At 46.8% G+C, this 72089-nt stretch overlaps 8 non-coding genes across 8 annotated transcripts; 4 read left to right on the forward strand and 4 right to left on the reverse strand.

The window, feature by feature from the left end:
* Window positions 1-1336: 1336 nt before the first annotated feature.
* Window positions 1337-1425, reverse strand: trnap-agg (transfer RNA proline (anticodon AGG)). Its single transcript is given in 2 exon segments — window positions 1337-1372; window positions 1390-1425. It is a non-coding gene; the product is annotated as a tRNA-Pro (tRNA).
* An 8699-nt stretch (window positions 1426-10124) lies between these two features.
* On the forward strand, window positions 10125-10197 carry trnav-aac (transfer RNA valine (anticodon AAC)). Its single transcript has one exon. It is a non-coding gene; the product is annotated as a tRNA-Val (tRNA).
* Window positions 10198-16177: 5980 nt separating this feature from the next.
* trnav-uac (transfer RNA valine (anticodon UAC)) lies at window positions 16178-16250 on the reverse strand. The gene has a single exon. It is a non-coding gene; the product is annotated as a tRNA-Val (tRNA).
* Window positions 16251-18190: 1940 nt separating this feature from the next.
* On the reverse strand, window positions 18191-18272 carry trnal-uag (transfer RNA leucine (anticodon UAG)). Its single transcript has one exon. It is a non-coding gene; the product is annotated as a tRNA-Leu (tRNA).
* Window positions 18273-52896: 34624 nt separating this feature from the next.
* trnas-uga (transfer RNA serine (anticodon UGA)) lies at window positions 52897-52978 on the reverse strand. Its single transcript has one exon. It is a non-coding gene; the product is annotated as a tRNA-Ser (tRNA).
* A 4188-nt stretch (window positions 52979-57166) lies between these two features.
* On the forward strand, window positions 57167-57240 carry trnat-ugu (transfer RNA threonine (anticodon UGU)). The gene has a single exon. It is a non-coding gene; the product is annotated as a tRNA-Thr (tRNA).
* A 7355-nt stretch (window positions 57241-64595) lies between these two features.
* trnan-guu (transfer RNA asparagine (anticodon GUU)) lies at window positions 64596-64669 on the forward strand. The gene has a single exon. It is a non-coding gene; the product is annotated as a tRNA-Asn (tRNA).
* A 2309-nt stretch (window positions 64670-66978) lies between these two features.
* Window positions 66979-67070, forward strand: trnar-ucu (transfer RNA arginine (anticodon UCU)). The gene is given in 2 exon segments: window positions 66979-67015; window positions 67035-67070. It is a non-coding gene; the product is annotated as a tRNA-Arg (tRNA).
* Window positions 67071-72089: the final 5019 nt, after the last annotated feature.

The following is a 72089-nucleotide window of genomic DNA, read 5'->3' on the forward strand; positions in this document are numbered from 1 at the left end:
ATGCAACCTTAGTTCGGAAAGTGAGTGTGCAGAGATGTCCTTGGCATATGTGTCGACAGTGAACGAGTTTCCACGACACAGATGAAAATGGCGGTCGCCGCGCCGTGGAATACGGACCTCCATTCCAAGTGAACCAGGACGTGGGTGTTGATTCAACTTCTGTGTGCAGTATGATCAGCAGAGAAAGTTACTGCCTCCTCGGTGTTTCCTCCATCCCTGTCGACCTTATACAGTCCAGTCAAGTGCATTCGTTGTTCCCCTCGATCCCTCCATGTGAGTGATTGTAAAAGATTCATTCTCGTTCATTACTGGAATTTCTTTATGTCTGCAGAATGGAGTAACGACAAGTGGTGTCACGAGGAACGTCACCCTGCACGAACTGTTTAGACCATTCCTCAGTCGGACAGAGGAGCATCGAATATTGCATGGATTCGAAAATGTTCGCCAGACGGTTAATTTACTTGACGCTCATGAAGCTGTTAGGTTATTGCTCATCTGAGTGATGCAGCGGCAACGTCACACACTGGGTGAATGCGCCTCTCCATCAGTTCGCCTGCACAGTTTTGAAGCGATAACTATTGACAATCGTTCATACTTAATGTAAGCTACGTGAAATGAGGCAAAGGAGTTTTCTTTGAGAAACAGCCGACTGAACTTGCGGAACTTGGTTCACATGCGAGACTGCTGCAAACGTGGGCCAATGTTCAACTTAATGAACATTGAAAATATTCACAAACAATGAACGCTGCAAATGAAAGCTGGGCTGGAATTGTCACTTCCACCCGAATATGACTGGATTGCGTTCATTCTTCAGTTATCAATTCTTCCTTGTGGAATTCACCAACAAGCCTCTGGGTGTCGACAGATGACTTATAATCACATTCGTGGACAAGGTGTTCGCGGATGGGGAGAAGTTCAGAACTACGACACAAAATCTGGGGCGGCATAAACTGAGGTCAGAGTTAAAATTCCAGCTCTCGAAATCCCAAAGTGACGACACAGTAAAGTGACCAATGTGAGCGAGGGAGTTGAATTTGGGTTTGGGCCTCAATTTTCATCAGTGTCAGTTAAATAGTCTGCAAATTTGAGCCACTTGTGTCCTGGCCAAAAAGAAAGCGGGAGGTGTGAGGAAATTTTGCTGCACTTCTCCATTTCGTGATCTAAAACATTAGTGCCAACAACGTCCATTAACAAGCAGAGCCATCATTTTCTACAGGCTCACCGGGCAGACAAATCCTCTGCATCTCTCAAGACGATTCGAGTCTTTCTACTTATAAGTCAATTACCTTGCGTCAGTGATAAGAAGTACGAAGGAAATCGGTGCTGATATAAAACAGGGCTCGTCCGGGATTTGAACCCGGGACCTCTCGCACATCAGCTCACATATGTCCCTAAGCGAGAATCATACCCCTAGACCAACGAGCCGCTATGATTTATGTTGACTATCCGTGGGTCAGGAAACATGAATGCATTTAACGGAACAGGTTAGTTTGCACTTTTGGAGGATATGAGCGCGGATAAAGCGTTCCAGCAATGCATAGCCATCGCAACGGTGGGGCAAGCGGAAACGATACACTAATGTGATGAATTGTCCCAATTTCACAGGCGGGGGAGAAAAGCAGAAAAATTTGAAGACATTCAGAGATGTTCTTTCTGCAGATTCAGTTGGCATTTATTTGGACAGTGCAGCAGGGCAAATATTTGGCACGGACCTGACTGAAGGAGCCCCCACACACTGCCTGCGGGAGTCAGTTGTTAATCATTAATAAGGCAGTGATGGAGTTCTTAAATTTTCCGTTCAACCTGATGTGAGTCACCTCTCGGCGACCAGTAACCTGCCACCTGTCCACCACCCCCAGTCGTTGTTGGATGTCTCCGAATTACTGCTGTGGACTTTACACGTTGTCCGGGAGGCAGCTGCGGAGCTTCTCGTTGATTGTTGTCGGGTGTTCACTCAAGCCTGGTGACATCTGGAAATTTAGTCTACGATGCTGAATCTGTGGAGAATAATTTGCGCAGGATGAGAGATGAGGAAGTTTCGTTCTCCCATCACCTTTTGAAACCCGAATTGCCTACTTATAGATAAGCTGTCAAGTAGCGTCCATGACGTTGCAATGTCTCTCGTTTGTATTATGTGAGAGCAGAGATGAAAGAAATCTTACATGCTTAGCTCTAAAAAGACTGCAATTCATGTTGATCCACATGGGAATGCAACTTAACATTGATTGGGCAGGGGTGGTCTGGGAGAATGGACCTCTGATGCCTTCTTACCGAGGAAGTGAATTCACACCATACATTGTGTGAGGACAAGTTCCTCCTGTCATCAGCCCTCACCAGGCTTGCTGAGTGTTTGTGGTGGATTCCTCCATCAGAGGAAATCTGCGTTCTTTATTTGTTCCGGCAAATCTTTCACATTTATGAAAACATCACAATTAGATCACAATTTATCCGGTCAATTTCACTCACTTGTCCAAGTATCTTCCGTGTTCCATCGGTACTGGTTCCTCTTTCCACTTCCATTCAACGGTCCTCACTTGCACGACAGTGGGAAAAGTATCGTGGGTGTGGCAGAAAACATGTTTGAACTCGTCGCTACACGGGATGAACATATTACCCACCAGTGACAAAGTGGCACCCGAACCCACCCGTGCAAACAAACACGGATTAGCTTCGCATCTACGAAACCATTAGCCAACTGTTCGCCCATGCACGCCAAACCTCTCACAGCCTGCTTCAACGGTTCTCGCGTTTTCCCTCACGTTATGGTTATTTTCCCGGTCAGTTTCTTTGTAATACTTTGCAAAATTCTAAGATACTCCAGACTTCCAGATTAATTTCTTGTCAGGATTTTTTTTTAGCGTTGATTTTCGGCATTATTCTTTTCCTATCTGTGACTATATTTCTGGGTTTTGAACATTCCACACGTTTCCTGTTGCACCTTTCTGCACTGAGGGAACGCCTTTCGGCATTCAGACATTGTATCCAAAAGTAATAGCTATTCTCCATCCACCCGTGGATCACGCACTGTATTTCGGCAATATATCTCAAACTACCTTCCAACTCTACGTTGAGAGTTTCCTCTTCGTTGTCTTGAAAGTCCTGCAGTGATCCTGAACTTATCTGATGTTCGGACTGACTCTTACGTTCAACCACAATTTTATCACTCTTCATGAGAGTTAATTATAACTTCTTCATGCACGATATTATCTCCGAATAACACATTTCCCAATCAGCTCCTCGCTTTCCGATCGAGAAATCCACCTCGTTCACAATGCAGGAAATCGTCCTCCACAATGTTGGTACTGACTTGATTTGCCTACATCGGATGCAACATGAAGGTGTGAAACAACAAGTTACAGAACGTCGGTGAGATTCACAATGGACATTGGTTACAGTCTGTACTGATCAGTGTAACGACCGGTTGTCCAAGATAACAAGTGCAAATTCGGACCCACGTCGCCGCAAAGAATGGAGCCAAAATCCAACGCCTTTGACTGCTCGGACACAATGCCACCTACCCATCCTTCCTAAGATAACACCTCAAAGTTAATACATTCCATTCGCGGTCCTTCACTGAGACCGCATGGAAGTCCCCAACGAGGCGGAATTTACACCGTAATGTCAAGTAATTCCTCAGTCTGTCGACGTTTACGTTTCTAAGAATTCCGTATTTTCGCCACGTGATGAATGAACTGGAGTCCAACTGTGTCGTAAAATTAACAGATTGTTTAGAAATGCAATGGACGGAGGTATAGATCGACAGATGGTTAGAGAAATGGAGAGAGAGAGGGAGAAGAGCATAGTGATGTAGTGATGCAGAGTGTCAGAGAGACAGAGGAATGCAAAGTAAGTGAAGAAATAGGGAGGGAATGTCTTTGTGGCAGAGGTGAACCAAGATAGAGCACTTGAGAGATTTCAACAGACCAGGCCATTCAGCATTTTCTGATTACGCTGCCTTTCACAAAGATCTTGTTGATTTTCTTGTTCAAAACGAATGCCCTGAATTTTCACCTGGCCATTTATTCCTTCAAGTTACAGATATGGAGGGAATATCATAATATTAATATCATAGACAGACTGTGCAATTTCCAGCAAATGAACTGGAAGGGATTCACTCTGCACTGACTGAATATATTTCATCTCCTTTCGGTTCTGAATGGTAACCGTGTGAAAAATGAAAAAAAAAACATAATTGAGGGAGCGAGAGACAACCAGACAAGGAGTCAAAGACTTGAAAGCTGAAAACGCGGCAGTTGCAGGCACAGAGAAGACAATTTGTTTGCACACCAGATGTGCCGAAGCGGAAGATCTGCGAGTTCCCAGGTGGGGAGTTGAGCAGGAACAGATCTTTCCAACCAACTCCGGTGACATATTTTAACTTCACCACGTGACCTCGTGGCGCAACGGCAGCGCGCCTGACTCCAGGTCAGAAGGTTGCGTGTTCGAATCACGTCGGAGCCATGAGCACCTTCTTGTTGTATAATTACGTCTGTGGCGAGGATATTTCCCAATTCAGAACAATTGCCCTTTGATGTGAACATCTCAATAGCACAGCCTCGATTGGGAACTGTCAGGAACATGTTTCTTTTTTGTCATCAGGACTTCCACTGCGTACGGTTGCATTCCTTAAGAAGTACAGGTCCTTGGATAAGAAGGGAGTGGAGGGATGCGACACTAACTTGGCACAGAGTAGCAAAGTAGATCAGTAGCACAGTCGGTATGGACAATTGGGCCGAAAGGCCGTGTCTGTGCTTTACATCTCCGTGAATCTGATTCTGATCTTGTGTTCTATCCCCCGCTGCACTTCATTCTGATTATTTCTCACCTCCTCGTCCCCTGCACCATTCGTTTTGAACATAAGTTTCGCTGCAAAATGCAGCGGTGCGGAATGTGCACTGAATTCTGAGATTATTCTAGGCGGCTGCTCAGCGGGCTTCGGAACTAAATTCAACGTTGTGATATTCAACGTGAGCTGCCTCGTGGTTTCGGAACATCAGTTTTGGGGATGTTTCTGCAATCTATTGTTTGTATTTCAAACGTTCCCTGAAATTAAGTGGATTTTGACTCAAGAGGGCAATTTACCGGAAAGCAAGTTCAGAACGTTTATCGAAACAGTCACGAGCAATCTGATCCACGTATCAAATCTGCAGTCAGGGCTGAGGAGATGGTTGAATCAGTCGCTGATGAATTAGGCTGCGACATGTACAAACAGTGTGTGTTCGAGGATTGGTCAGTGCTGAGCTGTTGTCAGGGTCATGTCAACCTAAATCCAGGAGCGCACCGCAATAAAGATATTACATGTCTTTGCGCTTTATTCTGTGGATTCTGCTTTCTCAGTCGCAGATTTGCTGAGAACCAGCAGCTTGCACCTGTTCCAAGCACAAAGCCGTGGTGCATTTCGACACAAAAGATCACTTAAAATCTCCCCGCACAAATACTTCACAAGGACTTTTATCTTGTTAGGCGACGTTCACTTCCTGCTGACACGCAGGCTAAACAATGCGCACCCTGTGTTCCAAGAGTCTGTTTTTAAATATCTACTTGTGCGGGAGGTTTGGGAATGGTATAAAACTGATAACGTGTCGGGGTGACGTCACCTTGGAACACCTCACATACTGTGCCTTCAGAAAGTGTGTGTCTCCTTCCGTCTTTGTGTGTGTGTATCTGTGTGTGAGAGTGAGTGTGTGTGTGTCTGTGCGTTGTGTGTGTGTGTGTGTGTGTGTATATGTGTGTGTGTGTGTGTGTGTGTGTGTGTGTGTGTGTGTGTGTGTGTGTGTGTGTGTGTGAGTGAGAGAGAGAGAGAGAGAGAGAGAAAGTGAATGTGTGTGCATGGACCATAAATGTCGAAGATAACGTAACTGATTGAACTTGATGGCCAATACGAGTTCAGAATGGAGGAAGGCTGTTGGAGAGGCCAATATAAACTGTCTTGTTTAATGAGTGGAGTGAAATATCACATTGAAACCATTGAATTGGACAGGTGGATGATGTCAAACGGCCATGCTTATCAGAGGAGCATTGCTGAAAGAATAAAATTCAAGACGTTAGCTGGAATGAATCCTGATTCAATCCCGAATTGTCCGACTGCCTCAGCTCATTGATTTATGAAGGTCACCTTCCTTGGACAACACAATAGCCCATCTGCCCACCTCTGACAATAGCAATTAGTACCGCAGCTCGGAGGGGGTATTGACGTTACCCGAGAAACATCAGCGTGTAGGAACAGCAGAGCCTATTCAACCTCCAACTTCCCCAATGAACAAAACCTACCCCCAGCCCACGAATTTCACCATTACCCTTGTAACCTGTCATTACGAATCAGCTTGAAGATGCACTGTTTTATTCTGTGGCTGGGAGCCACAGCTTTCCGATCCCAAAGGAATAAAGGGGCCTACAGCCAGATAGACACGTGCATACTTCTAAATTCCCCATATACTGGGGACCTACTCAATCCCTATTTACTCGCACCCTCCCTACTTCCCAATTAACTCCTGTTCTCTCCGTCACATACATAAACCGGGAGCTCTGAATCTTCACAATTATAGCCTCCGAACATACTCGCCTCAATAACAGGTGTTCTGTACATTATCCCCTGTGTCAGCGCGCTCCCCGATAGAGCTAAAACAGGATAAACGATTATCTACTCCTTCGCACATTACTCGAGAACATATGGAGCAAGTAGCCCGGTGTTTACCACAATTCCTCAATATCCAATTGCTGCAATGCGCGTAAACATACCCTCAAAACAAGCACACGTTCGGTGGCCCCACAGAGGAGTGGAAAAAGATTAAGGACAACAAGATAAATTTCCCGGACTTACGTGGGTATATAAGCGTCTGCGGATACGTGCATGTGTGTGCGCGATGTACGTGTGTGGTGTCTGTTTTTTTTTGTCTTCAGCTATGTGGGTGTTTGCGCGAATATCTGTGACTGAGCATGTGTTGGTGTAAAAGCGAGAGATTATTGTTCTTTTATATGCGTGCGCTCAAACATCTGTGTATGTTTGCGTGATAGGATGTCTTTAAGTTTTTAATATTGACATCTGGATATATATATCTCTGTCTCTGTGCGTGTGTCATATTGTACATCCGTGGTACAACCTGCTGTCATCCACTTTCAAAATGCATTTTAATTTCTTCCAAAGGGCAACATTATTGTTGTTAGACACGTCCCAAGCACCATCCTTTAAGGCTACGGTTGTCCTGGACCAGACCGAGATATTAGTCACCGGGGACAACATTTCGCAGCGGCTGTAAACAACTGTCAGCAGACAAGAATTTATTGGTTGCGAGAACGGACAGATTTCTAAATGCCGCCCTTGTCATAATGTGAGTGTCTCGCTCTGTCCCTAGGCTCTTCTCCCTTCTGTGTGCCACTGTCTGTAAATGACGAAGTACACACATCCTATTTTCCTCACACCATATGCAGGTTTCTCTGGTAGATGTTCAAAGTCATTCTCACTGTCAAGGTTTGGACATTGTCAAAGGCCAGAGTATATATCTGTGTCCGAGCTTTTGTCGAAAACCTTACTTGTAGCTGCATCACAGGCACATTTAAGCAGCATGCACAAGAAAGTGTTATCGACACCCGAACTCATTATTGCAGGAGTACCTATTTCTCTGTCTGTGACATTGCTCCTGTCTAATCATGTATCTGACCGTCCCTTCTGTTTGCCTGTATCTGCCTGCCCCTCTCTCTGCTGTGCGTACCTGGGCAGGGTTGTCTCTGTCTGTGCATAAACCTGCGCTGTAATCAAACACCTCTTCTTTTTCATGATAATTTGGCCTAGAACTCCTCCGTCCCTTCCGTAAATAGTTCCGTTACATTGCTCTTCTCTACATGGAACACAGATGCGAAATATTCATTTAAGCGATCACCTGCATCTGCCTGTGTGGGTACCGGCCTCACACTCTCAGTATACGTCCGCCTTTGCGACCCGCTCCACTCCATCCGTTGTCTTCCTGTTCATTTGCGTCTTTGTACGCCGCTCCAGGAGACGTGAGGATACCACTGCCGCGTTTTCCTTCAGCAAGCTGCCAACCTCAGGGCTTATGTCCCAGCAGCCTGCCGGCCAGCGGGCACAACTTTGTTGCTGACCTCACCGGACAGATAGTTGACCCGGGAGACGGCCGTTCAGCAGCCCGAGCTTGCCGATCGAGAGCCGCAGTGTCCGCGCTCGGGCTGTGAAGATGGGAGAAAGGAGCGTGGGGCGGAGGGAGCTTGACTGCTCCTCTCCGTATTCCGAGGCGAGGCTTCCGCCGGCTTCGTTGCGCCGCTTCCCTCCCTGCGGGGTAGAAGGTGGCTCACAATGGAGAACACACACCGCCACTTCTTCCGCTACGAGACCGCTGATGCGCAGGCGCAATGTACGGCAGGAGTTACACTCTGAGAATTGCAATCAAAAATGATGGATGATACAGGGAGAGAGTGAAAGCTCAGCGACAGGAATGATCACAGCGAGTTGCTTCTTCTTTCTTTTTTCCAATCCTTTTATTAGTTTTCAAATTAATACAGTTGTCCGCTGAAGGCGTGTCCAGCAAAGATGAAAGTGCGCTGAATTCCACTGAGCAGTTTCGCGGCAAACACTGTGATAACAAAATCCGACACAGTCTTTGTGACGCCGACGTGATTCGAACACGCATCCTTCTGATCTGGAGTCAGACGCGCTACTATTGCTCGACGAGTTCTGACGGAAGTCCTTATGTCATGGAATAAACGACGATGATTCGCCGCAATAGAAGTGATGCACCCGCCAGAGAGAACTGATAATTGTGCAGAATTCCCGCTCTGTCACCCGGGCGCTGCCGGTGGAGCGCTGCCAATCTCTGAGTGAGACTGGCCTGGGAGCCTCCTCCTCTTCATTGATCCCGTCCAACCCCATACGGTGGACACAATCTCCTGACAGCCATTCTCATTTTCGTCTTCCTTAGATTCTATGAGTGGAATTTAAATCAACCCCTCGCCTCCGCTCCACCGTCTCAGCGCTTTATTTACCCTGATACTCGAAGGTCTGGTTGACAGGGTGGCGGCTGTTCATATTTATACCGGGTCCGGCTTCGAGAACTTCATCTACCGACCTCTTGTGTATAAGCTGACTCCCATCTCGTGCTGAAAATATACCTTGTGTGTGGCACTTCTCTGTTCGGATCCTTCATGGCACTGTAAGCACCAGAGCCGGAGTCGGTAGTGCGGTGATGAATAAGTTCACCAGAAATTGACTTCTGAAACCCGTGGAAACACGCTGACACCTGCCCCAGATTCTGCTTCTCGCCCAACAGACCGATTTCCTCCATTTACGCCTGTCATTTGCTGGTCAACGTCATGTTGGTTTGTCTGTTTCACGTTAACTGGCATTCCTCTGTTTGAGTAGTGCAGCGGTTATCACGTTCGCCTCACACGCTAAAGGTCCCCAATTCGACTCTGGGCAGGAACATTACCTTTGCTCCTGCTCCAGTTTATTTTCAGAGGAGTACGTTTTCCGTCCTTTCCCACTCACCTTGACATTGTTGTCCGAAGATCTTGTTGTAAAACCATGGAATACTCTTGCAGTTTGCAGACACCCGCTCAAACTTCTGTGCCCACCGGTGGCCGGATGAAGAACAAGACCAATTGAGTACCGAGAATCTGGCATGAAACACAATCGCCTTCATCGTGTTCTCGCTGTGTCTGAATCTCTCGCCACTTCTCCTTCTAGCTATTCTATTCCTCGTCGGTCTGTCTCCCTCTCCGTTTCTTTCTCTCTCTCTACTGAGTAGACACCGTTATTGTTAATTCATCTGCCTTTCTGTTTCTTCTTTGCCTTTCAGATTTAAAAGTCCGTCTCTCTAACACAGATAGGAAATCTCCAGAGACCACATGCAGACTGTCAAATGTGTGGGGCAGTTCAAACCCCTGGCCTTGGTTCATCGGGAGGCACTTGCAATTGCGGCGGAATACCATAAATGTTGACGACGACTGAACTCTCCCAATGGATTCAATCTTTTATTGACAGCGGGAATGGTTCTAAATTCGGATATTTCAACCATCATTCTCCTGCGACAAAACCAAGCAGTTATCTGGCAGAGTGCGTTAAACATTGGGCTGTTCGGATCTGTTGCTGCGGGCCGTGATAAACAGTGAAAAGCGTTTCTGTAGTGTAGTGGTTATCACTTTCGCCTAACACGCGAAGGGTCCCTGGTTCGATACCAGGCAGAAACATTCTGAAATCTTTTTGTTGAAATCAAGAAACAGTAAAGGGACACAACCGGACGTTTATTCAAGTAAATGCAGCTGTTGGTCTAACCACAACCCAAAGCAGCCCTTAACCACGTGCCCGCTGTTTCACTGCACACATCCTGAGACATTAACGTATCCCACCGTATATTGAACATGGGGAAAGCCGTTACCTTCGATCTGCCGCCCCCGTTGTTCCCGGTGTACGCACCTGAACGGAAACTGTTCACATTGGTCGCTGGCCCCTGTATCGGGAACCGTTCCACACCCGATCTGAAGTTACAGTGAATTAGTTTTCATGTGCTCCGTGTCTTTCTTCTTTCGGACTTGCTTTAAGTGAGACTTTATCAGAAAACGGTTCTCTCCGAAGATGTTTTTGTCGTGCTGAGATTGCAACAACTTCCTGTTCGTAACGTTCTCATTTCCGCACAGCTGTTTTTTAATGTAACGGCCTCAGGGCGACCTCGACAGCACAACTTCCTGTTCTCCGCTCACTCCATGACTCGCTTTATTTTTCATACAGATAGAACTTTGAAGTGCAAAATGCTTTTTTGTGCTGCGGCCGTTCCTACACACGCTGGGAATCACGTGGTCTGTAACTCCATCATCATTTGTTCCCGATGAGCCTTTCCACTGATGTCGTGGCCAGAATGAAGAGAAGTGAGAAGAGTGTGGGAGCCGGGCGACAGGCTGATCTCCGAGCAGTGACCTCGGAGACACCACCGTACTATCCGAGAGGTGTGGAGAGTCATCCTGAAGAGAAAGATGGGACACAGACTGACGCTGATGTTTGCATTTTTCCTGCCTTATTTCCACATCACTGTGTACATTTCCCTGCTGAAAGAGAGCGGGATGATCGGCCAGTGTTTACTGCTTGGGCAGCAGAAGTCGTATTTCATGGACATGCAGAAGCCCCTTGTCATCGCGGAGTGTAGTGAGGACTCGGCGGCGTGTGCCAGTGACGTTTGCCGTGGTTTCGGCAGTGTAGCGAGTGTCAGGTCCGTTGCACACGCGGAATATCCCTCCTTCGATCTTGCGTATAAGCAATATTCCAACTTTGCCTCCGGGCTGTGAGGAGAGTGCGATTCCCGTCGTTTCCATAAAGCTTTACAACAGCTGCTCAATATCCTTGCTGAAAACATCAACAATATTATTGCATCTTGAAAGAAGCTGATTCCGCTCATATTCCCAGGCCGGAGGGGGGTGGGGGGGGGGGGGTTCACAAGAAACGGGGCCGAACGACTCGGATCTGGCTTGCATTTTACCCGGATATCCCCGTCTTTCTGTGACTGTAACTGCGTATCTTTCGCCATGTCTCTGTCTAAATCTTTCACACTTGGACTCCTTGTCTGCAGATCTCTGTTCGTTTCTCTCTCCGTGTGATCACCGCTGTTCTCCTGTAAGGTCTCTCATTAAAAATTATCGAACCCTGTCCCTCTCAGTCAGCGACATAGTTAATACTTGACGTCGATATAATGCACGATTTTTGGAGAGGCAAGTGGTTGGCGAGGAAATGGTGTTGAGGCGAAATTTTAGTCACGATCTTGCTGAATAACGGATTAGACACGTGGGACTGAAAGGCGGATTCCTGTTTATTTAATTTTGTTCCCTGAACGTCCCCGTCACTTTCCTCTCACTGACCCTCTCTCCCTCATTACCTCTCTTATTTCTGTTCGATAAGTTTTGTCCCTCGCTCAGTAATTGTTTTCCTTCCCCGTCGCTGTCCCTCTCGTTATCCTGGTCATTCTCTCACTTCGCTTCTCTCTCTGCCTTCTCGTTCCCCTGACTCTCAGACAACACTCTCGCTGCCTTCCATTATTTTCTCACACAGAATTTAGAATGCAGTAGGTCAAGGGCGGACTCTATCTTTCTCTGCAGTATGAAAACCGTACCTTACTTTTGTTTACAGCAGGACGTGTTTTGCTGCCTTTGATTGTCAGCGGACAGACCCCATGGACTCATATCCTTTCAGCACAGGCCAGAGTTTCTGATGGTTCAGCTTCCAGACTCCTCTGGCGAAACGAAGGGGACCTCCTGCAAAGGAAATGGAGTCTGGATGTTTTCTGTCCCTGAGGTCGGCAATGACTGCTGGTGAATATTGGGAATGGCGACGTGTGAAAAAAACAAATAAACCGGAGGAGCTGTGAGAGTGTGGATGGGGTGGGAGTGTCCAGTATCCAAAGCGATGATGGTGCAATGTGAAACTGACCGCGAATAGAGCAAGCTAGTTGATGGTGGGCGTTGACTTCAAGGAACGGAAAGACGAAGGAGGTACTTGAATAATTAACTCAGTTTAAATTAACAGGGTGAGATTGATTTTAAGTGAGGACAAAACAACAGACTGGAAGGAGACGTGGACAGGAGGGAAGAACGGTCACTGAAGTGGAAGGTGGAAGTTTAGAATGAGAAGTGTGACGTAATGCGCTTTAACGGAGGGCAGAACGAGGGACAAAAAACTGCATTGCATAGTTCTCAGACCGACGGTCTCAAGTTCTTCAACATTTATCTGCAACCTAGAATTAGAATCACATCTGGATTGAAGGCTTCATTGACCGGCAGAAATAAGGGTGATGCTGACCCTGATCATGAACTTAGCAAAGATGCATATACATAAATCACAAGAAATTCTATAAATGCTGGAATCTGGAGTAACACACACAAAATGCTCGAAGAACTCAGCAAAGCAGAAAGGTCATCGCCGTCGTAGGTGGATGTTAATCCATCAGATGTATGGAAGGACAATTAGGCCATGCGGCCCATCGATTCTGCTCAGCAATTCAATCATGGCTCATGTTTCCAGTGGCATTCACCCGGCTTCTCCCCGAAACCCTTACCTCCCTTACCAATAAAGTACCCATACATCTCTGCCTAAAATGCAACCATTGACCTGGCCTACACCACATTCTGTGGCAACAAATTCCATGGATGCGCCACCCACTGGCTGAAGAAAATCCGACGCAGCTCAGTTTTAAAGGGACGACCCATAATTGTGAGGCTGTGCCCTCGTATCCTGGACTGGACTAACGATGTAAACGTCCTATCCACAAACACTCTACCGAGGCCCTTCAGTATCTGGTAGGTGTCAATGAGAACCCCCTCATCCTTTTGAACTCCATCGAGTACAGATCCACAGACATCAGTCACTTCTCATATGTTAAGCCTAGCATTGCTGGGATCATTCTCGTGAACCTCCTCTGGAAACTGTCCAGGGCTAGCACATGCTTCCTTGGATACGGGGCCCAGAATTGGTCACAATATTCCAAATGCCATCGGAACACCACCTTCGATAACACCAGCAGTACATCCTTGGTTTTATGTTCTGGTCCCCTCGAAATGAATGAAAACATTGTATTTGCCTTCTTTACTACCGACTCAATCTGCAAATTAACTTTGAGGAAATCCTAAACTGGAACTCCCAAGTCACGCTTATTTCTGAATTTTCACCCGATTTAAAAAATATTTTGCACCTTTATTACGGAAGTGCATTACCTCACAAATCCATGCGCTGTACTCCATCTGCCACTTCTTTGTCTACTATTTTAATCTGTACAAGTCCTTCTGCAGACTTCATGCCTCTGCGACGTACTGGTTTCTGTACTTATCTTTGTATTCGCTGCAGACTTGGATACAATGTCAGTAGTTGCTTCAATCAGATTATTTCTATATAAAGTGAAAAATCTTCGTGGCAACTTTGATCCCTGCCGAACTTCACTAGTCACCAGCAGTCATCCTGAAAAGGGCCCCCTTATCCCCCACTCTCTGAATTCTGCCTGTCAGCCAATCCTCTGTCTGTAGATATAACGAGAAATGCGACGTTATTCACTGAAACAGAAAGCAGAAAGAGGGACAATATAAACTGCATTGCACAATTCTGAGAAGGGCGGTCTCAAGATCTTTAACATTTCCCTGCAACCTGGAATAAGAACCTCATCTGGATTGGAGGTTTCGTTGGCCGAGAAAAGGAAGGTTGAAGCTGACCTAACAGCGAATTTTGCAAAGGAGGATCTGCCAAAAGGAGTAACAGTTTGTCTGGGTAAGTTTGGCAACCGACATTAAAATCCGTGCTTTGTGGTTTATATTTCAAAATATAACGCATAAGTTACAAAGCACAAAGGCACAAAGGAAAAGTGTTTAAACCATGCCTGATAGGAGTAAGCATCGACTTTATTGGATTGATTGCAATGGTCACGAATTTTCAAGCAAAGATCTGATCGGCCTTTGGATTGGGAAAGATTATAATGATTTTAAAGAGGGTCAAAAAACGTTGATGACATATAACATAGATCAGGTGAATAATCGTGTGGGACATAAGAGAATATCGCATCAATTGGCGAGAGTTAAGAACGGTCGAAGTGTCCGAGAGGTTAAAGCGATGGACTATTAAGCCATTGTGCTTTTCACAAAGAGTTCGAATCCCATCCTCGTCGTGATTTCATTCAAGCGTTTTGAGCTCGGAACCAGGGAATATTGTAGATGTTAAATCGTTTGAGGTCTTCCAGAGTCATAGAAATTCCGTTTGAATGTACTGTCGAGTCAGACCAATGCAGTTAGAGACACGAAAGAAGTCGGGGTGTGTGGGAGTGAACAGGGAATGGATGGGGTGAAGTACCATCTGTGACAATGAATCAGTGATGGGGCCGGAGGGCCGAATGGTTTCCATGCTCACTGCTTCTTGCATCGTCGTTGTTCTTTTTTATTCATTTCAAATGACTTGGGACCGTCTCCGACGTTTGTGAATTCAGGGCCGGAGGATGGATGTGTCAATATCGGAGGAATTTGCCAGCTTTACCTGCATCGACTTTGAATGCCCGGATGTTGTTCCTGCAACCACAAGCGTTGCGCGAATATCGAAATGGGTGATGCAGCAAATGAGCCCCGCCGAAGGACCGACAGGCTCCACGTGAATGTGCAGATGACCTGATCATAACATCAGATAATAATTGGGCCACAATCACGTGAATGAAATGTAGTTTGCAAATTGAAGACCTTACTTTTACGCGACAAGGACTCGCCCAACGCGAGCAACACTGGAAGAGAACGATCAGAACACCGGGCGAACTGTTTCGATGCATTGGAAATATTTAATGGTCCAGTCTCTGCCGATATCGGAGCCAGAGAATTTCAGAGATTCAACAAGTTCACATTCATTTTAATTGTCAAACCTTGTCGCTCATCTGGTGATAGTGTAATAGTGGGTGATTTAGAACGACCGTTCTAAATTAGGAATAAGTGAACCAGGGTGATAACGAGCCAATTATAGAGTCTCGGGCGCATGCAATGTGTTATTTCTCGTGATGTTGTGAACATGTGCCTGAGTACATCATCGTCATAACACTGGAGATGCAAATGAGGGGAAGCATGTGGTGCTTCAGATGACCCGCAGAGAAGGGAAGGTGATATCTGCCTCAAGTAGTCCGGTCCACTTACAATTAGTTTCGACCCTGAAATAGCTCACTGCAGGCTTCTCACCGAGAAAGGATGAGCACATTTTGTCTGTCAGCTGGATGGGACGAGACAGGCAACGTGATGCTTCGAAATTCTGAGCCGTGATGAATACTGCGCACCGTCTGCGAATTATCTTAGTTCCGTCGCGAACACATTCTACTTATCGAAACACTTCAAACAGGGGAATCCCCTCTGTGCCAGAAATGCACGTCCCATCTTCTTCTAACTTTCTGGCAGTACCTAATCCCCAGCAACATTCTTATGCTTTTTCCTCTGTTCCTGAAAAAGAATAAACTGTATGGCCTGTTGGATAAAGCCTCTGCCTTAGGTGGTTCATGCAAATCAGAGGATTAAAGGTTCGAGTCCTGTCACGGTCGATTTTTCCAGCCTCACGTGTTTGCATCCATTCTGTCTCTCTTCACACGTGCAGCAAGAATTTTAGGCAGCTGGTGTAAATCCTCATGTGAAGGCCGAGTGTCACGTGATTCGGCAAAATCTGGACCACAAAACAAATCAACAGTGTTTCCGCCCAGGATTGAACTGGGGACCTGTCGCGTGTAAGGTGAACGTGATAACCACTACACCACCGAAACCACGGAAGGCGTCTAACACTTCATCTACTTTGCCGCGCTGCTGAGCATTGACAGGGGATTTTGTATCCCCGGAATTAAAGCCTCTTCTACCCCAAGCAACAAACACAAAGTCCTACCCATCATTGCTCTCCTCTTTCAGTCAGGGTATGTGCACTGTGCTATATAAATAACACAGGGAAATGCAACATCTTTGTCACTCTGGCTTCCATCAGTCTCCTCAGGATGACCGTCCACACCTCCGCATAACTCCGGTGACATTTCGTTCCACAGATTAGCTTGTTGTCAGTCTCAGATATTCACTTCACTTCCCCTCACCTCGGCCACAACGTAAATGGAAGGACGTAACTGGGACATGTGACAGATAAATTTGTGGACGACGACCTCCGAGTGAGTTATTGGGCCTTCGAGTCTTCGAGTCATGGGGCATGACAACCGACCTTCCGACCCAGAGAGTCCGCACTGACCGTCAGACGCACAATCACACTGAGCTTTCATTAATCCCATTTTATTTTCCACATTTCAATCAATTTCTTCCAGCCTCAAGCCCTCAGCTACGCACCAGGGGCATTAAATAGTGGATAATTAGGCTACCTGTGGCAAAGGAAACATGCCGTTTCCCGTGACACATTTCGCAATGCGACCCAGCGTTTCTACGGGGAGCAGAAAGTTGTTCATGTTGCACCAGAACCGTGCCTGTCGGATCAAAACCGCAGTCGAATACTCACAGATTCGAAAAGGAAACTTGTTGCAAAGCTCAGTATGTCAGCAGAATGGGCGGAGCGGTCCTTTCTTCAAAGAGGACTTGGTGAAGCTGATCATAAAATTGATCACATGGGACAAGTGAGAACTAATTTTTAGTTCTGTCCAGGAACGGAATCGTCCCCAATGCGGGTTTCTAACTTTCAATCTGTAAAGTAACAAAGGCATTTCCCACTTGTAGATCGCTCGTCGCCCAGTTGACACACTGCTTCGTTGCGCTCACCTTGAGTTGCAACGGCAGCAGCACTGACCTGGAGAGGTCCGCGAGTTCAACTCACACCCGCATCTTGAAAACTGAGTTTTCTATTTGTCCTCACAGAATTTGCGGCGCCGTGGCTGCGGAACTCAGCGACGCTCGCCATTGGTTGACACATCCCACTTCACACGGTGTCGCTGATCAGCTGTAAAACTTGCAACCCTTTTTCGTTTTTTTTCGTAATATCTGAAATGTCACCTTCAACAGAGAAATTCCTATGGAGCATTGAGATGGAGTTATGACTATCTTGCTGTCACTTTGCGCTGACCAGGTCAGTGCACCGCTTTATTATTGTTTTGTTTCTCATTCCGAAAGCTGATGAAAGCCGCCCACTGGACCGCTGGACATTGGCAGCAATTTATCTTTTCACATTTCCCTTAAAAGACGGAACATTTGACCGAGGATACAGATCAGGCGTTTAAGAAAGGAGAAAGATACGGAAATGTGAGAATGAAACAAAGGGTGAATTAAAAGTGGAAATGTCTCTGTTTAATGCAGAGCTAAATGCATCAAAGTTGAGCGATTTTAATAACATTTCTCTTCAATGCCTTAAAGAGGGTTGAATGATGGAGGGCAGATAAATTGACCTCATTACCCAGTCTCATTAGCTACGTTTATGAATGAAATCATCGAGTGGCTTTAAGTAAGCGAGCGCCATTCAATATGTTGGTAATGTGGATAATAAGTTGTGCCGAGAGCAGTAGCAAGATCTGAGAAATGACTTCCAGCACATTAACGGGGCTACACTTGACAAACTGAATGCAATTAAGTGGCAACATGTGTGCTGAGTTGGAAGTAGAACAGGTTTACTGGAAAGATCAAGGGGACTGAGGATTTCGATTCCAACGTCAGATTGGAGAAAGTTGGCTGTGACTGTCCGCCCAGCGAGCAGCTTATCGAAAAGCACAGGAGAAAATTGGAAGCTTGGCAGTGCTGGGATTCGAACCCACGTCCTCTCAGAGACTGGAGCCTAAATCCAGCGCCTTCGACAACTCGGCCACACTACCACCGATCAGCGTAACATATGATATCCAATTCATTGCGTTCGAGTCTGCACTTTACACTTAATGCATGAAAGCTCACTTCGAGAAACAAAATGAACACTGCGAGAAGGGACAGTGAGAGACGAACGGTGAGGGAGAGGGAAGAGAGAGAGCAGAAATGTATCGGCACTGTAAGGTTGTCCGTGTCACTTTGGATTGAAAGATGGGGTTTTGTTCCTCTCTAAATTCGGTTGTGCATTGAACACATTTCTTATGCAAGCAATCACGATGAGTCCCGTAACAGAGGAATGGTCAAATGACCAGCGATGAAGCAGACTGTGTTTCAACCCTCCAGAGTTCGACGGATATGAGATGATTTCATTACTTCCGTGCCTTCTGCCGGCGTTTGTTGAAGCTTTTTCCGGAAACAGGTCAAGCACGTGATGAAGGAATGGTCACTTCAGCTGCGATTGTAAACACTCTTTTGTTAAGACCGACAGAAGTGGAGCTTTGCAGCGTTTCTAATTTAAACACTGACAATCAACAGGATATCTTACACGGACGGAAATGAAAAGTAACATCTTATTTTAGTCGTCATTTCGTCGCACAGGAAACAACCACCAAAACCACACGTGCTCCTGGTGAGGCTCGAACTCACAGCCACGTCATTTCACCATCGCGAACAACCATTGAACTACTACGCGCTAACCGATTACGCCACTAGAGCTCCGCAGGTCAGTCAATGGATTTCAACATCAGGAAAAGATGATCAGAACGAAGCCGGTTCTGATGAAATGGTGGGACGGCAGGTTGTTATTTTTTTTTGCTGCAGAAATGTTTAAAGTGCATGTTTCCTCACGAAATGCTTCAGGACCAGTTTCAAGGAGCAACAATTGTTGGAGCAGTAAATTCTTGTCAGACAGCGTTACCAAAGGTGACAGAGGAATTTTGTTCCTCCGGTGCTGTATTTACGACTGAAATGCGCGGCCCGTGGGAGCAGTGCAGACAGAATCACCTTTAGGGCTTAAAGAGGATCTGGCAGGCAAAACATCTGTAGCGCTTTGGGAGGACGATAGTGGAGTGGGACCATGCAGATTCGTTTTACACAGGAATAGTCCGTACGTGAACGGACACACGGCCTCGATCCTTACTGCAGCCATTCCATGATTACAAAGGAGAGAAGATTTCAGAGTCAATACGGAGATACATCAAAATGCTAAAATCCAATTGAAACCCACCTGATTGATTCTCCTGCAGAACATTCAGAAAGACAATCACTGCGGGATGTTCCCTGAGAGAAATCCGATCGATTACCTTTCACCACAACTGAATATCAGTGCCGTGTCAAGGAAAGAAAATGCAGCAGCGGCTAATAAACAATGGAAGTCCGGACGCCCCAAGTTGCCCTGATTTGAAGGGAAGGAAGACCTGAATGTAACCCTGAGCGAGAGCCGCCCTCGAGCCTTGAGTGGTGATGAAATCAGGCGCTGACAGAGAATGTTGAAGACGATGAAATCCGTTTGAGGGGGGCCCAGGAATGCGTCAGGTGATTGAATCTCATCTTCTGCAGCTGGATTTTCCAATCGTGTCATGTGTTCATTTTCCACCGACAGTTGGACTGATTGTCCTTCTTTCTCAGAGAGACAGGACAAGGGTTCTGACAGGAAGAAGGGCAGGAAACTTAAAATGTGGACACCCCTTTCAGGAAACTGAAACAGCAACCACGTGCAAATACCTGGAAACGTTTCGTAAAACAGAGCGTGAAAATTTTGCCGAAATTCAACCTTGAATGAACGGACTGCGCAGTAGGAGATTGCATTTGATGACCATTTAAACCTTTAGTAAAGTCACCTGCCTGCTGGTTGTCAACGTTTCCGCTCAGGATCCTTCTTCAGCGACCTGACCGGAAAGTTCGATCGCCTGTTTTTCTCCACGGATGCTGCCTGGTCCGCTGAGTTTCTCCAGCATCATTCTGTTTTCCATCTCTGTATTCCAGCATCTGAAGTCCTTTGTCTCTCTGTAGGTTGTCATTTGCATTCCACGTTTTGTTTCACCGAGTTATACCTTGCTTGGGATCATTACGTCAACCATTGTTTACCATCAATATTCGTTGAGAATAGGTTGAGTGAATGGCTTCGTTACTTCTAAACCATAAAAGAGCACAATCCATTTGTTCTGATGACGCAACTTATGATTTACACTCTGTTTTATTTTACAGCGTTCAGTCACTCTTGTTAAATTTCGGAGTGTTCGCAAACAAATATCCACATATTGAACATTCAGTTCTAAGCCTGATCCTCCACCGTCATTTCAGAGACTTCTGAAATGCACGTGTACAGGGTAAGGAAGTGAACGAATTGGAACAACCTCAACTTCCATGTGCAAAGTGTGATTTAAGAAAATGTGGTAAAGTCCAGTTCGCATGAAACGGAATGAGAGTCACTTCATTTTATTCGAGAACAATTGGAAAATTCCGGGATGCTGAGTAGGTGACTGATAAAAAATAAAACAGCGACACAGTTTCGCAAATGTTTTAGAAAACACTGCCAGGTTATTGTTTCTTGCCCCTTGGTTTGAATTCAAATGTCTGTAGAAGATATATCAATCATAGAGCGCGACGCTGGCACCACATCAGCAGCATTGTGTTAACTGTTGCTCTCGTTGTGTATTTTCTGAGCTTCTTGAGTTGGATGGAATAAAGTGGAAGTTACCAGACAAATACCGGGATATGGGCAGGAGATTCATGGGGAAAGGTTGTCCAGCCGGCCGGGTAGAAATGTCAAACACGAGAGGACATGAATTTAAGGTTTGGGTGGATTTTAATGGATTTGTGAGGGGGATGATTTTTCCGCAGTGTGTAGTGGGCACCTGGAATAGGTTACCAGGTGTAGTGGTGGATTCAGGTAGTTTTCTGGCGTTTATGAAGCTTTAGGTAGAGAGGTGAACATGAAGGGAGTGTACGGAAATGGATGGTAGTTGAAGGAGGATATTGAGTGCAAATTTGCCGCAATATCCATACACCAATATGGACCGAATGGCCTGTCCAGTGCTGTTCTGTTTCAGTTTCTATTTGCTGCAGTTGAGAAAGAAAAATAAGCTGAGATATGTCCTCATTGTAACATAGAAGATCACGAGGCGTCCTCACAAGGTGAAATCGGAGCGGATACTTCAACTCATGGGAAATTCTTTTGATTGGAGTTACTGTTTAAAAATCAGTGTCACACACTTGTAACAGACGTGCGTTATCACAGTGGGTTCAGTGTTCCGGCAAGTGGGACAGTCTCCGGTCAGCAACTTGGTCGGCAGAAATGAGTTGGGCCGAATGGCCTTATTCTGTGCTGTATAAATTTATGACTCGATGGCTATAGAGTTTCGGAGTACATTTTCACAAAATATTGGTCATACACGGCACAAATCACGGGAGGTTTTTGAGTGTGGGGATTTGGCGACATGAGGCAGCTGTTACGGGACTTCAGTTCTGTTCGGATATGCAATCAGTTAGGAAGATAGAATACATGTCCATCTAGGTTTTCTCCCGCTGCCTGTCAACCAAAGCATTTTTCTGAATTCATGCTTTTGATCCAAAAGTTGTTCCTATTTGAGTCACAGGTTCATGCAGCAGACAAACAGGTCCTTCGGTCCACAGCCTCACTGCCGACCATCAGGGGCATCTACCTCTACTAATCCGCTTTATTATTTCTTGGTCTAGAGATTGTTATATATTGCGGATTCAAGTGTTTGTCAATTGCTTGTTCAATGTTGTAAGGACATTTATATCTAGTACCTTTTCAGCCATCCCGTTACCAAACTCTACCACCCTCTTGATAACAAAATCTTCATCAAATCGTATCAAAAATCTGACTTCAGCAGAAATGTACTCTGATAACTCTGCTATGGAAGAAAATACCTACTATCTACCCTTTCCGTACCGGTTATAATATTCGTAGAGCCTTAGAGCCGTGCAGCACCGTAGCAGGCCGTTCTGTCCTCTATGACCATGCCGACCATTGTACATATCTATGCCATATACCCGGGAATGTTGTGAGGCCTTCTCTACCTGGAGATTCAGTGTTTATCCGGATATTTCTTCCATATTGTGACAGCGCCTGCCTCCACCAACGCCTCCTGCACCGTTCCAGATTCCCACCACTCACTGTGTGAAGACAAATAACCATCAGATCCCTCATCGATCCTCTACCTGTCTTCTTATACCTCTGCCATTTCTTTATGAACACAGCCACTAAAAGAAACAGGATTTTTGCCATCGATATTTTCCATCCTACACATCATTTTTACACATCATTCAGTTCAACCGTTAGCATGCTCTGTCGTACGGAAAACAAACCGAGCCTATTCTAACGTATCATCATGCTCCAATTCAGCCTCATGCGATTGAACCTTCACTGTACCCGCTCTACACAATCACATCGATCCAGCAAGGTGACGAACAAACCTATACACAATGCCCCAGATGTGGCCTCTTTAATGCTTGATAAAGTTGTAACATGCCGCCCCCGCTCTTACATTCAGTGCATTAACGATGAAGGTAAACGTCCCAAATATCTTATTCACCACCGCATCCACTTCTACTGCCACTTTAGTGGATTTATGCACAATTCCCCCATGTATCTAGTTTCATCAACACTCCCCCGTGACTTACAATTTATGTGTGCATCCTATCTTTATCTGACCTTTAGAAATGCAGTAATTCGCAAGTGCAGTCTCAAGATCCATCCACTATTGTTCCAACTGATCATTGCTGCTGCAGCTGAGAACTCTACTCCTCGTATCTACAACGCCGCAAATGTTCATGTCTGCCTGGCTTTGAGATGGATAAATCCCCAGAAGCTAAGGGGATGTATCTCTCCGAAAATGCGGCACTCCCACAGTATCACTGCTCACTCACTGCAAATACTCCCTATGAACGACTCTCCAGCCTAACAGATCCCTTCTGTACTCTTCCTCAACGATGCGGTTCTTCAACAACGTTGCCAAATGCATTGGGCAATGTCCTGAATGGACTCTACGGACTGGATTCCTGCAGAATGTTTCCCGTGGCTGAATTATCCACAACCAGGGGTGCAGTTTTACGGAGGAACGTTTGCTGATCGGATAGGGACATATCTCCTCACTTGGGTGCGAGGAACCTGTCCATTTCTGAATACCTACTCTTCTGAACTGTGAAGGACAAATTCTGTACTGTGGTGACAAGGGGCATCAGGGGATTGGGGAGAGAGCTGGAGATTGTACTGAGAGATTGATCTAGTTTGGGGACAAAGTGAAGGGCGGACCTGTCTCCAATCACTCAAACATGAAATTATGCTTTCTGTATTTCTCTTTTTTTTAATTGTCTGCTCAATGGGGGATTGTGATCACACCGCATGAAAATATGCCTATGGTCATCGTCCCTGCACAGGGTCAGTTACAATTCACATTGTCACCAATCCGGCTATACCTGTCCCGGGAGTTTTAGTTTACTGCTGGTGTTCGACTCACCATCCTGACAATCAGGTGAGAGATATATATATCACACAAGAGCGGAGAAACAGTTAACGACCATGATCCAATCATACAAAATACTGACACAATGCGGTCTTTCTTCGTTCATTAATCGTTCATTAATTCGTTCACATGTACGAAGCCTCACCTCGCAGATTGATGATAATGTGTTTGCCCGTCTGCGAGCCGAGCGAAACGCTGAAAGGTGGGGAAACCCCGGCGGGATGCAGAGAGATGCCGGAATTCAGTGCAGAAATGGATGAGAAATTCTACAATATGTTATTTCCATGTTTGCCGAGATTCACTTCAAAACATGACTCTTCGTCAGGAGATATAAACCGTGCAGCACCTACGTAACCATGAATATTCTTGAGGCACTATTCATATAACTGAAATTAACGTTAAAGCCTCCATTTTTTCTTCTAATCCCACGGGAATAGTTTCCCTAATGAAAAATGAAGGCTGTCTCTGTAATGCGCTGTCAGCTGGATTCCAGCATCGAGCACTGAGTATCTTCATCACTTCTCCTCCAGGATGACAGCTCCACCCAGCGATTATTCGTTTTCTGTGCTGCCTTCAATTTTGCAGACAGAAATGACTTACTGTCCGATTGTAGCAGCATTTGGAATTCCTGGTAAGTGATTAAACCCGATTACAATCGTTACAGTTCCGCGATTAATCATGTCCAGATTGTATCCCGTCAACAATCTGCTTTATATTTTCCCCTCTCGCAAATCAATTGAAAGGCGGAATCAACGGCGGCCGTTTATTTCACTGTTACCAACATCGGTGACATTTGCTTCGTTAACAAAACATGAATCCACGTTTTCACTTTATCAAAGTCAACTTAAGATCTGTTTCGTTACTTCTTGTACTTCTTGTAATGGAGACCGATTTTTGTTTCCATTAATCCCATTATCACTCTCGGCTTCCCCGTTACTCTCGGTAAATCTCTTCAAAACGACATTGTTATTGATTTTTAAAATTCCCCATTTCTCCGCGGCTGAGTCCAGGCACATCGGCAGCGCTCAGTATCCACACAGGGAGCTGAGGTTCTCAGCAGTCAGGACAGCGATTGCGGTGTCACTGACCAGAATGTTCCCACTGTTTTACAGCGAATTTCAGGACAACCCACGGTGATCCCCACAAGTGGCGAGGGTACGTTTGTCTTCAGTGCTGAAACTCACATCCCAGCTGGGCTTCTCAGCAAAACTAATTTTAAATTGGTACATTTTATTAAGTGTGCGACTAAGTTTTACTTCAGAGAGAGATCCACAGAATATAAGTGTGAATGTTTTTGTAACCTTAGAGTGAAGTCGTGCATTAAATCAAACACGGTGCAATTGACTCCATAAATGCATCTAATCGACTGTTTCTGGTTAATCTCATGTCGCAGCGGACGAGGTGTCGACTGTGATCCTGTCCCGGGGAAAGTGCGGTTTCTCCAAATGCGTCCTTCGTTACCTCGCAGCCATGGCAGCGGCAGATCTGTGTCGTTTTCACGGATGCAATACTGTTCCGTATTAATGACTTATATTTCCCAGCAAGTTTCCTGTTCATTACCGAAGTGTGCTCTTTCCGTAAAGTCCTTATACATGAAGCCACAGGCATTTCAGTGCGGTTGACACTCTTCTTCACATTTGATCGGTATGTGACGATTTGTTGTCACAAGCTGAGGACAAAGATGCACTGAACGCACTGCAGCCAAGCTCATTGCAATTGTGTGTTCGCTGTTCTTTTGCAAAAACATCCCCCGATACCTTGCATTTGATCCTGTCGATAGCGAACAACGTTATCGTTGGGCTGCCATATAAAGTTAGATTTCTATACTGAATTCGGATGAGCGGCATTCAGTCTCATTCACCGCTGTTTGAACCCTCTGCTCCCAATATTCCTGATAACGCTGCTCAATGCGCAAACGGTCGGGCACGTTTTTGCGGCCAGTGGAGTCCGCAAGAGTCTGAGAGTCAGAAACTTTGATGGGGACGAGGTCGATTCCGAGTTGCAAAACAGAAGGAAATTCGTCATCTTACTCTTTATAATTTCAGGCAATTTCATACTGGTTTGGATGACGTATTTTGTATTTTCCCTGACGTCCAAATGACACAGCGGTATTTTCCAACCGTTTTACATGACCCGATGTTCATCGCGGATGAAATAGACTACATGCTGCTGCTTTTGAGCTGCTGAACAAACACTTGTTTTCATGCACGACTCAGGCCAAATTCAGAAAGGGGCTGGAAAATGGGATGAAATATCTGCTGAGAATATTATTGAAATATGTTAATTTTACATTTTTTTGAAATAATGTCGGAATTCCGGGAATTAGATCCCAGCAGAATTTCATCTCCTGTTTTACGTGACACCAGCGATTTTCTGGTCTGCTTCAGACTCATCTCTGAGCAACAGCCGGCAAATCCTGGTTGATTTTGAGTTGGACAAGAAGGAAGGTTTATCCTCAGTTAAATGCGGAGATACCTCGTGGTCGTGTATTTCAAAACAATCCGACACACATATCTGCCGCAAACGTCATGTTCTGGTTCAGTCTGAGATTATCACACAATCTCGCGCACATCTATGTAACGCTTGGAAATAAATTAGTAATAACTTTTTTTTTGTGTTTGAATATTTGAGTGTTTTTTTTATTTGAGTGTTGGAATGTGTGAGCTCGGTGCGTGGAGCCAGCAGCCCCAGTTATCAAAAATGCAGATCCAAGGACACACTGATAAACTGTCCAGATCAAGGGGCCACTGTCTGAGAAGAAGAGCTCAGACATTCAGGACAGAGATGAGCATAAATTTGAACCAAAGGTAGAGAATCTGAGTTCTCCACCCAAGAATATGAGTCGCCTCCGCGGCTGAGCATATTCTGCACAATTACATGTGTTTTAACATTTGAGAAATTACAGCAGTGAGAGTAGAGAAGCAAACTGACTTTGAGAGAATATATCAGTCATCGTTCTGTTGACTGTCGCAGCTACTGCCTGCTGATATTCAGAGCGTTTATTTTAAATCTCATCACATCTATCCGACGCAGCTCTGACACTCGTCAGACACAGAATAACCCTGCTCTGTACCTGAGATGCAGAGCCAAATTTGTGCACTGTCCTCTCACCCACTGGACACGTGTGTGAAGCTGTAACCATTGCGTTAAGTTTCATTTCCGACTGCAGCCCATTAGACAAGCAGCAAGAATAGAGGATCCGTGGTAATGGGGCGGAAACAATATGTCAGTCCGCCGGCTGTAACCAAAAGTTTCACTCGAGGGAACTCGGAGAACTCGCGGTGTAGGAAATCCGTCACTGGACATCCCAACGTTCCACTGGGCAATGCTGGATCAACCAGGCGGACTGGTGCAGAGAAGTGATTGTACGTTTGGAGCAGGCTCGGTGATGAGGAACTGTTCCATCCTGAGGTGAAGTGCTGTGGTTGTCGTTGCTGCTTGACATGGGGTCACACTGAGAAACATCACGGAGACAGTCCTTCGAGGTCGGGATTCCGCGCCGACTATGAATCAACCATCTACTCCAATCCGAACCTGATAACATTCTGTCCCCCCATATCCTCATCAACTTCCCCCAAAAACCACCACTTACCTCAACACGAGGTTTTAGTTGCAGCTACCAATTCACGGACGAACTCCCACATTCTGGGGATGTGACATGAAACTTGAACGTGGGAAGGAAACGCACGCGGCCCCAGAATGAGGATGTGCCTTCCACCTCGACTGGCGGACCAGCAGTTGATCAACTGCTCCAAACATCCAAGCACGTCTCTGCACCCATCCGCCTGATTGGTCCAGCAATTGCCCAGTGGAACGGTGGGATGTCCAGTGACGGATTACCTGTACCGCGGGTTCTCCTGGTTCCAAGGAGTGGAAGACCAACAGTCGATCCACCTCGATTGGAGGACCAGCAGTTGATCCACTTGCCGCACCTCACTGCACAAAGCTCTGGGACACTCACATTCACCCGCCCTGATGCAGGAGAAGGAGATGCTGAACAATTTGTAATACCCAGGGAGTGCCTCAGAATAACGAATGCGGGCTCAAGAGGCGTACACAGATGGAAAAAAAACCAATTATTTTGTGAAATTCTCTCACGGACTTACACATTCCAACACAGCATTCCATCTCTTTCTCTCTCTATCTCTCTCTCTCTCACACACACACACACACACACACACGCACACACACACACACACATACTTGCTACTGCTGATGTTAATCTCTTCCTCACTGAGTCCTTCCTGACTGTCAGTGTGTTCACACCCTCCCTTCCATCTCCCCTCACACAAAGTCAGAATGGGCTGGGCTCAATGACATTTTGCACCCGAACCGTCAATGAGATATTTACTGAACTCGTTCTGTTGCTGGAATCACCTGTTCTCCCAGCAGTGAGATTACGGGACACATAAAGATCAACTGGCTTCCCATCCAGGTGCTGATTAGGATTCAGCCCATTTAACTGGGGACTCCGGTGAGAGCTACAGCAGCGCTGACGCAGGGCTCAGGAGAGTACGGACATGATGTCTGAATTTCCGCAGCGCAGTGAGGCCGTCTGTCCCGCCCCTTGATCTCAACTGGTGACGGCCTGTCAGTGACATCATAGCTCTTCAAACGACAGCAATACTCCCGGTTGTTACACCACAATCTGCTGCATCCACCTGTTGTTAAAGTGAACAACAATATTACCCCTCCCACAGTTCGGAATGAACCCACCTGGAAGAGTGACCAGGAGCAACCTCTCAATTCGTCTTTCCACCCCGGATGGATACTGTGTGTATGAGAAACGATTTACTGTGGAAATTGTTCTTTCATCAAAGAACCACCGTCCACAGATGTGTTCGAGTGCTACGCGATTCACTCAGACACATCACGTTCACTGACAGATCTCTCGCCTCCCTCAAGCAGTATCAACGTTCCACAACAACACCGGAAATCGCACACAAATATCTTCCTTCACCGTGTTAAGTTTTCAATTGCTCAATCCCAGGCACGGCTGCTGTGGGGAACGGCAGCTGTCGGCGGGCAGTGGCTGTATCAGAGAGCGGCGACTGATGTATGGATTTAGGAGAAGTGCTCTTTAGATCCATGGTTGTTGGTGTGGGAGGTGGTGAAGGGAAAACTTTTGCGAACGTCGAAGGTTGCGGGGAAAAGTGGCAGTGGACGGGGACTTCGACTGGGGAATATCGAGCAAACATCGGCGTTGCGAATGGAATGGCCCCTGCGGAAAGCAGAAAAGGCTGAGAAAGGAGAGATATATGGCTGCACCAGGCCGAAATGGCGGAGCTGACATGCTGGATGCAAAGGCTGCTCGCGCGAAAGCTGAAAGACAAGGGAACTCTATTTCTGTTCTGTCTGGAGGAGCTGGAATCACAGCAGAAGTACGGGTAATGAAGTAGATGCGGGCAAGGACTCTGCCAATCATGGGAGGAGCAGGTACTTTTACTGATAAATGAGGACTTTTCAGAAGTCGTGGAAAGAAGAAGTCTCATGTCGAGAACAGATGCATCGGAGATGGAGAAACAGAGAGAGGGATGGCGCCCTTACAAGAGTCAGGTGGGTGGAGGTGCAGTCCAGGTCGCAGTGGGAGTCTGTGAGATTGCAGTAAATGTCGGTGGATAGTTGGTCTCCTGAGACTGAGACAATGATCGAGGAAGAGGAGAGTTGCCGGAAATGTTCCAATTGAATTTTCGGGCAGTGTGGAAGTTAGCAGCGATTTTGATGAAATTGTAGAGTTCCACATGCTTGGAGGATGCAGAACCAATGTAGTTATGGAATTAGTGAGGAGAGGCTCGGAAAATAGTGCCAGATTAGGATCAGAATATGGACTGTTCAATGGAGCCAACTAATCTGCATGCGTAGCTCAGGCCCATGCCAGACCCATGGCTAAACATGTGACTGGTGGAAAGTGAGAGGAATGAAGGAGACGTTGTTCAGGTAAGAACATGTTCCGACTGGTGTGTGAGAGGGTCCGTGGTTGGGAAATGCTTGGATGTCGCGATATCCCTCACGGATCTTTACTGGGACCTCTTCTCTTTGTCACACACACACAAACACGCGCGCACACACCCAAACACACGCACGAACGCACACACAGAATACAGAATATTAGAATACATATGTATATCAGAATACAGCGTGATTTAGATCAATTGCTAATATGGCCGGAGATATGGAAGATAGATTTTAATCCAGCCAAATGTGAGATGTTGCTATTTGGGAGATCAGATGTAAAGGGAAGGTAAACAGTTAATTGCAGTGTCTTAACAGCGTTTGATGCACAGAGGAATGTTGGCATCCAAGTCCACGGATCCCTGACAGTAGCCGCAGGAGCCAATACGGTTGTAAAGGAATATGCCCGTTTGAGAGTCCTTAACGCGGCTCTGAGATAGGCATATGAAAATGCAATGAGTGGAGAAATATGGCCCATGTACAGGCAGATAGGATTAATTCGGCACAACATCATGGGCTGATGGCCTGTTCCTGTGCTGTATTGTTGAATGTTCTACGTTGTATACGTATATGTTGCAGAGGAAGAGTTAGACTCTAAGTCCTTGTTGATATGGGTTGCAGTTGTACAGGGACTGGACATCCATGGTGAATATGATGCAGTGGGGCCTGGGAATGAGAAGTTCTTAATGTGTAAGTGAGAAAATAGGCCTGCCAGGGCAGTGCTGTTTGTGGAACGTGGATCTACTGGAAAGCGCGCAAGCGGCTTTAGTTTATTCGGAGGTTAAGCAGATTCAGCTGTCACCGAACACCAGAACACATTTCAACAGACGTATGTTAAAAGTGTCCTGACTGGTTGCATCATAGTCTGGCATGGAAATGTGAATGCCTGGGAACGTAGGAAGATGCAAAGTGCAGTGGACTCAGCCAAGATATGGGAACATCCCTTACCACCATTGGTAGCATCGACAGGAGTCGCTTTCTCATGCAGGCATTATCCATGATCAAAGATCCTTACTTTCCTGTCCATGCTGTCTTCTCGCAGCTACTATCAGGCTGGATGTATAGAAGTCTCAGCAGGCTCAAAAACATCTGCTTTCCTTCAACCATTCGGTTCCTGAACCAAGCAGCACAAATCAAATTATTACAACATTTTGATCACTATGAACTCAATTGAATTTCGTGTTTCATTTTTGCTGTATTCTGGTAAAAAAAAGAGTATTTCTTTAATTTATGTTTTTCCTGTTAATGCCGATTTTATGATGCTGTACGCCTGTGATAATGCTTCACGGAAGCTGTCTATTGGGTGTTCATATATATTTGCTTACGCATATGAGAATAAACCCGACTTTGGCAGGTGTGTTTTTTTCCCTCTGCTTTAGAATGAAATGTTGTTTTGTTACCAGATTGAGTAGAAGTTGTGAGATATCTACTTGTGGCCAGAACAATGGATATATTGAAATCAGCCTGATGTCAGGGAAACTGGATATAACAAAATCTCGGCACTGAGGCGCAGCTGGGAGAGCGGCTTCCTCACAGCTCCAGAGAACCGAGTACATTCCTGACAGTCGCTGCCGTCTGTGTGGAGTTTTTCTGTTCTGCCTGTGGCCGTATGGGTTTCCTACTGCTGCAAGCCGTTTGCGAATTAATCTGTTAAAGTACTTTGGCTTCATGATCCTGAGATTAGCCTTTCCACTTTCTGATAATTTCTGTGTTCAAATTTTTGAATGAAGTGCGGCGCACTGAATAAGAAGAGAGTGAAGCGTTTTGGTTGTAAGCCTTAGCTAGGGAGACTTGAGGTCAGGGGCCTGTTCATTGTGGCTCTGCATAATCCTCCGCTTCACACCCACACCACACCACCTCCTATTTATACGTTGATCCCGAGAGTAAATGCGAGTTTATCACATTCAAATCTCGATAAAATGCATTACAAGATTATGGACAGACATGAATTCAAAGCAGTAGCTGCGTTTATTTTTGCATACAGGTTCCTACAATGTATAAATGCATCACGTCTTTCAAACTCTGCAATTACATGTAACCAGCTGACTATTAATTATATTTCACTTGTGTTACTGTGGTTGACCTCCCCTGTGCACCTCCCCATCTCAGTCGGTCAGTCCCTCCACGTCGCTGGAATAAGCTGGAAATTGTGAGCAACACTCCCACCTGTTGTCGGTCTCCCGCAATCACAGGCGCCCTTGATTTGTGGACAACACTGGCACCGTGTGGTTTTCCGCCGCATTGACAGTGAGTGCAAGAAACCGGGGAGAAAACGCACAACCGCATATCACAGGATCAAGTCCTTCGGCCCAAAATGTCTGTTCTGACACGCCGCTGAATTAATAACCCCTTCTACCCACATAATATCCGTCTCCCTCTATTTCCCGTACATCCACTTTCCTGTCTAAGAGCCTCGTAAACACCTTTATCGTATCTGCATTCACCCCCACACCTGGCAGTAAATCCAGGCACCCACCGCACTCTGTGCAAAAAAAACTTGCCCCACACGTCTCCTTTGATCTTTCCCCCTCTCGCTTTAAATGCATGCCCTCTGGTGTTAGAATTTACCACCCTGGGGTGGGGGGGATTTGGGGTTGTTGTGGGTTGAGAAAGATACCGGCTGTATACCCTATCTGTGCCTCTCGTCATCTTATAAACCTCTCCCCTCACCTTCTGCCGCTTCGGTGAAAACAATACAAATCTGTCCGACCTCTCCTAAAATCTCCTGCCCTCTAATCCAGGCAGCGTTCCCGTGAACGTCCCCTGCACCTGTCCGGCCACTCTCAGGGGAACCGTGTACTCGGAAGCTAGGATCCCCTATGTACACAAACACCGCTCAGGATCCTGCCATGAACGGTGTCGCGTCTTCTTACATCTGACCTCCCGAAGTGCAACCCCTCACACTCGCCCAGATAAAACTCCATCTGCCACTTCTCTGCCAGACCGATCGATATGTCGCTGTGTCCTTTGGCGACCTGCGACACCGTCCACAGCTCCACCAATCGTTGTGTCGTCTGCGAACTTACTGACACAGCCATCCAGGATATTTCTGTAAATCACAGACAGCGGGGGTTCCAGTATGGATCCCTGTGGAACACCACCGGTCACCGACCTCCTGCCAGAGTAGCACCCCACTAACTACGAGCTCACGGGGAGACCTGCAAGACAAGGGGGAGACTCCCTGTCAGAGCTGGGAGTCGGCGGGGAGATTGGTGTGAGCTGTGTGAACCGGGGAGTGGCTGATGGTTGGTGGGAGGGAGGCGGATAGGATGGAGGAGAGGGGGAAGGGAGGAAGGTGAGGGGAGAGGCGTTTAGGGTGTGGAGGGGAGTGGGATGGTGTGGTGGAAGGGAGGGAAATGGTGGAGCAGGTTGGGGGAGTGATAGGGATGGGAGAGTGGAGGGGGAGGGAATGGGTGTTAGAGGGGGATGTAGGTGTATGGGGGAGTGGAATATGAGAGTGGATGGTGATAGGGCGTGTTGGAGGGGATTGGCAGCTAAATATCCAAGGATACACATCCTATCGAAAAAACAGGCAGGTGAGCAGAGAGGGTGGGGTGGCTCTGTTGGTAAAAAGTGAAATTAAATCCTCCGCAAGAAGTATCATCTGATCAGAAGATGTAGAATCCTTGTGGGTAGAGTTAAGAAACTGTAAGGGTAAAAGAACCCTGATAGAATTATTTACAGTCCTCCGGACAGTAGCCAGGATGTGGGGTTCAAATTACAACGGGAGACAGAAAAGGCATGTGAAAAGGGCAATGTTACAGTGGTCATTGGTGATTGCTTTGTGCAGGTAAGTTTGAAAAATCAGGTTGGCACTGGAACCCAAGAGAAGGAATTTGTCGAATGCCTACCAGATGGCTTTTTAGAGCAGCTTGTGGTCGATCCCACGAGCGAAAAGGCAATTCTGAATTTGGTGTTGAGCAATGAACCAGATTTGATTAGGGAGCTTAAGGTAGAGGAACTCCAAGGAGACAGTGATCATAATATGATAGAATTCTCCCTGCAGTTTCAGAGGGAGAAGCTAAAATCGGATGTATTGGTGTTACAGTTGAGAACCGGTAAATACAGAGGCATGAGAGAGGAGGTGGCCAAGGTTGATTGGAAGGGGACCTGAACAGGGATGGCAGTAGTTAGCAATGGCAGGAGTTTCTGAGAGTGATTTGGAAGACGCAGGATTAGTTCATCCCGAAGAAGAAGCATTCTAAATGGATGGAGAAAAGGGAACTCAGAGACAACATAATAGCAAAAGAGAGGGCATACAATATTGCAAAGATTAGCGGGAAGCCAGAGGATTGGGAAGTTTTAAAACCAGCAGAAGGCAACTGGAAAAGCAATAACGGGAGCAAAGATGAAACGTGAACGTCGGCTAGCCAGTAATAAAGCAGAGGACACTAAATTTTCAAGACACCATTTCCCTGATAAATTCCTGTGCGGTTGTTGCCTCACAGGATGCTGCTATCCACGGTCGCTTCACTGTCTATTCAGACGGAGACAGACAACCCTTGAACAGACGACTCTGACTGACATGTGGAGTGTAGCGAAACTCAGGGGACGCCCCTACAAACCAAATTGAATTGTGGAAACAGCACAAGTGCACCAGAGATCCTGAAACACGGTTGTGGACCACCCCTGTTGGACAAAAGTTGTGTACCAGTTGCATTTTTACCCCTGTTACTGAATTATATACATGCAATGACACAACTGTGCAAGGAGAGAATGGTAGGAGTGGCACTACAAACGTGGTGGCACCCCAATCCGAGGAAGGAGGAACAAAGCAAGGCGCAAAAATGTAGTATTCTCCAGAAATATAACGTAACCATAAAACCATAGAATCCTGGTAAAGCAGTTAAGTGTCCTCCGGGTAGTCAAGATTGCCTACGGCCCGTTTGAGTGTATACAGATTGATTTTGTAGAAATGCCTGGAGTGCCTAGTTACAAGTACTGTCTTGTTATCATTGATCTTTTCAGTAGATGGATAGAAGCAATACCAACAGTACACGCTACAGCAAAGGCGCTAGTAGGAATTATACTGCAGGAAATAATATCTCGGTTTGGGCTCCCAATCATTATTCGTTCAGGCAATGGGCCATATTTAAGGTATATGAGGAGTGATGCCAGCATTTCAGAACAAAGCAACAATTTCAGTGCACCCTTCACCCGCAGGCAGCTGGAATTATGGAGAGAGTAAATGGCACATTGAAGAATAAGTTGGCCAAATTAACTGAGGAGACAGGACTGAATTGGTTGAAGATACTTCCTTTGGTCCTCCTTGAAATAAAAGTGACACCGCACACTGGTACAGGATTAACCCTAGCGGAAATATTACTTGGAAAACCGCTGCGCGCACCTTGGGCTGCAGATAAAATATGGAAGTGTGTCTTGACCTCCATGCCCTGAAGTGACAGAATGATGAATTATGTACAAAAATTAACTGATGTTCTTGAGACTTTACATCCTCAGGTACGTAACGGTCAGAGAAAAGAGGAGGCCAACACAGAAAGATCCTTACCGAGAATCCAGCCTGGAGATCACGTCCTGATAAGGAATTGGGAGTGGAAGGAGTTAGCACCAAGGTGGGTGGGCCCCGTCCAAGTACTACTGACAACACCCACGGCAATAAATGTTGAAGGGCAACCTTGGTGGATACATCATTCCCACTGTAAAAAGATTGGCCTTGGGAAAGGACAGCATGGCGTGGCAAAAGTGGACAACTAATGCATCTACAAGTATTTTGGGATTTGTTATGGGCATCCTTGTAATGAATACACTCATGCAGAAGGGATAGGGTTCAAACCATGTAGCTAGACGGGAATGGCATGACAATACTTATCTCCGCATGTCTTCAATGTATGGTGCAACTATGAATGTGTCCCTCTCTTGGACCTCTATGCATATACCAGGTTATAGTGGTCAGGGGATTCATGTGGTAGCAATAACTTTTAACCACACTGAACAACAAGCATGGAAGTATCACCCTAACAAAACCCAGAAGAATACCGGGTCGGAGGCATGTCAGCTAACTGCACACATATTAACGAATTGGTATAAGTCCAAATATAAGCAGTCCAGAGCATCCCCGATTTTTTGCTGAACAAATTCACCAGGGGAGGCACCTGTTTATGCAGGGGAAATTAACGTAGCACGGGAAAAGACCATTGCACCAACCAAAGTAGTCACTTTGAGTCCTCAGGGGAGGCAACCTTAAATGGTACTTATCTATGCTTTGGACAATATGTGTATCCATGGCTACCATACCTTTGGGAAGGATGTTTCTATTTAACATGTCTTTCCCCAGCAATACGGCATTTTGAGGTTATTACTGATCATCCCTTCATACAGGACATTGAAAACGGTCAATTTCGGGAAAACACGTTTTTTTCATTATTCTCCCTCCCGCTTATAGTTCTGCTGTTGCAGACCGATAATTGATGAACATGGACAGTGCCCTGGAGAGCTGGCAAACGACACTGCTAGAATTCATGGAAACACGCAGACCCAAATTCACGAGCTCACAACTTATCTAGTGGCAAAACGAATTTTGTAACACAGAACAGATTTGCTTTAGATTTACTTTTGTCAGAAAAGGGAGGAACATGTGTACTGGTGGGACAGAAATGTTGCAGCTATATCCCCGACGCCTCAGAAGATATCACCCATTTATCAAATCACATCAAGGAACCGGTAACCGAGGTGAAGGAAAGAGGGAAACAGTTCCACAAATATTATCCCCCAGGACCATCTTGATGACCTTTTAACGGGTAGTGGACAATATTTATCCAGGGTATATGCGTTTTGGGAATTATTCTATTGATCGTATTGCTTTTACGATGCTTTTGTATGCTGCAATCCTGTCTTCTGTTAACGTCGCTATAAATGGTTACCATGGATTGATGAAAGGAGGGATTGTAAAAGACGACTGGGAATGTAAGGGTTATGACTGGAAATGTAATGGTATGCAGCTATTATTTCTCAACCCTGACGTAATATTTCTGCAACCATGGTGTGTCTATCGTTATGACTGCAAAATGTGCAGGTGCTGATGAGGAACAAAGAACTGCTTAAGACATTCTTGTTTTGCTAAAGGTTTGCTGAAAGCAACTGTTCGAGAATGTGCAATTTCCCACGTAGACTTATTTATATTGAGTATAAAAGGAGGGATACGAACCTGCAAATCTCTGAGTGGTGATTAGTACAGAGTTCGGGTTACACTTTCTCTGTATCCCTCACTCCCGCTAGCCTTAAAATAAAAAAAAATCATTAATGGTACTCTCTTTAGTTCTGCTGTTGTCTGATTTATCACAACGCTGGTCGACTTTCACAGAGGGATCTTGTGGTAGATATCCATATCTCTCCGAAAATGGCTGCACAGGTTGATAGGTCGGTAATTAAATCATATGCCATGTTTGCCTCTGTAGTCAAGGCAGTGAGTTCAAGAGTCCGGAGTTATGTCGCTGACGTATGAAACTCTGGTGCTGACGTTGTAGAGTGTTTCTAGAAGATTCACCAAAATGATTCCAGGAATGGGAGGGTTAATATATCAGGAACATTTGACGGCTCTTGGGCTGCACTCCTTGGAGTTCAGAAGAATGAGGGGGGAGCCTCATAGATATATTTCGAATGTTAAAAGGCCTGGACAGGGTTGATCTCTCAAAGTTGTTTCCCATGATAGGGGAGTTTAGTACAAGAGGGCACCACTTCAGGATTGAGGGCCGCCCATTCATACCTGGAATGCGGAGAAATTTCTTTAGCCACAGAGTGGTGAATTTATGGAATTTGTTGCCATGGGTGGCTGTGGAGGCAAACTCATTGGGTGTATTTAAGGAAAAGATTGAGCGGTATCTGAGTAACCAGGGCATCAAAGGATATGTTGAGAAGCAGGGGAGTGTGGCAAAATGGGAGAATGGATCAGCTCATGATAGAATAGCTAAACTGACTCGATGGGCCGAATAGTCGACTTCTGCTCCTCTGTTTTATGGTCTTAGGGTTCGGCCACTCCAGATGGTGCATTCAATTCTGGTCGCCTCGTTACAGGAAGGATGTAGAGTCTTTGAGGAGGGTGCCGAATTTCGAGCCTGCTGCTTGGATTAGAGGGCGTGTGCTGTGGGGAGAAGTTGGACAAATTTGGGTTGTTTTATCTGGAGCGACGGAAGTTGGGGGAGAAATGATAGCAGTTCAAAAGATTACGAGAGGCACAGATGTCAATGTCAAGGTCGAGTTTATTGTCAGGTGCACAAGTACACGAACGCACAGTTGCAATGAAAAACTTACTTGCAGCGGCATCACAGGCGCATCGCGTTATGTAAGCAGCATTCTCAAGTGAAACAAATTAAACATGAATTACACACAAGTTGTTCAAGGAAAAAAGCTGATTTAGAACAAAACAAAGTCACAGAATTGAGAGGATATTCCTTGCAGTTCACAATTCCCGGCCCGATTCTGCTGTTTCCCCACCAGTGTGGTTGGAGCGGGTGAGACGGAGTTGGTTCATGCGGGGGAGCCGCACGGATTTCTCAGCCTCGTTCCGCGCTGATCACCTCACAATGAGAGTGAGGGGAGATTTCACCAGCTCCTTCCGCTGCTCCCTGAACTTAGTCTGGGTTACCGCGTAAAGAGCCGTGTTTGTGCAGCAGCGTAGGAGCTGAAGCATGAAGCTCAATTTCCTCATAGTCTCAGGTGAAAGACCAGCCGCATCAATGTAAAACAATCGTAGCCACACAGAGTACACTGTAAACACCGCCCATAACAAGATGAAATTCCCCGACACAACCAATGGTAAAATGAGGGATTTCCTGCGGCTCTCCATTTCTGGGTCTCTGGAACTCTCCCCACTGCTGTGACCCCCGAGTCTGCTTCGGGCTCTGCTCGCCACTAAAACGTGTCTGATGGTCAAAACATTGAGAAGGAGAATGAGGAGAAATGGGATCACAGGCGTGAGGAGGTAATGGAGGAACTCGACTGCGGCCCAAACCACTGAGAACGCAACATCGATACTTCCCCAGCAAAACCAAGGTAAATAATTCAACACGTAGTTTCCTGAGAGCAGGAAATACCAGAAAATGTTCTTTAAAGAGCTCAGCACGGTCACCGTCCCCAGAACTACAGCCGCTGTTCTCTCGCAGCAATATTTTGCCTTCAGCTTCTGACAACGAATGGCAACAAACCGATGAAGGTGAAAGCGACGGTGAAGCAGACAGAACAGTTGGTGGCTGTGTAAAGCAGGACGGCGTGGATATTACACACGCGGATGTTCCACAGGCAAAGAAAAACTTCTTGGTATACAATCGGAATCTGCCTCAGCATCAGGTCGAGGACAATGACCAATAGATCCGCTGCTGCCATAGCCACCATGTAGAGAGTGACGCCTTTGCAGAGACCGCACTTTCCCCGCGACAGGACCACGATCGTCAGCACGTTCACTGTGAGGAGGGAAATAAACACAAACACGACAGCGGGCTTGGATAAACGTCAGCAGATTCACAGAGAGGGAAATTAAACGTACAATCCTGTTCTTGTATTCAGGTTTGGAGGTGGTTCTACTCGACACCGGGGTTGTCAGCTGGGGACGGGGATTGTAGATCAGTTAAATCAACCAGTTACTGGAAAATAACGGCATCAACTCGACCAACAGGCATGTGAGAAGCTGTAGTTCCATGGTCCGGTGAAGATGCCTGAAGCTTGAACAATTCATTCTGTGTTCCACTTCATTAGCTCAAAGTCCTCACTATCTGAGCTTCGGTTGAGGGAGGGGTGATATACGCGGACAGGTGAGAGGGAGAAGTGCTATACGTGATATACCTGATCAATACGCGGAATCAGCCGAGGTTCCTGATCCCGATCATTGCTCAGTGCTGTGAGAAAGTCGCTGATCATTTTGTGGTGACCAGGAGTCAGTGCGGGTGGGAGACAAGGTCACTCTTCCTGCTCTTTTTGCGGAGACTTTATGTTAGTTGTGGGTGAATCAGCCCAGGGTTCTCCCTCTATTCATTGCCCTGCGAGCCAGCGTTAGTGTGTCGGGGCCGCCACCTGCTATTGGTTGGGAACATGGCGCAGGCACACGGGAGATTCTGGTGAAATTTTTCCAGTTCTCCAGTGACTCAGCCGCACGTAGGGCCAGGCTGGGGGATGGAGGCGGTGAGAAAGTACGACAGGTTTCAGATTGAAAGTAGACTGTGATTAATGCAACAATATCGGTTTGCTGATTGCCGCAAGAGTTCCGTCAGCTGGGATCACCAGAAACGGCAACAATGAGGAGAGAGCGAATTACAGGAACGAAGTGCAGATAGCAATGGTTTGTCGACCAAATAAATGTAGGTTGGGACGTGTCAGCAAGATGAGTAGAGAGCATTGAGACACGGAGGATAAATAACACAGATAAACGGCATTCAAGGCGTTGATCCTCGCATGCGGACCAGGTCTATGTCTGGCATTTCCCTCAACCGAGGCTCAGTTAGTGAGGAATTTGCACTTTATTAAGAGGAACACGTCATGAACAGTCCTCCCACTAGACGATCTACCTTGTTGTGACCTTACACTTGTTAAATGCACTTTCTCTGTAGCTGTGATATTTTACTCTGCACTGTTACTGTTTTTAGCTGTGCTACATCAATGTACTTTGCCTAACTCAATGGAACTGCACTGTGTAATGATTTGTCCTGTCCGATCGGTTTGTAAGACAAGCTTTTCACTGTACCTCAGTAAAAGTGATAATCGTAAACCAATACCAATACCTCTTTACCGGACGGCTTGAACCCTACTTCCCACCTATTTGTTGGTCGAGTCGTTGGACAGCGACTTACCAGGAAGAGCAAGAAGAGCAAGGATGGGATAGTAGACGGTCTGAATAGTCACGAGTACATAATTGATCCGATTGTCCACTGTTATCCAAGGAGCATCCGATAAAATGTATTCCGCATACCAGAAGACACCCAGCTCCATTGGTGAAACATCCAACTGTTTCCTGGTCCCGACCCATTCCTGTAACACCTCACTCCACAGTTCCCAGATTTCAATAGGAGACCAGAATTTCACAGTCCACTATTTACAGATTCCATCCGTTCATGTAACATCCCACATTATTGCTCGCAGCTCCCGAATTATCTTCTTCTCTTGTGTGACTGCTACTCTGTGTCAGTGACGGAGGGGCTGCTCCCACTGACACAGACTTCATCGAAAGAAACAGATTTTAAAAGCAATGGGGAAAACCCTGGTGACACAATCGTGCTCCGTACAGACTGACGTTAATTACACTCACTGTACGAACATCTGCAGTTAACTCCTTTGTATCCCGACAGCTGGAACAACACGTAAAAATGATAGATACAAAAGCGTGCTGATGTCGAGGATTTATACCCAGCGCCCGGGACATGCACTATTCTTCCCCTCCCATCGGGCAGAAGATACAAATGCGTGAAAACACGTTCAACCGGGCTCAAGGACAGCTTCTATCCCGCTGGTATAAGATTATTGAACGGATCCCACGTACGATTGGTTGGACTCTCCACCTCACAATCTACCTCGTTATGAACTTCGAACTCTGTATCTGCACTGCACTTTCACTGTAACTAACTCTTTATTCTGCATTCAGTTATTGTTTTACCTTGTACTACATCAAAGTACTGTTGTAATGAATTGATCTGTATGAACGGTGTGAAAGACAAGATTTTTTTCTACTGTACTTTGGCAAATAAACCAAATTATACTGTACAGTGAGATGGACCAATCGGGCCACGGAGTTCTCTGAAGGGCCAATGGGGTCCGGACGTGTGATCCGGAATTCCGTGGACTTTGAACATTTCCCTCAACTTGAAAGATGCAGATGAATCCTTGCTATGGATGAGGGGATGAAGAAAGAAACAAGGGGACTTTGATTCATTTACTCTGACGTCAGTGCGAAGGCAATGGCTGGAATGGATAATTCAGACTCTGGTAACAGACACTTCCGGAATTATGCGGGGTCAAATTGTTTTATTTATGACATGGATTTGGAACAAAATCTATGTAAAAACTCGACGAATGTGATCCCGTTTAAAAGCTCTTCCACTCACCTGAAGCCGATGACAGTTTTCTTTGTTCAGGCCAACATGGGAACAAATATTTTCGAGATCAATCCTCTGTACCTGTCACAATCTGTTAGATTTCTTTCAGATCATCTCGCAGGGGTGAAAAAAAGCTCAGCCCATCAAATCTCTCGCCATAAACTCCAATCCAGGCAAAAATCCCAGCGATTCTCCTCTGCTCTCTTCCCAGCAGAATGGCATCCCTCCTGCACTGTGCTGACCAGAATTACACAGACTGTTCTCAATGCAGGCTGCACCTTCACGTTCCATCTTATATTGCATGTCCAGACCCAGGAAGGCTGGCATGCCGCATATCTTCCTCACCACCCTATCAACTTCTGCAGCCACTTCAGGGAGATCTGCTCTTGCACCCCAAAATTCCTCTGTACTTCAACATTGTTTCTGGTCTTGCCATTCACAAGGTATTGTCTCTCTACATTTGATCTCCCACAGCGCCACACTTCACATTTACAGGATTAAACTCCATCAGCCACTTCTCCAACCAACTCTGCCAAAAGAGAAAGCGGGATACAGAACAGTTGCAATCATCTAGACGATCCACAACACCATCAATCTTTTTTCAGTCTGCGAACTTACCAACTCGCCGATCCACATGTTCATCCAGGGTATTTTGATATATCACAAACAGCATCGGTTCTTCTACGGATCCCTGTGGAACACGAGTTGGCAAGGACCTCTAGCCAGAGTAAGTCCCATCGACCACGACTCTGACTTCTGTGGGCAAGTCAATTCTGAAACAAAACGGCCAGGTCACCGTGAATCGCAGATATCGTAATCTTTTTGATGAGTCGACTATGTGGGACGTTCCAAAACGTCTTACTAAAATCCAAGACGACAACATCCACATCCCTGCCTTCATCAACGAACTTCATCGCTTCCTTCAAGTACTCAATCAACTTCGTAGACTCGTCTTGCCCCACACAAAGCCACGCAGTCTGACCCCAATTTAACCACGATTTCACAGATGTCATAAATCATACCCTTAAGGATCCTCTCCAATTACTTCCATGACACTTATTTCAGACTCACTGGTCTTCTGTTTCCAGGAATATCCCTATTTCACTTCTTGACTTACGTAACATTAACTCCTCGCCTGTCCACGTTCACATCGTCACTGGCTGGAGTGAACCCGAAGATCTTAATTAAAACCTCATGAATCTCATCTGTTGCCTCCCTAAATAACATGGGATTTCTCTCATCAGGCTCTGGGGACTTATTTCCTCCAGGATTTGATATTTTCAGCCTGGGATAAAGACACTGACTATCTGGATTATCTCTGCCTCTCCGAACTTAAGTTCGATCAGATCGCCCTTCAGCCTCCAACACTCCAGAGAAAATAATCCAAGGGTTTTAACTCCCTACTTGTCGATATTACTCTCCAATCCAGGCAACATTCTGGCGAACATATTCTGCACCAACTCTAAATCTGCCACATCGATCCGATAGTGTTACCACCAGAACTGTACACTGTACTCTTAATGGGACACAACTGATGTCTGAAACAGGAACAACATGACTTTCACACAGTATTATTCACCGCCGCGACCGATGAAGGTAAACATGCCCTATACCTTCTCTAGCACCCTGTCTGCCTGACCACTTTCGGGAACTATACCATTGAACCACAAAATCTCTCTGTACCTTAGTGCTGTTAAGGTTCCGGCCATTAACTGTGTACGTTCCCCTTGCACTTGAGCTCCCAAAGTACAACACCCCACATTCGCCCGGATTAAATTTCATCTACAATTTCTCTGCCCTTGTCTGCAACTGATCTCTATCCCGATGTTTTCTTTTACAGCCGTCTACACTGCCCACAACGCCACCAATCACTGTCATCTGCACTATTTTTATCCCACCCATCTACATTTTCTTCCCAGTCCTTCGGATGTGTCCAAAAAGAACAGAGAACCGTCCACTGATCCCTGAGCAACACAACAGATTGCGCAGCGTTCGGGAAGGGAGATGGAAGGAGGGAAGGTGGAAAGACAGAGGGAGGAAGAGAGAGATTGAGGGACGAGAGGAGATAAAATGAACGGAATGAAGGAGTCATGGAGTCACAGAACAATACAGCACGGAAACAGGCCCTTTGGTCCACAGCATCATGTCAACTAGGGCCAGTGGTCCGCGTTCGCCCCATAACCCTGGAAACCTTACCTGTGTTCAAATCGCTCTTAGATGTTACAATTACACACGCCTCAACCACTTCCTTTGGCAGTTCATTCCAGGTACTCACTGCCCTCTGTGTGAAGAAGTGTACTCTCGGGTCTATTTTAAATCTCTCCCCTCTTATCTTGTTTCTGTGCCCTCTAGTTTTGGAGTTTACAACCATGGGGGACAAGAATATGACCGCCCACCTTATCCATCCCCTTCATGATTTTATAAACCTTGAGGTCACTCCTCATTCCCCTGCGCTCCAGGGAATAAAGAGCCAGAGTGGACAACCTCTCCCTGTGACTCAGGCCCTCTGGTACAGGCAGCAGCCTCGTAAATCTCTTCTACACCAGCTCCAGATTGACAGAGTCTTTCGTATAACTGGGTAACAACAACTGAACACAATACTCCAAGCAAGGCGTCACCAACGATTTACACAACTGGAACATAATGTCCCTGTTCCTGAACTCGATGCGCTGAATGAGGTAGGCTAGTATGCTAAACGCCCTCTTCATCACCCTGTCGACTTGAGCAGCCGCATTCAGCGAACTGTGCATTTGTATTCACAGATAACTCTGTTCCACAACATTCGTCAGTGCCCGGTCATTCACTGTTTTAGTCCTACTCTGGTTTGACTCTCCAAAATAATCACCTTACTCTTATCTAAGTTGAAATTCATTTCTCATTCCTCAGCCAATATCGCAAGTGATGAAGATCCCTTTGAAAATCATTGTAATCTGCTTCACTATTAACAAGACGCCCTGTTGTGTGAAAAGGTTCTTTTGGAATCTTCAAGATGGAGGTTTCTGGACACAGGCTTTGGATTTTAAAAGTAGTTTAATCACAAAGGAAAACGCGGGAACAAAATGAATGGGAACAGATGCGCACTCGCACATGCAGGAGACCGCGAACGTGAGGGGCAATCGCAACGAGGATCGCTCACTCACAAATACACTATAAACGAGATACATCTTATCAAGGTACATCTTATCAAGGTATAAATACTTCAATGCCTGAATACCTTGACAAGCATTGCCTGTAACACTCCCTGGATTATGATTGAGAAGCTCCCAAACTAAATGGTAGCGCATCCTCTTACCAGTGGTCTCTGCAGCGTGGTGTCACTACTCCTAGGGCAGTCAAAAGAGGAAGGGATAGGGCAGTACAACACTCTTTTATAGTGCTGGGAGGAGCCCGGCCAGGTGATTTAGACAGGCCAATGGTCATGCAGGTTCAGAAACAAAGGTGCTCTCCAGGGCCAATCACTGTGTTCACACCTAATGGGGGTGGCGGAGCCACAACTTGATTGACAGTGGTGTCACTTCCGAACCGAGAAGCAATGTACTCCTCCGACCAGAGGGATCAGTGTTGTTAATGTCACGTGACAGCCATGTGTTCTCCTACTACATTCCACCCGTCGGAAGTTAGATCACCGCCAATCAAGGGGAGAGCTACAACTAAGGAAAGAAATGTGCGTAAAACTGTGGCACATATAACTTTCAAAAGTAGCAAAAACTATAACAACTAAAATGAGGGCAGTGGCCAGTGGATGACAGTTGCCCAACATCCCCCAGTGACCCAAACGGCCACCTGTTGCCCCATAAGGTGTCGTGCTGGAGAAGCTGGTCCCTTGGTTATGAATTTTGGCCACTGAGTCCCTAAAGTGAGAAGTTAGGTTGGAGGGTTTGCTCAATTTATCAAAGATAAGATTGCAGTACTCCTTAGTAATCACAGCAAATCAACCACCATCCTCAGCGAGTCGGTAACCAGGGCCGTCCGATTCTACCGGACTACGAGCTTGACGGCAGCCAGCTCCGCTTACGTCGTTGTTTCTCATGGGACAGTCTGGCTGTGCAATACGGTGGGCAGGCTATCATCTGGAACCCCTCCACCCCCGCGATGGACCTGCTGTCCCTGTACCCGCTTTATGCCGAGTGCTGCCCCTGCTTATCCAGCTTGGGTTCGGAGCACCACAACCAGCCGGTGGGGGGCCACGGTTAGGCACTGTAGTCACAAAGCCAGTGGGTTCCGTCCAGAGTTCAGGGAGACCCAGCTTAGTGGCAACATCGGCAGTGGTCATGGAGGCTCCCGGGTACCAGTCTCGCTCACACTCACGATGGCCAACTGAAAAGGTGGAACTGTGCTCATTCTGGAGTCTACACCAGCATTCCCTTGGCGTACTCAGCGGCTGTGGGATGCTCTGATGGTCTAGACTCGCGTGGAGGTCAAGTTGTATGAAGGGAAATACCAGCTTCTGAAACACCCAACCCATTCGGAATCTTTGGAAGGTATGTGCTGAGTGGTGGGAGAAGTGATGGGAAACTGCCATCCGCCCCCCCCCCCAAACCTATATACCGAATCCGCGCAGCAGAGAGAAGATAAAAAGAGTCCATGTAACAGTTCATTTCGACAAGGTGCAAGGGAATCGTCATCAATGGCAGAGCTTCAGCGTCGTGTGCTAGGGTTCGGATGTAGAGCCAACCGTTCCATATGCTGAACAGTCCCATCTTTTGGAGGTGCTGGCGTATTCTTGAGTACTTTCAAGGAAAGGTTGAGCAGACGTCTCGCCAATCATCACTCTCAGCAGGAGGAGAGGGTGGAGCTGTGCCATCATCCTGTAGCGGGGTAGGGGGAAGAAAAACTCATTCCCGACGGGTCAGGTGTTGGTTATGGAGACAGGACAGGTTAGTTAGACTCGCAATCGCAACACAACGAGCGTCCCCGGGATCGCGCGCAACGACTTCTACCTTCTGAGAGGGTCCATTGTAATGGGTGTCTGCCACCCCTAGGGGGAGTTGAAGCGAGTGGGGTCAGCCTTGTTCAAGTGTCGGAATTCCACCATCATGCGCCAATTCCCGTTCATTTTGCGGACGGGCCAGACGGGGCTATTAAAAGGGGAGGATGCGTGCCTTCAAACTCCCTCCTGCAGCAAGGCCTGAGCGGCCTCTGTAAGACCTTGATGTCCCCCGGGCACCCTATACTGCCGATTGCAGACGACCTTGGAGGGAGGGGGTAACAAACTGTTCCCATTTGGCCGCTCCGACCACCACCGTAGCACGGGCGACTCCAAAAGTGAACGCCTCGGTTGGTGTGTAGGGACTGTCCCTTTTTAGACATTCCTCCCCTGTATGCATTCAGGCAAATCTGCAATTAAGACAGCTGCAGTCCGACGAGGTTTGTTCCCGACAGCCATGCGGACCTTGACTTCCCTCGCGGGCAAAAGGAAAACTCCCAAACCCCCCTATCTGCATCTGTGTCCCCTTCCACGCAGCGGGGTTACCCGGGATCATGGTGTGTTGGGCACTTGTGTCGATGAGTGCCATCCACTTCTGCACGTTCCCTTTTCCCCAGTGTATCGCTACAGCTATATGTGGCCTCAGGTCTCCCAGGCAGGAGAGGGCGCTGGAACAAATTCGCCGGGACCCCTGGCCTTCATCCTGTGGGAAGAGGTTGGGGGCGGGGTCCTGCCATCCCGTGGGTGAAGGTTCCTGCTGGCGGAGATGGGCTACTTCTTATCTCAGCAGGTCCCGGAGCTGAGCCATGAGTGCAGGGGAGAGAGTCAGGTGAGGGAGGGGCGTAGGCAATAACATATTTTGCAGGGGCAGCCCACGTGGACAGGAGGTTGTGGGCGCTCCCTGTGTCTGGCTTGGACTCGGCGTGGCTGTGGATCTTCCCGTGGCCGGGCTTCCCCACACAGAGCTCTTTCCACCGCGCGTGGAGAGCGGAGGTCGGGACCCGTCTATGCTGGCGCGGTCCACCCCTGCGCGCAACAGGTCTAGGTACGGCTGCTTGCGCGTGAGTCGGGTGGTCGTGTCTCCAGCCCTCGTCTTCGCTCTGCATACCTGGGTGGCCTCCCCCGCTGCAAGAACTCCAGCCCTTCCAGGAGGGTGATGGCGTCCCGCACGGTCTTCCCATTAGCTAATCCAATGAGGGGCAGGACCACTAGCCTCAAATCGGGGCACGCAATGGTAATCAGGTACCCCGTTAGCGCGCTGGTCACCCTGGTGCTTTCTAACAACCCGCGATCGCCGGGTTCTCATAGATGCCGGTCACCAGCGCCCATCCCCTGACGACCCCTGTGCACTCACTGACCGTGCTCCACTGTGGTCGCCCGTATGTCCCACTCGAGGAGGGCAGAGTACCGGACCCTCACTGCGGTCACTACCCGATCCCACAGGGTATTCGTGTTCCCATTCCCTCAATGTGGCGCCAGCAGGGAATTGTTAATGCTCTATTGGACAGACAAGCTCCCTAGGGCGCTCGCTTCCTGGTGAGAGAGGCTCAAATTGGGGGCAAACTTATCCCACAGTCGGAGCAGCCATGTAGCCAGGTGCTTGACCCGCCGCTGGCTGTACATGTCCGCCAGCTGCGTCAACTCCTTTATGGAGAAATCCTGAGTCTCAATAGTCTCGGAGGGACCCTGTGTACTCATCCCCGTTCCCCTCCTTTTCGTGGTGGACCTGGGACTGTGTTTGGACAAGCCAAGCCTGCAGGGGCTCGGGCACATAGGGTGGAAGGCGGGCATGACGGGGCCCTTGCTCTTCGGGCACCCCTCCTCGTTCGTATCCATCCATATATTCCCATCCCCCAGACATACGTCCAGCTTGACGCCGCGCCGGACGAGGGCTCGGATTTAAATGGATCTGGCTGCCAGCCAGCCCTACGGGTGGCTTGTTCCTGCTGTGCCTGGATACACCGGCAGGCGACCTAGGTACCCCGAACCTCGAGGTCATTGGCCTGGGTCTGGGCAGTTTGAACTGCCTCCTGCAGTGTGCAACATAGTTGCGGGAGGGTCTCTATCTCTCTTTCACTCTGCCGGCGGGTATTCTGCAACTGACCAGTAATCGAGACCTGGCGCCTCAGGAGGGACACCAGGAGCCAGAGAGCACCCCTTGGACTGGGACTGGGAAACACTTACTGCTGTAGGAGGGCCACAACGTGGTGTCCCAGTTTCTCACCACGTGGATATAACTGCTCAGCCCAGTCCACTGGCTTACCGTGGTTTGCCAGCATAATCGTCAACCTCTCAAATCCCTCGATCTCGTCTGTCCACCCCGGGATTCTCTCCTCTGTATCTGCACTTGCCTTATAACCCCCGTTCTAAAACATTTTCCCCGCGTCTGTGTCCAGCCATGATCTTCAAGACCCTGCTCGCAGCGCCTAATGTTGTGTGAAAATGTTCTTTTGGAATCTCAAAGATAGATGTATCTGAACACATAGTCTTTGTATTTTTAATAAAGGGAATATTTAATTCCAAAGACAAACGCGGGGACAGAATGGATGGGAACGGATACACACTCGCACACACATACACGGGAGACCGTGAACGTGAGGAGGAATCGCAACAAGGATGAGATACACACACACACACACACACACACACACACACACACACACACACACACACACACACACACACACACACACACACACACACACACACATACACACACACACACACACACACACACACACACACACACACACACACACACACACACACACACAAACACCCAATAAACAAGGTACAGCTTATCAAGAGATGAACATTTCAATGCCTGAATACCCTGGCCCAAACAAGTATTGGCTGTAACACTCCCTGGATTCTGACTAAGACGCTCCCAAACCACATGGTAGTGCACACTCTTACCAGTCGTCTCTGCAGCGTTCTTTCACTACTCCTGGGGTAGTCGAAAGAGGGAGGTACAGGAAATTGCAACACTCTTGATAGTGCTGGGTGAAGCCTGACCAGTTAATTTGGACAGGCCAATGGTTTGGAGGCCAGGGACAAAGGTGCGTGCCACGGCCAATGGTCAGGGGAATTCAGGAACATAGGTGCTATCCTCGACCCATCTCTACGCCCACACCTGATGGGTGGGGATGGAGCCACAGCTTGATTGACAGTGGTGTCACTTCCGATCCGAGGAACAATGCAGTTCTCCGAACAGCGGGGTTCAGTGTTTTTACTGTCACGTGACAGCCATGTGCTCCAGGTTGAGGAACAAAGGTGCTCTCCTACTACACATGCATACCTTGGATGATGAAGCTCTTGCTGATACCAGACCCAATTCACCTTATAATGGAGTACTAAACATATTAAAATTAAATCAGGCATCCATGCTCTAAAAGAAGCTTGTCTCAACAAAGTGATCTGAGATTCAAAGTATTCAAGTGACAATGAAGAAAACCAATGCACGGCGATGGAGCTGAAGGTGGAATAAAGCCAGCTGGAATCTCACCATATAGTATTGCCAGCTGTGCCGAGTCGGCGTGGCAGCCTCTTCCCTTTATTAAAAAATATAATTGGAAAAATAGCCATAAGAATAGAAGGACAAGTAAATAAATCTGGAGAGAAAGCGGCCATTCTGTGTTAACTGCACAGGACGTCAGTTGTTGCAGAGCAGGATATACCCGGGTCCATTTGTACAAAGTGTGTCTGTTACTGTATCAGGGTGATCATTGTCAATCATTCGCTTTCCTTCTGACCTGGTCCACGCAGTCCACGTCCTGTTCCTGACCATGTTCAGTGACCCAATGCACACATAATCACACCTGTCATGTCGGATACAAGAGTTCGGCGCAATCATACAACGCAAATTAACAAACACTCATGTGCGTCAAATCATATTACACGCAGTAAAAGGTTAATGTGTCGTATTTCTGTTAATTAACACATCGAAAACGAGCGGGTGCATATATCAATCAGAGAAAGGAGCGGCGGCGCGTTGACAAACCCACACCGACAGCAGGTACTGGATGAATCGAATCTCCGCATTTTGAAACTTCAGTTAATGAGAATTTACAGCACAGTAAAGCGATTTACTAACTAATAAGGGGCACCAAGAACATCCAGGATAGGATAGTAAATCTTCTATACATCAAGAAAACAGCTCATAAATCTTGATGTCAAAGTCCATTCTCTTGCAGTTGTGGAGATAATTGCCGTCAATATCGGAGGTAATTCTGTCTCTGACTCTGAAGAGAAGCATGGGAAGGATTCCCATATTAATAGTGCAGGAAACCACTCCAGTTTTATGGGATATTTGGAATTCATTGGTCCGATGTTGTTCACGGTCACTGAGCCAACAAGTTTCAGTTCGTCCGTTTGAGCCTCGGGTATTTATGACACAATCTGAAGTGACATTAGTGAACCGCCTACCGCCTTCAATAACACTGTCACTGTATGGTCGAAAAATAATGTTCATTCAAAAATCTGCCCTCACTGTCCTTCATGCAGATCACCTCAAATTACTCAACTCAGTTTGCCACGAGGTTGGAACCTAGCAGTCAAATCCACCGTCTTGCACGCCTCCGACGTAATAAAAGGCTTGTGTTGACAAAGGGCCCGGGACCAGAACAGAAGCAAAACGTGCAGATCCGCACAATGACCTCAAAAATACTTGTTTCCACGAGCTTCTGTGAACAATGCTTAAAGCTCCGAATGAAGAACAAGTTTAGGTACAACGTTCAGCTCAAAATGCGGAATTACTCACGTAGGAGGTGGGTGCTAGTTTAAGCAAAGGAGGCTGGTGGCTGAAGTTCTGGAATCCGGGACCGGGATATATCAGCAGCCGCCAGCCGGTAAACGAATGCGCCAAGTATCACTGTAATTAAGAACTGATTGGGTAGATGGAGGTAGCAGATGGTCGACTTAAAATGCCTCTTCACTGAAAGGGGGCGGTGTACATGCACCTGTCTTCATCACTGGTGCTGAGGTCGAGAGGGTTGAGAGCTTCAGCTTCCTGGAAGTGAACATCACCAACAGCCTGCCCTGGTGAAATCATGTAGATGCCACGGCCGAGAAATCTCACCAGCGTCTCTACTTCCTCAGGAGTCTGAAGAAATTTGGTTTGTCTCTTTTGACTGTCACCAACTTTTACCGATGGACCATAGAAAGCATCCAATCTGGATGTATCATGGCTTGGTACAGGCAACTGCTCTGCCCAGGACCGCAAGAAACTGCAGATAGTTGAGGACACAACCCCGCGCATCACAGACACCAGCCTCCCCTCCTTGCACCCTTGTCTTTACCTTTCGTTGTCTTGGTGAAGCAGCCACCAGGATCAAAGACCTAACCCACCCGGATCATTTTCTCTTCTCTACTCTTCCATCGGGTAGAAGACACAGAAGCCTGAGGGCACGTACCACCAGACTTAAGGACAGCTTCTACCCCACTGTGATAAGACTATTGAACAGTTCCTTTAAACACTGAGATGGGCTATGACTTCACAATCTACCTTGTTGTGACCTTACGCATTATTGCACTGCACTTTCTCTGTAGCTGTGACACTTTATTTTGTATTGTTATTGTTTTTACCTGTACTACCTCAATGGACTCCGTACTAACTCAATGTAACTGCACCGTGTAATGAATTGACCTGTATGATCAGTTTGTAAGACACGTTTTTCACTGTACTTCGGTACAAGTGACAATAGTAAACCAGTACCAATACCAATGTAACCCATTAAAGACGTGACGTTGTCACTGCCCTTTGAGTCCACTAAAGGGAGATTTTGACCGGGTCGATAAAGATTGAACCGGCGGCGGAGAGCAGGTGTGGTTCAAGCCAGCGACGTATTTCTCCATCACTGTCTTAGATGTCTTCAGAATGAAACGACAAACTGTCCTGCCCAACTTATGTGTTGTGATGTTTTACATTCAGCCATCAAATCCACGAAATATTTCACCTGAGGTACCACGAGAAGGGGAAATATGGAATCATTACGAGGTCGGGCCATGTACAGCAACATTACTCAGTGGTCAGCAGTGGCCGGCAGGACCGGATCGCTCATTGTATGGTGACGGGCGGAGGAATGAGATCCACTGCCAGAAGATGTACCACGTCAAACTCCGGTCAGTGGTGCAAATGTCTGCCGGAACGTATGAGGCATGGGGATTCCTGGCGGTACGTTAGGATTACCATCGGCAGTTGCCCGTCTGGTCCCCATGTGTCTAAAATTTCGAGAGCTGCGAGCAGGGTTCGAACCTGCGTGGGGAATCCCCATTGGATTTCAATTCCAACGCCTTAATCACTCGGCCATCGCAGCTCTGCCTGTGTTTAACCGCCCACCGTACCACTGCTCACAGCTACGGTTGTTGGGCCTTAAGCGTGGGTTAAAATGATTTGTTTACAGCGGCACAGAGCAATGAGGATGGTAAGTAATCAATACGATACCAAAAGAAGTCTCGGCCGTTTGGAGATGTGTTTTCTGCACCGTCACTTCAGAAGGTGAGGGTGGAGAGAAGTCATTTGCTTCTGTGCCGAGAATGATCGATGTTTCCACTGCATGGATTAAAGTGGAGTTCCCGGCGCAGACATGGACTTTCATTCACAGTAAACCAGACGCGCGTGTACCTTGAACTTCTGAATGCAGTGTGATGAGCAGCCGAAGTTACTGCCTCCTCGGTGTTATGACCATCCCGGTCGATGTTCAACAGTCCTGTCAAGTCCATTCTTTGTTCCACTGGATTCCTCCATGTGAGTGATTGCGAACGGTTCGCTCTGGGTCATTTCTGAAATGTCTTAATGTCTGCAAAATGGGTAACGACGTGGTTTAACGAAGAATGACAACCTGCCTGAACTCTTTGGACCATTCGTCAGTCCTTCAGAGGAGAATCGACGACTGCGTAGATCTGAAGCTGTACCCCAGATGGGCTGTTCCACTACGTTCGTGGAGTTTCCAGGTTATTGCTGATTTGGGTGTTATGGCCCTCTCTTCACACGCTGGGTGAAGACGCCTCTCCATTGAGATCGCTTGCACTCTTTGATATTGATAATTATTTGCAAAATTTACACATGATGTAACCTCCGTGAAATAAAACAAAATAGTTTTCTTTGAGAAACAACCGACTGGTGTCTGATATTGTGGAACTCAGTACACACAGGAGACTGCTGCAAAAGTGGGCCTCTGTTCAGTGAACTAAACTTATTGAAAATATTCACCAACAATGAACGCTGCAAATGAAAGCTGGTCTGGAATTGTCACCTCCACCTGAATATCATGGCCTGTGTTAGTGCATTAAGTTATCAATTTTTCATGTCGTACTATGTCTAGCCCGTATTCTATGGAATTTAGCAGAATGAGCGGTGGCCTCATTTAGATAAAAGAGTAGATCTTAGGGGAGAGTGACAGGGAAGAGGTTGGGATGATTTAACCACTGGGAGAGTCAGAAACAAGGGGACGGAACTCCAAGTTAAAGTGAAGGTCGCTTAATACTGAGGTACCCAATCTCTTCTTCACGCACAGAGTGGTGAAACTCTCGAATTTTCTGCCGGGGCGATTGGCCGAAGCTGGATCATTAGTATTATAATAAGTGGGTTGGATAAATATTCGTTGGAACGAACATGGATGGGTTTGGATCAATGGCCCAGAAGAAGAGTTGGGACCAGGACCAACTGGCTCAGTTACGTCTCATATTCCGCTCAGTTACCTCCATCGTTCTTTCGCTGATCCTGCAAGTCTTCCGTCACGTCACCGTCTACCACTTCCATTCCTGCACTGTCTGTATTTATTTGGTTTTCAGTTTCGCTCTACCTCGCAGATTATACATCTTAATTTCCAAACTGTCCAGCCCACCATTCCCCCCTCTGGGTTGTGACTGCACTCGCCGTTGCCATCAGTAGATTGTTGTATCTTTGGGGAACAACGGTTATAGAAACGGACTGGAGATGAGGGAAGTGTAAACCATAATCTCGCTGGCAATCGAGAGGACCAGAAGAACATCGCGATAGGCTATTAGACGAAAAAATGAACAACTTGGGGATGACATGTGATCTGTGGAAGGACAGGGCTGTTCAATGGCAGAAGCGAGGATGGACGGAGAAAAAATGGGGGCAAATGGAAGAAAACATGGAGGGAGAATCAAGAATCAAAATACTTAACCGTCAAGATTTGGATTCGAACCTACGCCTCCAGTGGAGACATTGACTTGAACGCAGCGCCTTAGACCGCTCGGCCATGCTGATGAGAACGGGTAACAACATGATTAATTTCCCTACTGCAGCAAATGATAATATTTGGCTGTGTTTACTTTTCCCGGGGGTGAGTTCGGAGAAAATACAATCTTCATTTTCAGCCGGATGCTACATTTTAGAAGCTCGTGATTTATTTCATGATGGACAGACAGGCAGAGAATAGAAGGAATTGGGCCACTTGAAAGCGAATAAGATTAGTTTAATTTGGCATCATAGTCTGAGAAGACGTGAGTGGGTGAAGGTCCTGTCCATGGTGTTGTCCTGTTCTGCCGCATTGTACAGAACCTGACCCCACATCTGCTGTCATCATCAGATAGATTTTCGCTGTTTGACATCAACTCACCGAGCTGATCCTTGTCACAGTTCCAGAGTGGAACTGGGCAAGCAACAGGTCACCAACATTCTGTCCTCACACCTCTGACTGAACCCCGCCGTCTCAAGCTCCATCGGTCCGTCGCCGTCTGCCATCATCTCTTCAAATGTCGCCTTGCTTCGTAAAATCACAGTAACCGCATCAGTCATCTCCGAACGTGACCGTCAGGCCCCGCCCCGCGTACGTTTATGAAGTAAGAGAAACCTATGTTTAAGGTCCTAACCCAATAGCCACGCAGCTTCACTGTGGTGTCTCCACAGCTGCGATTTTACCTGATGAATGTGCATCTCACTCCGCCGTCCCAGCAGCAGCTGTTCGCGACAGTTTGAGGAGCTCCTCCCCGATGTTTATGAGACCGTTTGCAGAAATACGTCACAGACAAGACACATGAAATGAAACGTTTCGTGAAACTAAAAGAAGCATTTCATTATGTTGCCCATGAGGGCGGAGTCACCGAGGTAAACGCGGCGTTGGAGATTGCTCGAAGCCGAAGCGGTTAAAACGCGTGTGTTTGAATCAGATGAGACAGTTGAGCTGGAGGGAGTGACCGACAGAATAGAAGCAAAATCGCATTGGTAAAACGACCGTGACAGGACTCAAATCTGCAAGCTTCCGATGACCTCTAATCAACCACCGAAGTGATACGCCTTATCCATTAGGCCACATGGTCGCGCCCTGTGAGGAACGCCAAGAGAAAGAGCTAAGAAAACTGCTCGGGCCTATGTCCTTCGGGTGAGTGAGAAGGAGGGATGCATTTCTCAATCACAGAGAGAATTAACCAGTGCCAATATTTTCCACATGTGGAATGATTCGCGATGGAGCTGCATGCACTTACACACTGAACATCGTTTTCATCCCGGTTGGAAAGTTAGAAAGTTCACTTTTCCTGCCCCACCCCTTCCCGGTGACGGATGCAAGGCAGTCAAGCTTGCTAAGCGAGATGTGTGGAGTGAGCGATTTCAGGGCCGTAATTATTTGTGAGTTGTGCGGACAACTTGAGGCAGGCATAACGTTCCGTTCTCCGTGGGCCATCTGTATCAACACGAGGTTCCTCTCCTCAACTTCACCACTGCTGTGTATTATCCGACGGAGTTGATCAAGGAACGTGTGAACAGAAGTATGCTTAAAGCTGTGCAGCACCAAGAACAGTCACGGATCTTTTACGACAGAAATAAATGAAATAAAAGCGATCACAAATTGAAGAAGTAAATGTGTCATCATGCGATTTCGTCACACATTCTAAGAACATAGAGAAATGTAAATTTTATCATTTCTGAAGATCTGCAAATTTCCGTTCCTCGCTTCTCACACTGAAGGCATGCAACGGACGGAATTATATCCAGATGCGGTTGAGAACCAGAAGTCAGACTGCAGAGAGTTTGTCTGCGTTAATACCAGGGAAATGTATTGCCGAAGTTGAACATATTCAAACTATCAGCCACCTCCCTCGCTGGAAGCGATTTCATGCCGGTTGCATCCCGTTCTCTTCTGTTTGCACCTCGTTAAACAGACAAAACAATTGGTTTCCATGTCTGTACCATCTGAGGAAGTTATACATCACCAGCTATTGATGGGTTTGTCTATTTTATTTCACCTGTGAGGAACACTGAATCTGTGGTTCGATCAAACGTAAAGAGCGGAGGTGGGGGGGTGGAGGGTGAAGTGTTAGCGGTGGTGCAAATGGAGGCGACGAAGTGTTCATTAAATCAGGCGGAGTTGTCACTGCGGAGAATCTGTTCCTGGATGCGGTGATACAATAATTGGAAGACGACGGAGCAGTGGATCTGAAGAAACGAGCAGCATCTGAAGTAATTCCCTCGCCAGCAGACGAACAAGAGAATTTAATGCAATTTACATCTCATTATTACAGTTGTGGGACGGCGCGGGGGCTCCGTGGCTTAACTGGTCAAAGCGCCTGTCTTGTAAACAGGAGATCCTGGGTTCAACTCCCAGCGGAGCCTTTCATTTATGGGGTGAATTGCCGTGTGATGAAGGCGGGTTCCATGCAAGCACCGCTGTTCACGCACCTCCAAACATAAAACAAAAAGCAACAGAAGAAATAAAAAGCCCCCAAAACGCTACAGGTCTGTTGGTGTCTGCGAATCAAGAAACAGGACGAGAGCTTCAACCAGATGACGTTTACGATTACTTTGTTTTTCCGCTTCCTTGCGTTTTTGCGGTGTGGTGTTAGTTTAGGGTGACAATCGTTTGCAAACGCGGTCGTGTCCTACTTTATGACCTCACCCTGGTCCTGTTGACAAACGATCTCACCCCGCGTTGCGCAAGTGTTTTCGACTCGAACTCCGAGCAGTTTGCTGTGTATTTTAACACGTGGTAGCAACAGCGTTGGGGCTATAAGCTGGAATGCAGATTTACATTTGTTTCGTTTAAATTTGGGCCACGCTCGTTACCTTCCCACAATCTCCCACAGCAACTTTCGACTGTTCTGCAGCTCTGCAGTGATTTCAGTGATCCTGGCACCAATGCAGGATCTTCGTCACGGTGATTTGATTTTTTTTCGATTTTCTTCTGCAAAACATGTCCCAATGCATTTCTAACACTGCAACAAGTAATATTGCTGCAGTAGATTTGCAACCAATGGCAGTGGTAGGATTCGAACCACGCCTCTGAGGAGACTGGATCCTTAATACAGCGCCTTAGACCGTTCGGCCACACTACCACACAACGAAGCTGTTTTTCGTTCATTACATAACAACGCTCATTGGTTGAACATGTTAATCTTGAAAGTTCTGTGCCCGTGTTTGATTCGAAATTATTTGTCCCAGAGGCTTGTTGCGGCTTCCCGTTTTCCAATCCATCCAATGTCTCCTCAAAGTAGACCGGAGACAGAAGAGGTAAGCGGTTGTCACGTCAGACGGCAAGATGGCAGACCACGACGTTTTCCATACGTCAGTTCAGGGACGCTAGTTTTCATGAGTACTCTCAGTGTCGACATGGGTCAAAAGAGTTCAACTCAGACATTTCCAGCGAATGCAAGGAGTGACCTCACCACCCTACCTACCTGTGTTGTTACGTACAGTGAGACTTGGGCATACACATCAAGATGTCCATAAAGTGTGCGCTCAAAGTTCTTCATCTAAGTGAAGCAATCCCAGCTTCCGCAGCTTAAAATTGCAAATTAAATCACTCACAGTGGCAGCGATACCATAAAATATCTTTTAGCCCCTCTCTGGGATATTCACAACCGTTCTAATGTGTACGAACAGATATCTGCAGAAACGTCCGATATTGGCCGAAGTTTTCATGAAGGCTTTACGATTTAATGACGTTCACCCGCCGTTGCCTTTACTGCAAACAGCAAAACATGCACCACACCAGAAACTGTACCGTCTGCACGGTTCTACGCATTATCTTCTGAATCTGGGTATTTATTTCAAAGAAGTAATAAAGATTACCATTTCGAAAAGGAGTTTCTGCGGGGATAGGGAACCGCATAAACTGGGCACTTGCATGTTGTGAGGCGACAGGTTCAGGGCAAAAGGTAAAGTTATTCCGTGAATTATAGAAGACAAATTTGTCGATTTTTCTTCAGAACATGTTTGAATTACAATGAACCGAATGCAAGGAGCTTGTTAAAACTGCAACATTAACAGAATGCAATAAGTTGAGTAAACTTGAGGCAATCAAAAACATAAAACATTGACCTACACACAAACATCCATGGACATCGTAAAGACCGAAGAGCACCTAGACGCTCAGTCATTTAACTATGCATTCCAGCCAACCTCGTTATCGTATCAACCCCCTTTTTGTCAAGTATTTATCTCACCCGTCTTTGAAATCATCAAAGGCTCAATACCCGTAGCAATTTTCAGCATTGACATCGGATTCCGTGGTGTGACGGTAAACATGTTCGTCTGTTCGTCTCTCTCCGACAATGGTGGAAACACGTTGAAACCTTTCCGTAGTTTCTGATTCCTCCCAGAACGGACAGCCTTCACTGAACTCCCTCTCTCTGTTTTGTTGTCAATGTCCTGCGGATTACATTTTTATGTAAAATAGTGTCCTAGATCAGCGTGGTTTCTGTAGTGCAGCTGTTATCACGTTAGCCTCACAGGCGTAAGATCCCCAGTTCAGTCCTGCGTAGGAACATGATTTTGAATCCTGCTCCAGGTAGTAAGGCGATTTCGTCTTGCCGTTCTCATTCGCCTTGAAAACAGCGGCCAACAAATTTTGCTCTGATGTTAGGACATTTGATTCGGTTAAACAAATTCAGTTTATCCAAATAACCCTCATCACGTTTGCGGTTTCTCCTTCCGTCTCTCTCTCTTTCCCTCTCTCACTACGTTGCCATGTTTCCATAAACTCCTTTACTCCTCTTCCGCTATTTTCATCTATCACTTTCCGAAGGGGATGGTTATTTAGGACTGAAGGATGGAGAAATATCTCGATTCAGATGAATGCTCCCATGCGACAGCTGTGAGGTTAATTGCTGCATTTGACACAGTGAGGGTTCGAATTTTGGAAAGTGAAGGAATCATGGAACAAGAGAAAAGACGGAAAATTGCCCTGAAATCGACCAAATATTGTTGAATGTAGGAGGGAGCTCGACGGGCCGATCGGCATATACGTGCTGCAATTGATTTTGCTTTTTGTCATCTTTCAGTCTTTATCTCACAAGAAAAGTCCCATCTCTCCATCTACCCTCCGCTTCTCTCTCGCTCGCTCCATTCCCAGCTCTATCCCTCACCCACTTTTCAACCACGCTTCACTTTGTGTCTCTTGCTCAGATCTGTTTTCCGATTCAGCATCAATATTGTCCCACAAGATATATGGATACATTCAAAACCGAGCCAATGACTATATCTGCGTTTCCGTATGAAGTGGCATTGGGAAGGCGAGAGGTGGGTGTGGCAGCTGATGCCGCCTGGAACTGGGGTCATATGGGGCATTACCTGCAGTTTCTGGCCAATGAAAAACTCAGGCAGTTTTGAGGACAGACAGACTAGCACTGGGTCCAGCGTTCACAGGAGATGTGTAGAGCTTGGGGTGTAAAAACAATGGAGACACAATGACAGACCAGGACTCAAAGACATGCCAGGTCCTCAGAAACTCAGCGATTCCGGATAATCACTGGACTTCCACTGCCTACCGGGAGTGGAGAGTTGGCTGGGTATGGATACCTGCACTCAGTAAGAGAGAGAGAGAGGCTGAGGCAGAGGGATAAATAAATAACCATAGAACCATACAGCGCAAAACAGGCCTTTCACCCCACCTTGTTGTGCCGTCCATCAAACCACCCTCACACTATCTAACCCTTTCCTCCCGCATATCCCTCTATCTCACATTCCTCCATATGCCTATCCAACAAACTCTTGAATCTGTCCAGTGTATCTGCCTCCACCCCAGGCAGTGCATTCCATGCACCAACCACCCTCTGCGTGAAAAACCTCCCCCTGACATCTCCCTTGAACCTACCACCCATAACCTTAAAGTTATGCCCTCTTGTCTTGAGCATTGGTACCTTAAGAAGGAGGTGCTGGCTGTCTACTCTATTTATTCCTCTCAATATTTTCTATATTAGTTTTTGTCCTTTACCCCGAACTGCGACTGACAGCACAATCCGTCTTCTGTTTAGGTCACGTCATTTGATATTACGTGTCCTCAATAAAGTCAAATTTGGGATATTTGAGCCCTGTGCAATCCGAGTGGGTTCACAGTCCGCAGGACTGAGCCCTGTACATCGGCAATGGTGAGGAACAGATTGATTTATAAATGGGAAGAGAATGAGAAAGGAATTACCAATCGGCACTGACTCACCAACAAAAACTTTTCACGAAGAGAGTCTTTGAAGAGCCAGTCCCGAGTCAGTGTGTGAGCGGACCGACATCGTCCTGTTCAATAAAGAGAGTCAGCGGAAGGCGGCTCCCAGGCACGGCTTCTACGGAGAGATATTTTGTGGGACAATATTGATGCTGCGCTGTTGCTGAGGCAGTCCGGCTGCTTCTGCCTCGTGCACTCCGTGGGCCCGGGCGGCGATCCGTGTCGTTTTATGGATTTCAATACCCAGAGATCCCGTTTACATTTTAGTCTCTGCTGATCTGTCGGGAAGATTCAGCTCGAAATGTGGCCATTGACTTCATACGCCGATGGGAAACTGCTGGTGATACATGAAAATGTACTCCCTTTGAGAATCGGTGGCCTCAATTTCAGCAAAAGGAGAGCGTTGAATGCCAAATGTATAAACGACGATCTTCCATCACTCGGATTCCAACTGGGGTTGCTGCGACCACAACGCAGAGTAATAATCACTACAATCTCACGGCCTCACACTTGATCTCTGCACTACCTGCACTGTCAACCCCTCTGATTCCAGTATGATTCACCCACTGACCTCCGCTGAAAAGCATCCCGCTGCTCGTCCGCGCTTCCACAGTTCAAACACAGAAAATATTGGAAATGCTCTGTGATCAGCCAGATCTGCGGCAAGATAAACAATGTCAGTGTCACGGGCCCTAGACCCATCGACAGAACAGAAAAGGCGGCCAAGAATTTTTGTGCAGTGAGTGTGTGGGAGTGGGATGTCTCTGACAGGGTCAAACTGGGGTGACGTTTCAGTCAAAACAAACTGCTGGAGGAAGTTAGCGGGTCAATCAGCATCTTTGAAGAGCAAAGGGTAGTTGACATTTCTGGTGGATACCCTACAAATGAACTTTGACCTCGGGGCTGGCTGTAAACAATATTATCTGGTCAATGAGTGATTGCGAGCAGTTAGAGGGTAAGAACATTGATAAAAGACCCCAGTCAAATAAAACGTCGGAGTTGGGAAACGCAGAGCAGTCAGTCCAACATGTGAGGCTGGGCATGTGCATCAGTCCCAGAGGAAAAAATAGACAAGCGAATGGACAGATGGGTGACTGATACAGAGGAAGAAATCAAGCTCACAATTCCTGTTCGTGTGAAGAGCAAGGCTGGCAGAAATAGGGCTCGTCAGTTGACGAGGGGAATTGAGAATTCTCCGGAAAATGAATGAGGACTGAGCGGCTGGGAGGAAGCGAATCCTTTGAGGGGTATAAGGAATGTGGGAGTACACTTGAAGGGGAAATCAGGATGGCAAAAGTGGGACATAACTGATCTTTGATGGATGAGGTCAAGGAGAATCCTAAGATATTCTGTGGATGTTAAGAGCAAAGAGTAACAAGGGAGAGCATTTTCATGCAAGGATCCATGTGTGGACTCACAGAAAAGATTGGTGAGATCTTACATGGATACGCCTCGTCTGCATTCAGCATGTAGAAGTTCATGGAAGCCAGGGCGTTCTGAAAACCGTATCGTGATGTCTTCAATCAGATCCACATTACAAAAGTGGACGAACTGGGAGTCTTAAAGCGCACAATGGAGTTTATGTCACCGGACCTGACAACGCGTAGCCTACGATATTGAGGAAAGGAAGGGAAGAAATTTCTGTGGGGCTCACAGTGATTTTTTTCAACATCGTTAAACACGCAAAAGCAACTGGAATGCGGCAAAGTGTCTAATGTTGCACGCTTTTTTTCATAAGGGCTGCAAGGACTATCCAGGAAACTACAGAATAGTGAAGGGAATCATGATGGGAATGTTACTTGAAGGTGTTCCGAGAGACAGGACCTAATTGCATTGAGGAAGGCACGGACTCAAGAGGGATTGTCAGCACGGCTTTGTGCCGAGGTAGCTGCCTGACGAATTTGACTGAGGTTTTAAGAGTTGACCACGAAGTTAGACAAGGCCAAGTTCGTCGACATTTATAGGACTATGGATTTTACCAAGGCATTTGAAAAGGTCCCGCGTGGTAGGCTCTTCAGGAAGTTTGGATCACATGGGACTCACTGAGAACGAGTCAACTGGATGGTAATTTGGCGTGGTGCTGGGAGTCAGTGTCCGGTAAAGGAGTGTTCCTGTTGTTTTTTGCTGGAAGCCTGTGCCCAGTGGAAGTCCGCATGGATCTGGTTCGTGTCCCTTGTTTTTCACATCTATACCAGCGATAGAGATGAAAATTAAGGTGGCATTGTTATTACCCGTGCGGGAGAAACTAATATTGTTGAGTTAATGAAGGTTATCTGAGACCACGACAGGACCTCGATCAACTGGGAATGTGGGCCGAGGAATGACAGATGGAGTTTAACTGGGACAAGTGCCAAGTGTCGTATGTTGGGATGGTAAACCAGGGTAGGACTTACACAGTAAATGGGACGTCCCTGTGGAGAGTTGTAGATGCGAGAGACCTCTAAGGGCATACTGTCCGGAATTTGACGACTCAGGTGGACAGGTTGGTGTAAACGATGTTTGTCACGCTTGCTCTCATCAGTCAGGGCACTGAATACAAAGTTGGGACGTCATGTTCGAGCTGTAAGTGACGTTGGTGTGACGGCACTCGGAAAACTGTGCGATTATGGTCAACTCGCTGCAGGGAAGATGTCGTTACCCTCTGGAGGGTGCAGAAAATATTCACAAGGGTGTTGCCGTGACTGGACAGCTTCACTTATAAGGAGAGACTGGATAAACTGGGACTTTTTCCCCTGGAGCAACGGAGACTGAGGAGTGACTTCATGGAGGTTTATAAAATCGTGAGTGACATGGATGTGTTGGATGATTGCTGTCTCTTTTTCTTGGGTAAGATAGACTGGAAGTGAAGATCATTCCTTTCAGTTGAGTGTGGAAAGATTGAACAGGATCTGATGGACAATTTGTTCACACAGTTGGTGGTTTTCTTAGTGGAACGGGCTTGCAGAGGTAATGAAGAGACGGGTGCACGTACAAAGACATGCAGGCATTTGCATGGAAAGCAAAAGTTTCGAGGAATATGGGCCCAACGCAGGCAAATTTGACTGGATCAGGTCGGTCCCTTCGTTAATATGGACGTATTGAGCCGGAAGGCCTGTTACCGCCGAGGAGAATAAAGATCTATTTCAGAGCCGATCGACCCCCAGCTCTCAGTTCTCAGTACATCGAAGACTGCAGTGATGCTGCTCTCACTTTTTCTTTAAATTTTCACCGAGATGCTTTACAGCTGTGCTGGCAACACGAGAAAATGATTCCCTGTAAACAATTGTTTCGAAATCGTTAATTTATGAAAGCTGCATCGAACTGACAAAAGCGATGCCTTGAAATATCTACTAATCGTTGAGATCGCGCCACACGGGATATTAAATAGTTAATTCGAATTAATTCTAATCCATCAATTAGAAGGTGTTGCAAAGCTCCAAAAACCTCGTTGAATCAATTAGCAGGGTAAGTGCAGAATGGGAAACCGAATTAGGTTTCAGATTTGTGTCGCAGCACCATTACATTGTCTGACGATGAGCATTGGCATGAGGTTGTCTCTGTGCTGCAATCGGCCAGCGCGTTCGGCTGTTAACCGAAAGGTCGTTGGTTCGAGCCCACCCAGGGACGGTGAACCAATGTTTTGTCCCCGACATTCAACACTTCCGGGAGTGCTGAAACAGTAAATTACCATTTCCTAGGGGTGAGAGTTTGAAAACCTGTTGTTGAAGCATAACTTGTATATTGTATCGAATGTGGATTATTTCGAACTTAGATTTGACCTCCAAAGAATGAAAGAAAGAAACAAACAAAAAATAAGTATCGTCGCTGGTTCCTTGTGCTGAAAGACAACCAGGGAATGCCGGATTGCTCTGTCGGTCAAAGACAGCGAGTTTGCATGTGTCGATGACGTCTGAGAGTTCTGAAACTTTAATTTCTTATCTGTCGACAGATCGTATTTCCACTTTATATTTATTTCAGCGTAATTCTACATTTGATCAGGAATATATCCTCTTACCACGTTATGTTCAAATGTTTCAACAGGAACAATACGCACTGTAATGGAAATTGGACAGGAGTTGTGATTTTAGTCATTATTCCACTGATCATGCTCGTTCATCTTTTAATGAGTCCTCGGTGTTTTTCTGAAATATTCTCACACCGACTGTGATGATAACAAAATTATATGTGCCGCATAAAAACGAACCATACAGCGATACAGGCACGGAGGCAGGGAGGGATATAGCGTGAAAACAGGGCTTTCGGCCCACTGAGTCCCCAAGAGACGTTCACCACTAACATACGCCAATCTTTCTTTATTCGTACCATATTCCTATCAATGATCCCCAAATGCTATCCATCAACGACACAATCAGGACACATTACGTTGGCCAAAACTGAGCTTCCAACCAACGTGTCCTTTGGTAATAGGAGGAAACTGGTGAACATGCAGGAAACCCACATAGTTAAAGGCGAAACTGCACACCGCACCCGGTCAGGCTGAGGTGAGGATTGAACCCGGGTCTAAAACGTCTGGGCTTGATGGCGCAACGAAGAACGCGTTGGACTTCTAACGTGCAATTTACTTGAAAGCGAACCACTTTACGTAATGAAACTGTGTTTTGCAATTGAATGGCACGGTGATTTGAAGCACGGCTTCGAATGTATTCCAATTACCCTGGACTTGTCAAGCATGTTCCGAATTGTTTGCTCGCAATCGAGTAGTTTTCAATTATTTTCTCTCCTTGTGAACACAGTTTAGTTCCACTTTTTCCCCATATGCCTTTAAACCTTAATCGTGCAGTACGGTAACAGTTCCTCCCGGTCGAACGAGAAGGCGCCCAATGACTCCCATGTTATCCTCCCAACCTGAAAGTCTTTGGAAGGTGCAAGGAATCTGAAACAAACGGAGGAAGCCCAGGCATTCACGAGGAGAACGGACAAACTCCTTATAGACAGTGGTAGGAATTGAACCCTGATCGTTGGCGCTGTAACTGCGCAGCGCTACCGTGCCGCCTCAAACACGTCACGTGAACAGTGGAAGGCAATCGACTTAACAGAAAAAACAGATGATTTTCAGACGATTTCGGTGTAAACATTCGCTGTAGCTGTAAACCTGCGGCGAGTAGGGTTCAATCCTGCGCGGGGAAACTCCACTGGATTTCGAATCCAACGCCTTAATCAGTCGGCCATCGCAGCTTCCCTCTGTTGGATTCCTGTATTTCGATCCCTCTTACGACAGCCACAGCCAAGTGAATTTAATTTGCTGCTTCCTCTGATGTTCTTCCGCTTCCATCACTGCTCAATAGTCTTGTATCTCCATCCATTATCACGCAATGTCAGTCGCTCTTCTACGCTTAATGAGATTTTCTGCCTATTTCCGTCTTTCAGCTGATAAATGTTGCAACAGGATGCCTGTTTCAGGGACAATTTGAGAATGTGCAGGCATTAAAAGATCTTAACTGGAGTTTCATTAGAACGGGAAATACTGCAACTCAGTCTTAGAACGTGGGCCATCAGCAGTTACATATTGTGGGTTCTGTTCTTAAACTTATTTTTATCCCTGCGGGAATTGAAAAGATTCCTGAATTCTGCCATCAATTTGCAGGAGGGGGCAGTGTGTTGATGGGCTCCTCCCCGAAAATCCACCGGCGCTGGAGAAGATTTACTGTGCGGCGCCCTCTGCAAGAGGCAAAACGCAAGTCAGTCTCTTCTGGCCAGACTCAAAAATCCTGCTGCGTCATCGCAAAATTCGTGCGGATCAATTGTTTGCAAAATATTATCCGGGAATCCGGTACTGTAACAGGAGGGCAACTGTGGGACTGGTTTTGTCGCTTCGTCAGTGAACGAATGAAGGGAACGGACGCGAGTCTGCGTTTGACGAAATTCGATGTTTTATTCAGTAACTTTATCTATATGCACCAAAGCGGGCTTCTCTGGGCTCTGTAGCGCAATGGATAGCGTGTTGGACTTCTAATAATGTGTGATCCAAGTAATTCAAAGGTTGTGGGTTCGAATCCCACCGGAGTCGGCATTTTGTCCGAATTCGTTCCAACGAAGTCAGAATTCGAGAGGGGGGTGACGTCACCTTATATCAGAAAATCTGGCAATTCAGGTCCTGGTCTGAAATAATCGACTCGTTCACTTAAACACGGAAAGGAGGTGATTATTTTCTCTTTGAGCGTCCGAGTCTGTGAAACAGTTGGGGAAAATGTTGAAGGTACTGAGTCTTTCATTATTTCAAAAGCGGGTGAGATACATTTTTGAAAAAAGGGGGCTGATAGGTTCACCGGGTTGTCTGGAATGCAGAATCAGACAGTCTGATCACCCGTGACCCTCATTAAATTATGGAGCGTCTGGGTGCTCTTCCGTCTTTCTGATGAGTACGGATGTTTCTGTGTGGGTACAAGTTTTATGTTCTTTTTTATTTTCTTCCGTTTACGCATCTTATTCGGTTCCATTCATGTTGCAATTTTGAAAAGCACCCTGTATCCTTTTCACTATAATTCAAACATACACTGAAGCAAAAATCGACAAATTTGTCTTCTATAGTTCAGGAATCATGGACTGATGAGGGACAGCCAGCCCTCGGAAGGAAGGAGTGCCCTCGGATTGGAAGGCAGTGACTAGTGGTGTCCCGCAGGGATCGGTTCTGGGACCTCTACTTTTTGTGATATTTATAGATGACTTAGATGAGGGGGTGGAGGGCTGGGTTAGTAAGTTTGCGGACGACACTAAGATAGGCGGTGTTGCGGATAGTGTGGAGGGCTGTCGGAGCTTACATAGGGATATTGATAGGATGCAGAGCTGGGCTGACAAGTGGCAGATGGAGTTGAATCCGGAGAAGTGTGAAGTGGTACACTTTGGAAGGACAAACTCCAAGGCAGAGTACAGGGTAAACGGCAAGGTACTTGGCAGAGTGGAGGAGCAGAGGGATCTGGAGGTTCATATTCACAGTTCATTGAAAGTTGCCTCACAGGTGGAAATAGCAGTTAAGAAGGCCAATGTGATGTTGGCTTTCATAAGTCGCGGGGTTGAGTTTAAGCACCGCGAGGTTATGATGCAGCTTTATAAACTCTAGTTAGGCCACATTTTGAGTACTGTGTTCATTTCTGGTCGCCTGTTTATAGGAAGGATGTGGAGGCATTGGAGAGGGTGCAGAGGAGATTTACTAGGATGCTGCCTGGATTGGAGGGTATTGAATATGAGGAGAAGCTTAAGGTGCTAGGGCTTTATTCACTGGAAAGGAGGAGGATGAGAGGAGACATGATAGAGGTATATAAAATATTAAGAGGAATAGATAGAGTAGACAGTCAGCGCCTCCTTCCCAGGGCACCAATGCTCAAGACGAGAGGGCATGGCTTTAAGGTTATGGGTGGAATGTTCAGGGGAGATGTCAGAGGAAGGTTTTTCACCCAAAGAGTGGTTGGTGCATGGAATGCACTGCCTGGGGTGGTGGTGGAGGCAGATACATTGAACAGGTTCAAGAGCTTGTTGGAAAGGCATATAGAGGAATGTGAGATAGAGGGATATGCGGGAGGAAGGGGTTAGGTAGTGTGAGGGTGGTATGATGGACGGCACGACACGGTGGGCCGAAGGGCCTGTTTTGTGCTGTATGGTTCTATGGTTCTATGGTTCTAAATAATTTCACTTTTACCGGGAATCTGTCCCCTCACAATATGCAAGTGCACGTTTATGTTGTACCGCATCCCCACGTAAACCCCGTTTCGAAGTGGTAATCTTTGTTGTTTCTTTAAATTAACAACCCGGACAGAAGGCACAGTTTCTGGTGTGCTGCATCCTTTTCTGATTTCAGAGAAGGCAACGGCGGGTGAACGTTATTTAGTCATAAAGACTTCATGAAAACTTCGGCCAATATTGGACGTCTGTTTATATATCTGATCGCACAATTTAGAATGGTTGTGAATATTCCAGAGAGAGTACAGAAGAGGTTTTCTTGAATAGCTGCCAATGTGAGTGATATCATATGCAATGCGAAACCGTGGATGGTGGGATTGCGTCATTGAGACGAAGAACTTTGCGAGGTCACTTTATGGACATATTTGTGTCCATGCCCTAAGGTCACTGAACGGAGCAACAGAGGCAGATGGGGCAGTGAGGTTATTCTTTGCATCCGCTGAAATATATCATTTTCACCCAACAGACTCATGTCGACGTTGAGAATATTCGTGAAAATTATCGTCCGAGCACGGGAGTCTGGAAAACCCCGTAGTCTGCCACCCAGCCGTCTGACGTGACAACGGTTTACCACTGCTCCTTGCGGCCAATTTTGAAGAGATATTGGGGAGTTTAGGAAAAGGGTTATTGTTAGGGTTAGGGTTAGGGTTAGGGTTAGGGTTAGGGTTAGGGTTAGGGTTAGGGTTAGGGTTAGGGTTAGGGTTAGGGTTAGGGTTAGGGTTAGGGTTAGGGTTAGGGTTAGGGTTAGGGTTAGGGTTAGGGTTAGGGTTAGGGTTAGGGTTAGGGTTAGGGTTAGGGTTAGGGTTAGGGTTAGGGTTAGGGTTAGGGTTAGGGTTAGGGTTAGGGTTAGGGTTAGGGTTAGGGTTAGGGTTAGGGTTAGGGTTAGGGTTAGGGTTAGGGTTAGGGTTAGGGTTAGGGTTAGGGTTAGGGTTAGGGTTAGGGTTAGGGTTAGGGTTAGGGTTAGGGTTAGGGTTAGGGTTAGGGTTAGGGTTAGGGTTAGGGTTAGGGTTAGGGTTAGGGTTAGGGTTAGGTTAGGGTTAGGGTTAGGGTTAGGGTTAGGGTTAGGGTTAGGGTTAGGGTTAGGGTTAGGGTTAGGGTTAGGGTTAGGGTTAGGGTTAGGGTTAGGGTTAGGGTTAGGGTTAGGGTTAGGGTTAGGGTTAGGGTTAGGGTTAGGGTTAGGGTTAGGGTTAGGGTTAGGGTTAGGGTTAGGGTTAGGGTTAGGGTTAGGGTTAGGGTTAGGGTTAGGGTTAGGGTTAGGGTTAGGGTTAGGGTTAGGGTTAGGGTTAGGGTTAGGGTTAGGGTTAGGGTTAGGGTTAGGGTTAGGGTTAGGGTTAGGGTTAGGGTTAGGGTTAGGGTTAGGGTTAGGGTTAGGGTTAGGGTTAGGGTTAGGGTTAGGGTTAGGGTTAGGGTTAGGGTTAGGGTTAGGGTTAGGGTTAGGGTTAGGGTTAGGGTTAGGGTTAGGGTTAGGGTTAGGGTTAGGGTTAGGGTTAGGGTTAGGGTTAGGGTTAGGGTTAGGGTTAGGGTTAGGGTTAGGGTTAGGGTTAGGGTTAGGGTTAGGGTTAGGGTTAGGGTTAGGGTTAGGGTTAGGGTTAGGGTTAGGGTTAGGGTTAGGGTTAGGGTTAGGGTTAGGGTTAGGGTTAGGGTTAGTGTTAGGGTTAGGGTTAGGGTTAGGGTTAGGGTTAGGGTTAGGGTTAGGGTTAGGGTTAGGGTTAGGGTTAGGGTTAGGGTTAGGGTTAGGGTTAGGGTTAGGGTTAGGGTTAGGGTTAGGGTTAGGGTTAGGGTTAGGGTTAGGGTTAGGGTTAGGGTTAGGGTTAGGGTTAGGGTTAGGGTTAGGGTTAGGGTTAGGGTTAGGGTTAGGGTTAGGGTTAGGGTTAGGGTTAGGGTTAGGGTTAGGGTTAGGGTTAGGGTTAGGGTTAGGGTTAGGGTTAGGGTTAGGGTTAGGGTTAGGGTTAGGGTTAGGGTTAGGGTTAGGGTTAGGGTTAGGGTTAGGGTTAGGGTTAGGGTTAGGGTTAGGGTTAGGGTTAGGGTAGGGTTAGGGTTAGGGTTAGGGTTAGGGTTAGGGTTAGGGTTAGGGTTAGGGTTAGGGTTAGGGTTAGGGTTAGGGTTAGGGTTAGGGTTAGGGTTAGGGTTAGGGTTAGGGTTAGGGTTAGGGTTAGGGTTAGGGTTAGGGTTAGGGTTAGGGTTAGGGTTAGGGTTAGGGTTAGGGTTAGGGTTAGGGTTAGGGTTAGGGTTAGGGTTAGGGTTAGGGTTAGGGTTAGGGTTAGGGTTAGGGTTAGGGTTAGGGTTAGGGTTAGGGTTAGGGTTAGGGTTAGGGTTAGGGTTAGGGTTAGGGTTAGGGTTAGGGTTAGGGTTAGGGTTAGGGTTAGGGTTAGGGTTAGGGTTAGGGTTAGGGTTAGGGTTAGGGTTAGGGTTAGGGTTAGGGTTAGGGTTAGGGTTAGGGTTAGGGTTAGGGTTAGGGTTAGGGTTAGGGTTAGGGTTAGGGTTAGGGTTAGGGTTAGGGTTAGGGTTAGGGTTAGGGTTAGGGTTAGGGTTAGGGTTAGGGTTAGGGTTAGGGTTAGGGTTAGGGTTAGGGTTAGGGTTAGGGTTAGGGTTAGGGTTAGGGTTAGGGTTAGGGTTAGGGTTAGGGTTAGGGTTAGGGTTAGGGTTAGGGTTAGGGTTAGGGTTAGGGTTAGGGTTAGGGTTAGGGTTAGGGTTAGGGTTAGGGTTAGGGTTAGGGTTAGGGTTAGGGTTAGGGTTAGGGTTAGGGTTAGGGTTAGGGTTAGGGTTAGGGTTAGGGTTAGGGTTAGGGTTAGGGTTAGGGTTAGGGTTAGGGTTAGGGTTAGGGTTAGGGTTAGGGTTAGGGTTAGGGTTAGGGTTAGGGTTAGGGTTAGGGTTAGGGTTAGGGTTAGGGTTAGGGTTAGGGTTAGGGTTAGGGTTAGGGTTAGGGTTAGGGTTAGGGTTAGGGTTAGGGTTAGGGTTAGGGTTAGGGTTAGGGTTAGGGTTAGGGTTAGGGTTAGGGTTAGGGTTAGGGTTAGGGTTAGGGTTAGGGTTAGGGTTAGGGTTAGGTTAGGGTTAGGGTTAGGGTTAGGGTTAGGGTTAGGGTTAGGGTTAGGGTTAGGGTTAGGGTTAGGGTTAGGGTTAGGGTTAGGGTTAGGGTTAGGGTTAGGGTTAGGGTTAGGGTTAGGGTTAGGGTTAGGGTTAGGGTTAGGGTTAGGGTTAGGGTTAGGGTTAGGGTTAGGGTTAGGGTTAGGGTTAGGGTTAGGGTTAGGGTTAGGGTTAGGGTTAGGGTTAGGGTTAGGGTTAGGGTTAGGGTTAGGGTTAGGGTTAGGGTTAGGGTTAGGGTTAGGGTTAGGGTTAGGGTTAGGGTTAGGGT

The sequence above is a fragment of the Pristis pectinata genome, chromosome 13 (assembly GCF_009764475.1).
Source record: "Pristis pectinata isolate sPriPec2 chromosome 13, sPriPec2.1.pri, whole genome shotgun sequence".
In the NCBI taxonomy this organism is placed as follows: Eukaryota; Metazoa; Chordata; class Chondrichthyes; order Rhinopristiformes; family Pristidae; genus Pristis; species Pristis pectinata.